The sequence below is a fragment of the Oculina patagonica genome, chromosome 4 (genome assembly GCF_052425735.1).
Source record: "Oculina patagonica isolate OP01 chromosome 4, crgOcupat, whole genome shotgun sequence".
Classification (NCBI taxonomy): Eukaryota; Metazoa; Cnidaria; class Anthozoa; order Scleractinia; family Oculinidae; genus Oculina; species Oculina patagonica.
The window spans coordinates 30,550,478-30,622,566 of NC_135761.1; the positions used below are offsets into that span (position 1 = coordinate 30,550,478).

Genomic DNA, 72,089 nt, shown 5'->3' on the forward strand with positions numbered 1-72,089 from the left:
TAAGGACAACTTCGTTTAAGTAGATCATTGGACGTGTATATAGTGTACAATAAATGTTTCTTGTGAACATTTCATGGTAGCAGAGCAAGGTTCCAAATCATGTCAGTGGACGGCGAGCATAGCGAAGCATTGGACGAAGGAGAGGAGCGAATTGAAAACTTAAAGCAGGAAAAAGCGAAGGATAAATCGGCATTAACCAGAGCAAAGAACAAGCTGTTGTACCTTCTGGATGGAGAAGATAATCCGAGCCGGCGGGAAGTCAAGCAAGTTTGTCAACAACTTTGCAAAGTGCAAGAACGCGCCATGGACACAATGGAGAAATTATCGCAAGAGTATTTACGTACCAAAGAGATAGAGAAACGCAAAAAGGTTGGAGACAAAATGGACAAACTAGAAGTAGAATTTTCCGAAGCTCATTACAAGGCACAAGAATATTTGGACAATCAAATCGAGGTATTATTGAGTTTGGCAACTGATGTATCGGAAAATACTCGCCGGCGATGAATCGAAGAAAGCATACAACGCAAAAGTGTGGAAAAGCAAACTCAAGAGGATCAATTGAAGCAGGAACAAGATATCGCTCGTTCTAAAGAAGACTTAGAAGAATTAAGTCGTCAATATCGTAGTCGCTTATTAGAAGCAGAACAGCTTCGAGATTTGAAAGAATCGCAGGAAAAGTTTGAGCTTGGAGGGCTGAATACAACAAAGTTCTGCGAGGAGAAATCGACAGAGAATTGTTCAAGTACGCCATCGCTTGGCCAGGATATTTGAAAACAACTCAAGCATGTTTCAATTCCCGTATTTAATGGAGATAAAAAATTGTACGAAGAATGGAAAACATCGTTTATGGCATGTGTTGACATGTTTGGCCAAAGAGCATCTTCTGACCACGTTTTTGGTAAACAAACAAATTTCTAGCTTATTTGAAGCAAATTACTGGATTTTTTTGTTTTATATAGCAATTTCAAGTTGCCTTGACTACAAATAATATCTCAACTAGGCTAAAACTGGTGATTTCGACATTTGATTGGGTATCCATTCCTGTGGGCTGTGGTACGTCAGTAACTACAAATATTGGGTAGCCTGTGGGCTGTGGAACTAGTTAATAACTAATCTGATGCCTTATATGGAATATCAGTCTGCCCAGATCAAAATGGCGGACGCTCCGTCGAGTGGCGAAGAAATTGTAGAAAATCGCATAGAAACTGCCATAAGTAGGGGCGCTTCATTATCAGAACCGGTAAAAGTGTCCATTTCCCAAAAGCAAAAGATTATAGTCAATGATGGGAAATACAAAGCGAATCATGAGCACAAGAATCTCAACAGTAAAACGTCGGTTTGGGACAGGATTCAAGACCACCCGGGTCAACATTTAGAGTGCGTCAAAGGACGTTAATATTTATTTTATTTTATGTTTTCAAAATGAATTTATTCTATTTACCGTATTTATTCGATTGAGCGCCCTGGGCGCTTATTAAACTTTTAGACCTTGAGAGTGGGCGCTTATTCGAGGTGGGCGCTTATTCGAGGCTGGGCGCTTATTAAATTTTCACCATTTTTAGCGAGAAGTAAGTCTATTTTGCAAGAAAACAATATATAGTAACAAAACGTGAAGATGTACCAAAACAGAATTTTGACTGTTAATTGAAAGTTTCAGTAAAATACTAAGAAAACTCGGTCTTTGGGATAGTCTCTTGGTAGTACTAAGCCAATTTCAATCTCAATTTCATATAGAATCAATACTCTTGTTGTGCACTTCAGTTTTTTTAGGGGTGGGGGTGGGCGCTTATTCGAGGCTGGGCGCTTATTAACTTTTCCTACCTACAGGGTGGGCGCTTATTCGAGGTGGGCGCTTATTCGAGGTTGGGCGCTTAATCGAATAAATATGGTAACTAGCTAATTGATGGATTAGTTGATTCTTTATATAATCTGTCAGGCTTTATTCGTTATTTGTGCAAATATTGACTTGTATTCAATGGAAACTTGCCTTTTAGTTGCAAATCTAAATTGGAAAGCATCTTTTCTTTTTTTAGAAAGTTCTTTCGTCGAAACGATAAAGAAGTTCATAAACTTTGGTAATTTCTTTGTTATTCTTTGAACGCACGATTTTGGAGTTAAAATATTAAAAAGTATCTTTGTATGACTGCTACAAGTGTCTTGGGAAGTCCACCGACTTCATATAAGGCCTCACACAGTGCCACATCATATTTCTCCTTCGTCAAGCACTACTCTAGGGAGTTTTACATAATTCCACTCCTTTGTGTTGATGAGGGATCCCTTTGTCCACTCGGTTGATTTTTACGCTCTCTGCGATTTGTCTTAACATGGCATCATTACCATACACCCCAGTCACGGACATTTTGAATTCTTGCCATTCCTTCTCATGTTTTTCTATGCAATGTTTGCATAATGCTGATTTCTCGTCATGGTTCTCTAAACCCTCTGTGTGCTCTATGTCTCTTGTATAGGCATTTCTGGCTGTCTCACCAATGTACTCATCTTTGCATCCCTGGCATTCAATCTTGTAAGTTACACCGTGTGCATAACATGGGCTTTCCCAGCTTGTTTGCAGACCAGGCAGTCTTCTCTCCCACACCTTTGCAGTTTGCCATACAAACTGCAAGAGTTCATAAGAACCTCAGCACCCAAGGTAGACATGACAATCTAGAACGAGGTCAACGTACTGCCCTCAGACATCATGAGTTCCATAAGGAACTCACCACCCAAGTAAGACAGAATGATCTAGTACGAGGTTTATAGGCTGTCCTTAGATAATTTGAGTTCCTTTAGGAACTGCCCTCAGATAACAAGAGTTACATCAGGAACTCAGCAACCAAGTGAGACAAAATAATCTAGCACAGGGTAATTACGCTGTCCTCAGATAACATGAGCTCCATAAAGAACTCACCACCCCAGTAAGAAAAAAAACCTAGCAAGAGGTTAATATGCTGCAAAAAGTTAATGAAGAGATTAAGCACGATGTTTGTTTTTCCTGCAAACGGCAAAAATTCCACTTCTGCCATCTGCTATTTGTACACGGAAATGAGAATTTTTGCGTTTGTTGTGAATATTTTCCCCAATTTTTATTTAGGGGTTTATTTTAGAATTCGATAAAAGGTAACAAAATGAAAGGCAAGCTCACCTTCCTGTTTACCGTAAAGCTGCGCCGTGTTTTATCTCTCTAATATGAGTTCCTCAAGGAACTCAGCACCTAACTAAGACATACAAATCAATATGCTGTCCTCAGATAACAGAGTTCCATATGACACTCACAACACAAGTAAGACAATAATCTAGCTGGAGGTAAATATATGCCACCCTCAGACAACAAGATTTTCATAAGGAACTCTTCACCAAACTAAGACATAATAATCTAGCAGAGGGTGAATATCTTTAAATATGCTGCCCACAAATTACAAGAGTTCCACAAGGAACTCACCACCCACGGTAGACATGATGAGTGCCATAAGGAACACACCACTGAAGTAAGACAATATTATTTCAGCACGAGGACAATATGCTGTCCATAGATTACATGAGTTCCATAAGGAACTTAGCACCCAAGTAAGACAGAGTCTAATACCAGATCAATATCCTGGCCTCAGATAACATGCGTTCTCACTTACAATTCAAGTAAGACATAATTATCTAGCAAGAGGTCAATATGCTGCCCAAAGATAACAAGAGTCATCTAAGGAACTTACCACCCAAGTAAGACATAATAACCTAGCACGAGCTTAATATCCAGCACTCAGATAGGAAGAGTTCCATAAGGAACTCACCACCGAAGTAAGACAGAATCTAGCACGAGGTTTAGGTCTCAGCCACCCTTCAGGACTGTCTGCGCACAAATCGCTCTAGCCCTTTTTTTTAATACACACCAATTCAAACCACACATTTTCTGAAAGCTTAATCGTTTTAGATTGTGGATTATTCCTTGTAAAATGCGAAAACTTAAACGCAAGATTAAGACGTTTTTGTGAAGTATATGTCTGTGTGAATGAAGCTCCAGGCCCGCAGAAAATAAGCATAAGAAAACGATTAACATAGCGTTTGCCTCTTAACACCTCCAAAAAACCATGTCTCAGATTTTTGACAAGTGCGTTTGTTCTTTTGTAATGGGCAGATGAAGTTATAGGAGACGAATCATTGGCACTTCCTGGAAAAATGTAAATTATTCGAGAACAAAAAAAGAAAACAAAAATCACAGACACGGTTTTGGAAAAAACCATCTGGCAACAAGCTGGCCAAATTACAGCCAAATCTGTTGAGAAGCTGCCGACTTGGCGTTAAAAACATACGTTCAACTTTTCAAAATTTTCTTTATAAACGCAAAATAGATTTTTTGCAGCGTCTTACACATTAGGGGTAACCAGGTGCCATACATGACAGAAGATTGGCGCAAGGCAATTACGTATCGAAACAAGTTGTGGAAAATATCCATGCGGGATCGCATGGATTGTAATTACGAGATGTATAAACAGCTATAAAACAAATGCAATAAAAGAGCACTTCAAAAACAAATCGAAAAGTGGGCGCGAGAATCCGCCTGAATTTTGGCATACATATCGCCCTTTATTAAACAGTAAAACTAAACAAGCAAATGACAGTTCTAAAAGAAAATGAAGTTCCCATCACAAACAAGAAACAGATTGCGGAGTTGATGAACAATCACTTTGTCAAGGTGGCGGAAAATGCTGATGATGTAAAGGCAAGTGATTTTGGTGAAGACTTTGTGAATCATCCGAGTATTTTGGCAATTCGTAATGCGCAAAGACATGCACCAGAACAGTTTAGCTTTCATCACACAAACATGGTAGAAGAAATGCTTAAAGACATGAATACGCTCAAAACATGCGGGCACGACATGTTAACACCCAGGCTGATTAAGGATTCTGCTTCTGTGACTGCCAGGCCGTTGACAGTGCTATTCAACTGCTCTATTGATCAGAGTACGTATCCGGCATCTTGGAAGATGGGACAGATTACACCAATATTCAAAAAGGATGATGAACTAAAAGTACAGGCCGGTTACTGTACTTCCTGCGCTAAATAATATATTTGAAAGACTCCTGGCAGCGCAACTTGGTGATTTCTATTGCTCGATTCTATCGGACTTTAACAGCTCTTATAGGAAATTTCACAGTTGTGAAACTTCCCTGCTGCGCATTAGGAATGGAGAAGGATGAGAGATCAAGGGGACATTGTGGCAAACCTGTGGTACCGGCAAAATGGAATGTTGGTCAATGAAAGCAAACATCAGGCTTTGATCCTGGGAGAATCGGAACACACCTTCTCGTTTTTCTACAAAGGACTCAATCGACATTTTAGGAATGAACATTGATAAAAATGGAAATTTTCACAACTACATAACTCTTATTTGCAAAAAAGTCAACAACCAGTTTAATGTATTGCTTAGGTTCAGAAACCTTATTTCCAGAGACATTTTAGTAAAACTATACAAGGCCTACATACTAGCTCCCTCATTTTGATTATTGCTCAACAGTTTGGCACTTTTGCAGTGCAAACAACAGGGACAAAATAGAAGCTCTTAAGCAAAGGATTCTGAGATTAATTTTAAGTGATTTTGAATCGCCTTATAATGTGCTGCTAGACAGGGTAAACTGTCTCCGACTTCATGATCAACGCATCTGTAAATTCCTTACTATATTGTACAAAAGTCTATTTTTCAATAGCTATCCAGCCTATATGAGAAACATGTTCTCGTTCTGTTCTACTTCATACAACCTGCGTGGAAACTATATACTGGAAATGCCTAGAACTACAACTTTTGGTCTCCACTCATTAACTTATCTGGCAACAAAAGAATGGAATTCTCTCCCCAATTTTATAAGGTTATGTAACTTCTCAGAGTTCCAAAAGCACATCAGCAAAGCCAATTCATGAAGCATGTATGACAATTTTTATAAATTAATTAGTTAATATAAGTCAATTTAATATGTAAAAAGCAATTTTTTATTTTTATTTTTCATTATCAAATATTTTGTTCTCGGAAATATTAGCTTGTCAAGCTACTCTAAATTCGAGTTTAAATAAAGTTTTTTTATTATTTTTATTATTATTATTATTATTATTATTATTATTATTATTATTATGGGATTATAACCGCTGGAATGCCTAGATTGATCGTTTCCCAAAATTCTCGTTCCTTTCTTTAAAACGTTAAAAACATTTGAACTTCCACATTAATTTCGCCTGACCGATAATTTTTTACAATTTCAAGGTGGTGCAATCCTAGAAATAACGTTTTCTTGTTGTCTCAGCGCCATAATATCGGATATTGCACTGAAGTCTAAATTGCGTTCCTTTTAAATAGGAACAGGTATCGATAGGTCCGCTTGTTCCTGTTAAAGAAATACGGTTACAAGAGAAGCAAATCTCAGAATATATCTGATCAGCCATTCCATACGATACATCTATAACTGTTGGTCCCGTCATTTCCGTGATATCCGCTAAATGAAAAAGAATTGTGGCAAATAAATTTGAAAAACAACGGGGATGGCGAAGATAACCCTGTTGGCAGAACTTACAGTAAATAAAAACTTCATTAAAGAATATCAAATTTGACAGGACTGCAGAACTTCATATATTAATTATATATTGAGCGAGAGAGAAAGAGAACTGTAAGTACCGTCTCTGTTGTCTCCGCCATTCCCGTTCCTTTTTAGATCTCTTTAATACGGAGTTAAGACATTTCTTCTTAAGTGTAGCGGATGCTAAGGATAAGACGGAAACAGCACTTGCAGTTATGCTGTCCTGTCAAATTTGATATTCCTTAATGCAGTTTTCATTAACTGTAAGTTCTGTCTTTGTTGTCTTCGCCATCCTTGTGTTGTTTCAGATTTCTTTACTATAGAGAACATAAATGAATAGTACACATTTGCTGAGTACAACAGCTGTGATGGATATAGTGGTTATTTGTATAGCGAACTGGCATTCTTGCAAGCGTTCGTTTTTATGAACACTCCAAAAAGAATGTTGTTTTTAATCAACCAGAAAAATATCACCAAAGGCATGCGTTTAAATGTAATTACGTTATATCATGTTGATGTGGAGATGATTCTTTTAAACAATACCCGGCATTGATAACTGTTGATTGCGCTAACTAAACAAAAAGTGCTTGGACTTATTTTAGTCATCTTCCTGTGACAATCTTTCTTCAAACAATACTCGTTATGGACAACTGTTAATTGCGCTAACTAACAAAAGGAGGGCTTTGGTTTGCCCAAACGTGATTGAACATTTTGACTTTTAAAATGGTCGTTCTTTTGTACTAGTAGAATAAAATTACATAATTTTTGCACATCGAGTCGGCATTCTCGCCAACGTTCCCTTTTGTGACAATAGTGTTCTGATGAAATTAATATTCCGCGAGATGGCAAACAAAAGATTCTGTCAGAATATAAATGAGCAAGCTACCAGGTAACTATAAAAGTAGACTGAAAAACAACGCTCTCAGACCTTCACACAGCCACAGTCATGGCGACAGCTCCGGCGCGGCAACTAAATAGTAAGGTAAGTTGTTTTCATTTTTTTCTCCTGATTTCTTTTGGTTTTTAAGCAAGAAATTGTAAAGGCTGCTCTCATTTCCTTTACGAGGAAGAATTCGTGAAATACAAGATACACTTAGCCTTGCAGCATAGAACGGACAAACCTAGAATGAAAACATACAAAGACCCTTACGTTTAAACTGTTTACAATAGCTCTGGAAAGCATCTTCTGTGACTCACAAACCACGAAGCTCTGTTTTAAAAATGTGATTGCATCGATTAAGATCATATCAGTAATTCATTTTTTTTATAACTTGCTTGTGTAAACTTCAGAGAATCCGAAGTGCCCTGGTCAGCAAGGTATTACCTGCAGTGCAAAGATCCTGTTCGTTGCTATCTGCTAAAGTTTCGTATGGCACAAATGAGCAACACACAAATGTTGACGACTTGTAGAGAAACATTTGCCAAAAGCGCAATGAGTGCGATGAGGCGATTAAAATGCATGTGAAAGGAGTGGCGTTCTTTTTCTCGGCTGTCGTCGTCCTGGAGAGAAGAGGCAAAAACAAGAGCAAAAAGGAAAACAACGAAGACGAAGAGGATGGCGAGAACGAAATATCAGAAAAAACGTACTGGCCAGCCATAAACTATTGGATTGCTGTGCAGTCGCCCAATGGCATGCGCGTTTCAACCGTTCCAGTACATTCTGCACTCTTACATACGGGCATGGAAGTTACGGCCAACACTCTGCCGGAGTGTAAAAGAGGAAACGAGGAAAAATCAGCCGCACCGTTATGTAACACCTTGAAAGATCACAACAACAAATTTCTACAGAACAAAGTAGACATTTCATTTTCTAATGGAATGGAAATATTACAGGATCAACTGCTGGACGAGCCCATGTCATCTCTGCACCGAAGCGAACGTGTCGTCCGAATGCAAGCTGTTTCTAGTTTGTTTGAGTGCGTGAGCGCCATTTAGTGTGAAAACAGTCTATATAGCATTGCTCATGTCTTTCGACCAAGTTTACTTAGTACGTTTTGTGCAAACGTCTCGTTTCGAGTGTCATAACATAGCATTTGTTTCTAGCGTTTGAAGACTGTACATCGTTTTAGATCGCCTTAAAGAACTAAGTAAATTAAGTATCTTGTAATCATAGAAACATGAACTGTGCTTACTTAGTTTGAGTGCTTATACAAGCGAAGGAAACTAGTTATTAAATTACATTGTTTAATAGAGAATATTACAAGTATTATGCGATAAAGTCGATTCACCTGTGAAAGACAAGCGTTACATTTTTTTGGTGACGTATATTTATACACGTATGCAGTAATGATTAAAGTCAAGTTATCATCTAATCTATCGTCTTTATCCTTTCTAAGGAGAATCTTTTGCGATCATGCGGCAATGTTCCAAGGGTCTCCAGTTCACTGACTGTAGCACACCAAGTTCTTCTCGGAGAATGTCTAATCGTTGTACCGGCGATGAGATCGTGTCTAGGAATTGGATATTTCTTGCAATATTGCGATCCTCCAGCTTTATGGCGATAAAAAGACAGGCCAGGATCAGCTCTCTAAATGTAGACCTTTTTCTGTTCGAAGTTTTGTTCAAGTGTCGCCAAAGTACTGCTATTAAACAGAGCCGTTTCTTTCGGGTAGTCGCAGGCACACATTTCTTCCAAAAAGAAGACCTACAAGACAACTTCCCAAAACGCCTGAAAACGACACTCAGCAAAAAGTGATGAGGAGAGTTGAGGATTCTGGTTAACCAGACTTTTTGAGAGGGTCTTGGTCCAATGCCTCTCAAATTCTACGCCTAGAGGGAATTGTTCCTTTCCCGAAATGTAAGGAAAAACGTATTGTCATATCACTGAGCAGGCCAGTATCACATACTGTTGAGATAAAAGGAGACAAACTGACCTGTTCAGCATGCCCTAGGTTCAAAGACAGGGGAATTTGTGCCTACACCTTGGCTGCCGCTCACCAACTCGGTAAATTCCAACAGTACACACAAGCATATCAAGTGCCATTGTCTGGATTGGTTGGTTCGAATATTCCCAGCGGAGCTGTTAAGAAAGAAAACGAAAAAAAGAACCGCAAAAGGAAGCCCAGCACACCACGAGACCTACAAACCTATGGAGATATAGTCGAGACTGAAGAACTGGAGGTGGAGTTGTCACCTTACGAAGTAGTGTTAATAAAATATACCAAAGCTACAACCTGTTATGGCTGCAAGGGTTGTGTACGAAAAACAGCCTCCGATCCTCCTCCTCCCGCTCCAAACAATGTGTTTTTCAGGCACATGGAACATAGGGGATTTAATCGTCAAGGCGAAACAAACATCAGGATCTTCGCAACACCAGAGGCTGTATATTACCATCCCCTGCGCTTGTGTGCCCCGTCCGCTACCAGTACCAACATTTAATTCGCGGATTCAGCCGTTGATAAATTAACAGATCCTACCAAGCAGCTACTGTGGCACGAGTTTGGTATAAGATTTACTTAATGCTTTTTAATCACTAACTGCCTTTGGCTGCAGTGTTAGGGAACTGGTCAAGACTTTTTTTTATTTCGTACCCACCCACCACTCTGCAAAACGACAAATGGTCTCTTCGTGTACCCACCCCCTTCACCACCTTGTGTCTTTCGATGTCTTGTTTACGTAGCCCCCACTCTATCAGGAGTCTAAATTAAGAAAAAGATTCAAACCTCCTTGTAACATTTCTCCAGCAATGTAAGCTTCATCTAACATGAAAGTCTAATACATATTATTTTATCCTTCAACAGAACGTTTTTTATTGAAAAAATATATTCTGAGCATTTTGTTCGGGTGCGTCTTTGATTCACTTCGTGAAACAAAAATATGCTTTTCTAAACATCGTTCGAGGCAATATTGTATTTAGAGTTAAGCATGTTTTATTTTTACAGCACGTTTTTAGAACAGGAAATCTTAGTGGGATGTTTCATATTGTGCCTTAGAAGTGATAGATTAATTTAAAGAGCACAATGCCAAATTGTGACAAAAAAATTTCTTCGTGTGGTCAATAGCGAAATCTGCCTATCGATGTATACAGCTATTTCATTTAACGTTTTCCGGTGAAAGATTATAGGAAAGAAAGTCTCTAGGTATACTTCAACATTGAATGAGAGGGGAGGGGGAGGGCAAAGTAGGCGACCTTCCCAACAGTATTGTCTGGAGTTGAAGGGTGTATTTCTGCACGTGAGCAATGCACGAATGTTGCATGGCTTTGAATTGTGAAAATTTTGAAAACATGCAAAATCGCGTTTGTGATGTCTATATATCGTTCAGTATTCAGCACCTGCAGTTCCTCTCTTTTAAACACACTACCTTTCGGGTCTTATTTTTAAACTTTAGATTTGCAATAGCTGCACTTGGAAAGAAAATTGTGAATATCGATGTAGTAGTAATATCAGAAGTTTTGTTGAAAGGACATGGCTCATGGTACTGCTTGATATCAGAATACTTGATAGTTTTAATTTTGTAATTTTTGAATTTAATTTCACTTGATATTGTGACACCATTTGATCAGTCCATAGCTTTTGCGAATATCGCCGCTTGCTATCCAAATACTTAGTGAATTAAGGTTTTGTAATTAAATTTTACTTGATATTTGATCAATATAACATCTATATATAACATTTCAAAATTGAAATTTTTGATGTCTCCTTAATTACTACCCGTCACCCGCCACCCGTCACCCACAGAAAACTGCTGCCGTACAGAGTTGTAATAGAGTTGTAAACGTTGAAGACCGAAGTGGTTCATGTCGCTGTTAACTAAATAAATTGGCAAGTTGGACAGAAACCGTATGCGTTTTAGAGTGTTGGAGTAGAGTCACTGATCCCCCTGAAACTCTCTTCAACAGTTTTTAAGTCATTTACATTGTGAACTGTACACTTCTTTGGCTCTATGTTTTCAAGTCTTTTACATTGCGAACTATACAAGCAAGAACGGCGAATTGCAGCAATGATTGAAGGAATGCTGGATGCCACAGCAAAGCACTGGCACAACACGACTAGAAAACTTGCTGAATAAAAAGGTGAATGCGCTGGAAGGTGAAAGCAGATTTGAAGGATGATTAAAATTACAGTCTTGATCATGTAGAGAGCAAGATCTACACAGCAAGATTAATGAAACCTGGGAATATGCAGAAAAGAATGAGCAGTACTCACGGAAGAACAATGTACGCATTTGTGGCCTGGAAAAAAAGACGGAGAAGGACTTGGAAGCATAGATTATTGAAATTATACCATTACTAATTGAAATTATACCATTAATTTATGACCTCAGATTATAAGTAGCGTATTTCCGTTTAGTACTGTAATTTGTAAAACGATCAGTTTCAAGATTTCATTCAACGATCAAAGCTACAACTTAATAATAATGATATTAAAAAATTGAAACAGATAATTTATAACCCATTCTCAAATAATGACAGGGGGAAATCATTTTTATAATCATTTTTATAAATGGCTGGTCCGGTTGGTCTTAAACTTTGTCAATGGAATATCCAGAGATTAACTGACAGCAAGATGGAAGAGCTGAGAGTTTTTCTCACAAAGACGCATGGAGATATAGACGTTTTGATATTAACGGAAACGTTCTGTACATCTAAAACTCCTGACTCGTTTTATCTCATTCCTGACTTCCAGCTTCATCGGAAGGATAGAAAAGGTAAAGCCGGTGGTGGTATTTTGGCCTGGGTTAAAAGTTCGCTACAAGTCAAAAGACGAAACGATTTGGAATCAAACGACGTGGAAACGCTCTGGCTAGAACTTTGCCCTTACAAATCTAAGCGCCCTCTATTTATTGCTGGAGTTTATCGACCACCTTCATATAAAGTTGATGATGATAAGAGGCTAGGAAAGAATATTGAGAGAGTTTATTTACTGGACAAGGAGATGATCTTGCTCGGCGACTTTAACGTGGATTATTTGGCTACCAATAAATTCAATAAACAACCATTTGTCAACACTTTGCGCAGTTTGAATTTAGAGCAGCTCATTACAGAAGTTACAAGACCATTGTCAAATTCCTGTTTAGATCACATATGGTGTACCCATCGGGAGCGTTTGAACAATGCTTCTGTTATGTCATCTGGAATGTCGGATCATCTACCCATTGTTGCCATCAGGAAGTACAAACGTGCAAGGAACAAAGATTGTAAACACGTCACGATAACCTATAGGGACATCAGTAAGCTCGATAAAGATGCATTCAACACTTCTCTGAAAGAAGCTCCCTGGGACTGCGCTTTTGTGTTTGACGAGACTGACGATGTTGTCGACGCGTGGTACATGATATTTAAGAGTGTTATTGATGAATACCTCCCACTCAAACAAAAGCGCGTAAAACGCGAGGTACAGCCTAAATGGTTTACTAGCGACATCTCTCGTGAAATCAAAGAGCGTGACAAACTTCTTAACAAGGCGCGCAAGAGCAAACTAGAATCTGACTGGAGTTTGTTTAAGCAGGCAAAGAACAAAGTCACAAACTTGATTAGGAACACCAAACAATCGTACTTTAAGGATAAATTTTCCGAACATGAAAACAACACAAGAAAGCTCTGGAACTTGATCAAATGCTTGTCCAAGGATGATGAAGAAAAGAAGATAGGAATCAAGAATCTGACGGAAAATGATGAGATTATCTCTGATAAGAACAGCATCGCGGAGATACTAAACAATTTCTTTATTGACCAGCCCAAGAAATTGACTACGGCGCTTGATGGTGAAAGTCTATCAGATTCTTTGTCTTCAATTAAAAGGGGCAGCGCTTGTGAGTTTGATATTCCACCTATCACTCAGAAGGAAACAGCAGAGCTACTTCTATCTATCCCTGCGCATAAGGCAACTGGTGATGATGGTATTAGTGCCAAGTTGCTTAAAATTGCTGCACCTGCCATTGTCCCCTCACTTGCCAAGTTGCTAAACCATTGCTTGCGTACGAAAACTTTTCCAAACGCCTGGAAAGTTGCAAGAGTCACCCCGGTTTTTAAAGGAAATGGGAACAGGAACGATAAAAACAATTACAGGCCGATATCTGTGTTACCGGTACTATCAAAACTTTTGGAGAAACACGTCTGTGATCACCTATGTAAATTCCAGACATCAGTTACTATAACGAGGTAACTCACCATGTTGACAGATGTGATTATTATGATAAAGTGACGTTCAAACAGTTGATAAAAACAGGTAGTAAGATCACTTTTTCACTATTACATTGAAATGTCAGATCTATTTTGAATCAGTATTATGATCTTGTGGCCTATCTTATGATCTATCTTATGATCAATGCAGGTAGAGAAAGATCATCTCTTTAAGGCTATTGTTCTGTCAAAGATTACATACGCACTTCCAGTCTACGGAGCCAGCAGATTTGAACACTATACAATGCTCTTTAAAAAGGTGCTGTAAGCGACGTTACACTTAATTAATATTTACGATCTTTTAAAAAGGTGTGACCGCAGGTTGTTCACCAAGATCAAAAGCAATGTCGACCATCCATTGCAATCGACTAAAATAAAGGCATTTTATTAATTTTTTTATCTTGCTCCCTAGAGCACAAATTCTCTGTGATAAGTTAAACTGAAACAGGGTTAAATAACGAAAATAACAATGACTTTCCATTAACTCAATACAACTTTGTAGGTAAGGTACATGATCATAAGCAAGAGGGTGGTGTAGGCATGTGAAGCAATCATACCAGTATAAGTAACGTCATGATCTATCGCTTAATATTGATGACATAATAGAGGGTGCTTACCATTTGTAAGAAAAATCCGGTTGGTGTGACCGTTGCATAATGGTAAGCGATTTTCCGAATATAGCGACCAACCGGATGAGATTTCGCTTACCATTATTCTACCAGGCGTTCCATCCCGCTCACTCGATCTAGCGCGAAATTCAGTGTTGTTTTCTGTCGATATAGCTGAATACTTCGAGGTAGAAAACAAACTTTTTGACGAAGAAGATGGGCTGATGCTGTTTACTGCCGTCAGCTGTTCCATGAAACGCGATTTAAACAGAATACAATGTTATTTTGAGGTGTAACTGTTCCCTATACGCACCGAGTGGATTTCGCAGTCGAGTGAAAATTGGCACGTTCGAGCTAGATCCTGTCCCGAGAAAAAATATGAACACATGAACAATTCCAACGTGGTATACCAGAGGCAGGCAGCTTATTTCTCCCGTTAAAAAAGTGCTGGCATTTCTATGGTCGAGTTGAACATACACGCTCTAAATTGGTATAAAGACGCCATATTGTAAACACGACTAAAACCGCGCGGAGGTGCTAAAAAGGGCCTGGAAACGGAAAATTCGTTCAAATGGTAAGGAACTTTCCGATGTTCCGTTCCGAACGGAAAAAGTGGAGTACCTCTAGAGGTAGTCCACAATTTCCGAATGGAATTTCCGGAAAATTACCTTACCATTTGACTTCAAACCGAAATTTCCGGGTTTTTTGGCTAAATGGTAAGCACCCAGAATCACAATTTACAGAATTAAAGGACCCTAGTCAGCCACGCCTTTGTTTTTGTTTACATACGAGAATTTCGGTATGATATTTTTCGCGGAGTGTGTCTAAAGGAAAGAGATCAATGTGAAACTGCTAAAAGTAAATAAATCGACTTCAAGTGCAATAAGATTTCGCTTTGCCATAGTTTTTTTTCATAATTTCGATGGCATCCAAAATGGCGGAGGATGACTAGGATCTTTTAAGTTCAACTCAAAAATTTCACTCCAAATAAACAAATGAATTATAAAATAACTAGTCAAAAATAAGCACCGATAATTTAAAAATCATTTGTGGCAGTTTAAGACCTCAGTAAAGCAAACGCACAAGGATGGACGAGGATTTCTTTTTAACATGCGAAATGTCCGAATTTAGATGGCATAGAAAATGGCGGAAGCTGACTAGGATCCTTTAACAAAACCCAACAATTTGTTTGTAGGAGTGATATACAGGCCGCCAAATAATAAACTAAAACTATTTTAAACAGCCTTGCAGTAATAAACTAAACAAGCTAAAAAGGAAATCTGAGATTCACATGGAAATCGATAAATGAGATAATTACCAGGATAAATCAAGAAACGAACTATCAAACAACTTCTTAAAAGAAGATAACCTGATTTCTGATCCCAGGAAAAATCACTATTTCAATAAAATAACACTTTGTAAAAATGGGGCCAAATTTATCTCGAAAATACCAGAAAGTATCGTGAATTTAAATCATATTTAGATGAGAGAAATTGTAGCTCCGTATTCTTGGATCCAATACTGAATAGTAGAAAGTGAAGTAGCAAAAGAAATAGATACAAATAGATATGATGAGATGTCCCCTAAAGTTAAAAGAGAAATGTCAAAACATATAGTTAAACCTTTGACACACAATCACTTCCTAATGGTCTTATTCCAGATGAACTAAAACTAGCAGCTGTATCACCAATATATAAAACAAATGATAGAGAAACATTTTGTACCTAAAGAACAATTTCTGTTTTAGCAGGGGTTTCAAAAATATTACAATAGCTAATGTATAAGAAAATTGTTAAGTTCCTAGATTATCTTACTTAATTTTTATGAAACGTTGGCACAAATATGGAAAGGAAAAAGAAGGAGGACATTCCAAGACAACAAACCAGGACCTTGGCGTATAATTTGGCATTTGAATGGTTTAGAAATTTTGCGAAGAATGCCGACTATATGCCAAACTCCTCCAGTACGACCCTTTCTTCCTACCTTTTGAAACTTGCTGTTTATCAGCTCTACAAAGACGAGATAGGCGAAAAGCCAATCCTGTCTCAGGACCCACTTCATTTATCACATGTGGAAAACAGAACTTTCTAGCATGTTTATACAAAAGGTATTGTATTGGTATTGTATATACCTGGGAAAGATAAAAATGAAATAATGAATGTGTTAAACTGATATAAATAAACTGCGGAGTAAAGCAATCATATTTAGGGAAAATCGTTGCAGTTATTAATTTCCCATTTCAACAACAGTGTGCATTAGGTTTAAAAATAGAAGATATGATTTCAGAGTGTAATTGTACTGCGCATGTGCGAAAATCACAGCTTCTGGTGCATTACGTATTTCGGTGGCGTATTAAAATCCAATGTCAACAAGGAAAAATCCTGTACCACGAAGTTTGAAAGTGAAACATAAGAGTTAGAAAAAAACATAGAAAAAATTATCTTGTTAAAAAGTTTATTTATCGTTCTTGTTTCAAGCGCTTTACTAAGGGCTTTGGTGCTTGCACCAACAGCGAAAAATGCATTAATTTACTGGTATTTATTGCAACACGAAGAACACTACTTACAACACAAATACATACACTACTTACAATGCTACTTACAATACATTACTTATTACATTGTTTCTTCACTACTTTTATAAACATTTCTTTTTAAAGAGTAATATCACACATTACAATGCCTACTAAACATGCATGGACAAATTTCCAAGCCACTCCTGCTCGTGACAAGCACAATTTTTTCACATAGTTTTTTGTGGTCACGTTCGTTTTGTTGTGTGGTGCGTGTGCTGAAAAAATTAATGTGCAAAGGAAAATAAGGAGGACAGCACTATTTGTTATCGAAACACTTGGCCAGAGCTGCGGCAGCTCCAAATGGGTTCAAAAGTTTGTCATGTCCACTGGGACGAAATAAGGAGAAAAGTCAACCGGTACTCAGTTCCTTGACTAAACCACTGACAAAGTCTAAAAACACAGAGGATTCCTACCAGACTTAATGCTGTTTTAGATGCAGTAGGCAAGAGTGTTGATGATTACAGATCAGGAACAAATCGGTGCAAAAAGTGTTTAACAAGAATGGACAAAGAAAAAAAGTTTATAATGCAGCCTGACTACAAGCCACAGGTGTTACAAACTAATGAAAAGGTAACCCAGTTAAAATGTCGATTTATGATAATTGACACAAAGAGTTTTACTGCTTTAAGCTGGCAGAAGGATTTTTTGAATCTCTCTAAAAGGTAAAGAATTTTTAGAAACATTTTGAAGAAAAGGAAAAAACTGCTTCATTTACACTAGTTTAAAATTTATCTTTACTATCCGAATTTTATACAACGATGCCAAGTACAAACGAAATGAGAATAATGTTGCAGAAAAGAAAGTTGATCAGTACATGTTTAATGTGTTCGGATATTTTTTTTCCCATTTACCGGTATCTATATTATTTTGAGTAGAAAATTAACCTTAACCACTTAAGTTTGGCAAAACCTACAAGCATTTACAACATAAAATTACATACTCATGTACAACATGACGCAAAACGTACCTTTAATCAGTTGTGACCCTTCTTATTGCATCAAAGCCGTACAAATGCTGTTTTACATTGACGTTTAAACAACTGATTGAGCGCCTTGTGTTGAAACCAAAGCAACCGCAAATGCTTGTTTTTAACCCATTCGCAGACGTTTTGCCGTGGTGTCACTGTCATTATTTATTGGGGGGAGGGCCACCATATTTGGGGGGAGGGTCACTTCTTTTTAAGTGCCAGTTTGGGGAGGGTCATTACTTTGTATTTAGGGGAGGACTCTGACTGTTTTATGCGTAAAACTCTTCCAAGTGTCAGAAATGATTTTTATATTAAGTTCTTAATTTTTAAACTGATGTTCGCCCTTTCTCGTGATGTCAGAACAATAGTGTTGACTAAACATTCAAGTCAATATTCAAGTATGGCAAATAATGATATCTTCTCTTTTTAAAGGCATTATTTTGACTTTGCTTTACATATTGTCTTTTGCCCTTGGAAACCGTTAAACATTTTGCTAATAGTGGCGATTTTACTTGTAAGTTGCTACTTTTCTGTTTCATTTCACTACCTACATTTAATAGCTGGAAACAACAGTGATCAAAATGGCGTTCTGGAAGGGCCACATTGTTGCTCTTAATGGCGGATAACAGATCTAGAAAGAATTGATATCCTGCAAAATGTTCTTGGGGAGAATACCACAAGAATTTCACCTAGAAAGATCTGGGGTTGCAATCATCAATACCAAAAACATAGGAAACAAACAAAAAACAAGCAGCGAAATAAAATGAACTGCAAACCAAAAGTTTTTACAACATCAACAAGCTGTTTATGTATGTGTTCATCCAAAGGGGAGGGTCACAATTTTTGAGCCCACTTCTTGAAAGACTAAGTGGCCCTCCCTCCCCCCTTAAAGAAATGGCCGGTCTCTTAAGACGAATATTAATTTACTTTTTTTCAAGAGCAACTTGTAACTGAATCAGATGGTGACTTTGACGTGATGTATGAGGTGTGATGTCCGCCAAAATTATACTTGGTATTACGCTAGTGGAACCTGCTCTTTTGTTATCGGGTTCTGATATCTTGCAATTGGAACCTGCTCTTTTGTTATCGGGTTCTGGTATCTTGCTACTGGAACCTGCTCTTTTCTTTCGTCTTCTGGTGTTTTGCTACAGAATCCTGCTTTTTTGTTAATGCGATATTGCATTTTGTTTCTTTGTTCTTGCATTCTGACATTTTGCCATTGGATCATTACAACCTGCACTTTTGTCATTTCGTTTATTGCTTTGTGACATTTTGCCATTAGAAAATTACGACCTGCACTTTTGTTGTTGTGTTCTTCTACTTTGATGGTGTTAATTTCATTTTGGTGTTTTGACAAGGTAACATGCAGTTCGGCATGGCACTCATTGACGCGTTTTTGGACACAATAATTTATTTCCCGCCAAAATGTGTATGTCTCGAGTCCAAGATGGCGGACGAACAGAGCTGCAGTACTTATTCCCAGATAAGGATGAAGATTCTCTGAGAGATGTACTTAGCATATGCGAGGGAAACTACAGTTTAGCAGCTTCCAGGCTTGTGAACTGGGATGGCAAGTGACATATAATTACCTTAAATAAACAGACCTGGTTTTCTTTTCAGGGAAATGGGTTCATTATGGTTTAAATACAACTTATTTTTTCTTATTTTTTCCATATAATGAATCATGGTCTCTTGTACTTGCTAGGAATGCGATAATGTCACAACAACTTATTTTCCAATTTATGTTCTATTATCTGTCATTTGGTGGCCTACGGGAGGTTAAAAACAAAGAAAATTTCAAACTTTTAGCTCTAAAAGTGTTCATGGTCGCTTACGAGATGTGGTCGTTTACAAGAGGTTCAAAATATAGTTATTTGACTAGGAAACTTTTGGTACTTTGGAAAATTAAGAGGTGGTCGCTTATGACAGGTTGCAACCAGAGGTTCGACTATATTTATGTTACATCCACGTTCTCTCTCCTCTATAGAAAACCAGGCAAGCTCATCCTGTTATCTGGTAGATGAGAGTAAGGATGATGGCAATGACAGTGACTTGATGCAATCTGCATTCAGTTTGGATTATTCAAGTAATTTAGGTATTGGATTTATTTGTAGATGTATGTGCCTCATTTCTTTACCCAAGTGTACAACAGGTCAGATATGTCCATGATTGAATGCTAACGAGATGCACGTTTCTCATGGCAGGCATCACAAAGTGTCCTCATTAAAATGTTCACCAAAACACACCTTTAAAAGATTCCAGGGCCAGAAAAGCCAGTTGGGCTTGTTGATGAACCGGCTTAGTGTTTTCTTAGCCTGTAAAGCCTGTAAAGACGGTGGTCTGTGTTCCATTAATGTGTAGTCTTTGCTTTGTTTGTAGCTTAATATGCTAAACAATGCTTAGTATCTGTAAATCCACCCTCCTTGAAATAACATAACTTAGGCATGCTATTAAATAAATAAAAGACATTATCACTATTTTACATTAGTGTATTGGAGGTTTGGTGAAGTGAAACTGAACTGCCTATACTTTTATTCATATTTCTTTAGATGAAGATCTACAAAGTATCATGGGGAAGCACAGACGACAACTGAACTCTCAAGAATGCAACAGATTAACTGTAGACCGGGAACAATTCTGGGAAGACTGTGTGGTGTTCTTTAAAAACCCAAAGTTCAATCCAAGATATCCCTTGAGAATCAGATTTGCAGGTGAAGCTGGGCTTGATGCTGGAGGACTTCGTCGTGAATTTGGCTCTCTCTTAATCAGTAAATTGTTCTCCTCAGAAGCCAAGTTATTTGAGGGTAGTGATGGTAGAAAAGTTCCTGTATACAATGCTGATGCTGTACATTCAGACCTTTTCCACTTAGCTGGAAAGATTTGTGCCTACCTGTTGTCCCACTTAGACCTTGGTGTATCTTGCCTTAGTCCAGTGATCTATTCGTACATTGCAACTGATGAAGTCCATGAAGCATCAAAGCAATGCACCCTGGAAGATATACCAGACTACGACTTGCGTAAATTCATTGAAGAGGTATATATGTGGATGCAACACACATGAATGAGTTTTCTTTTGGATTCTATAAGTTTTTTTGGACATTTTAACGCGAGTGCAGTAAACAAGTAAACCTGTATAATTGGTCTCCAGTACAGTGCAAATATTGGGGATTGTTTGGGCTTAATTTGCAATTGGTTAAATTGCAATTACAACTGCAATGATCACATATTCATTTCCAAAGTTCACATCATCTTCATATGTTTGTAACTTATTTACATTTTGAACCTTATTGGAAACTGCTAGTTGGTGGTGGCCCCAGCACAAATCAAAGTTTCGGGGCCCTCTTACATGACTGTTATGATTTAGTTCCCCCCCTAAGAATAACACAAAAAACTTTTCAACAGTACGTAGCTGGGCTCAGAATTAAAAAGACGGTTTCTTTGTGGCAAGTTCAGAAAGCAGTAAGGAAAAATTTTCAGCTACTCTTGGAGGACGTTGACCAAGGAAAACTTACAAGGATACCTTCTCAATTTTTAGGATTTATATTGACAGTTCACATTAATCCTGCTAGAAAGATCGTATTTTAAATTAACTTGTATTTGTGTCAATTTTTTTTTTGATTGCATGTGTTTAACACTGGTATATTGCTTTGATTAATTGAGGATATCTTTGAACATGTAGGTGAATAATGCGAGCTCTAATGACGAACTTCAGAAAGTCTTGGATGGGAATGATCAAACAGACGCACTGCTAGCAGGAGGATGGGTGCGTGTCTTAACGGTGGAAAATAAAGGCTTGGCAATGTGGCAGTTGATGATACATGAAGTTATTTTGAAGAGAAAAGTAGCACTTGACCAGTTTTGTGCAGGTTTAAAGGTTCTGGGTGTCCGCGAATTGTTGATGGCTCACAGCAAAATCATGGAACCTACTTTGTTGCAAGGGAGCAGACTCCTCTCAGTGCCGATGCTGTTCTTGGACTGTTTGAAGACATCTTACAGCAACAGTCAGATGTCAAAAAGGAGCAAGCCCGGCAGCATCTGATCAACGCTATAACAGATCTGGATGCTGAAGGTGCAGTTGTGATAGAATAATTTATATTCTATTTGATTTGTTCTATTTTAATCAGTATCTTTATTCACACAACCCCACAAGCTTTATGCTTTAACTATCTTGTTTTTTAATACTTTTCTATAAAAATGCCCATTGCTTTACAGGAGGCACTGCCTCATTTGGTTTGTGCTCACTGGGATTGATATAACAGTGATGTGGGATGAAAATAACATCAATTACCACGTCCTTGATGTTAAGTTACTGAGCATTTGATGGGGAAGGAAGATAGTAAAAGCACCTACATCCCTCCCTGTTTATAGAATTTTAAATAGGCCATTTCCGAGTTACCCTTTGCCTCTGTTTCAATCATTTGAATGGTTTTGCACATAGACTCATTTTGAAACAGAGGCTAAAGGTAACTCGGAAATGGCCCATTTAATGTTAAAAAATGTCTTGTTTCCTTTCCTTGATGCAGATTCCAAGACCGATCTTCAACACTTTCTGCACTTCTTGACAGGCCTGCAGAAAATTCCTCCTTTGGGACTAGAAACAAATCTAACAATCACTTATAAGGAGGACACGTCCAAGACTCTTCATGCGGACGTTTGTGCGTACAACTTGAATGTACCTACAGTCCATGATACCTATGAAGAATTCCAGCATTATTTTCTTCTGACCTGCCGAGTTGGTTATGTTGGCTTTGGCCTAGTTTAGCGTCACTTGTAATACCGCTTACTAATAATACACAGGTGTTTTGGCCTTGGTATGAATGTTTGAAAGGATCTACTAAATTAGCCACTGTTAAAAAATATTCATGTTGTGTTTCATTACGTAACAGATCGGGTACTTCCTATCATACAATCCTGTTGAGTTTTAACTTCATTCCCTTGTTGATGTTATTGATAGTAATGTCTACGATGACTTTGTTATTGATACATGTTACGAAGTCTACACTAGGAGTTCATGGTTTCGTTCATTTCAGTTTGCATCGATTTAGTTACATGTTATTTCAGTGGAGTGCAGGACTGTGATTTTGATATTTAAGTTGTCATTTTTAATACCTTATATCAATATTCTTGGTACACGGAGCATTGAGAAAGAGATCTAATAGTTTCTGTTTGGCACTATCCCAATATGTTAATCACAGAGAAGCTTACAACATTGTTACTCAACGTTATGATGATCATGGAAAAAATTTGTCAAAGTTTATACCTGACAATTAAAGTTGTTTTTATTACATTGTTAAACATCTAATTTCCTTTATTCTATCTCAGTAACACCTTCACTGTTATCAAAGTCAGACGTTCCTCCATTGCTGCATGAATGAAAGTGCATTCAAGTAAATATCGACACCATAATACATGGAAGGTTCAGCAGGATCCACTTGCCTGGCAAGTGCCTGTATGCCTTGGGAGTCTAAAGCACAAAACGTTTCTGGAACCTGAACAATGACGCTGTCATCTTCGACTATTCCATCCCACTCTTCGGATGGGGCAGGTCCGTCCCAGTCGATGCCATATGCATTTCGATCCACCTGCAAAAAATGTTTACTGCGTGTAATTATGTTTCTTTGGTTGCTTAGGCTAACGTGTTATCGCACACATACAGTGTAAGTAAAGACCCCTCCTCCACAAACACACACACCACTACACATGTGTAGATATCCCCAGGGATCCAAATTTTGCATTATACGAACTTGATTAATATATCATTAGAAATTGAATACCTGGCCATTGAACTCTTCTGCAACTCTTCCAGTGGAATTTGACAGCATTCCTCTAATCCATAGTTGTTCTGGTGATTTGTTATGCTCAGTACTAAGTGGTCCCCTGTTGTGACCCTCGGCAAACAGGGACAGGTTTCTGTTAATACGGGGTAAGAACACATAATGGAGTGCAGCCAAATGAAGTTCGTTTGTGATGTCTAAGACTCAGCATGCTTCCATATAGTAAAACAAATGGTAAAAAACAAATATACACCCAGAGAACATGACCCTCCATAACCTCTCTATTCTCTGGTTAGGGACACTTCTCCCCGTAATGTGGCTTCCATGATCCGGCCCTCGTAGTGGGTGCGATAGCATGAACCATGCTACGTCAGTATTTTCTTTACCTTTGTCGGAACGTACTCTAGATGGAAGGCCGAACTTTTCGACTGCTGACTGGAATGCATCAAAAACAGTGCTGGCCCTGTTGTTTGTTGCACATCGTAGAAATACTATCATTCGAGAGAAACCGTCGATCCCGCCGTGTATGACAAACCTCCACCTGAAGAGTAACATGCCAAACACGTTAATCAGAAATTGTTAAGATAGCATCAAGAATACTAAAGGTAGCTTTAAAAGTTGGTTGTTACTGGAAAGCGTAAATAGGTTTTTTTGTTCTACCTCTACCCCTGCCTTAGGGTTAGGTTTAGGGTTAGAAAAACAGCCCTCCTTCACCGTGACGTTGTTATCCGTTACCCGTTTTCCTAACAGACCTGACAAATACTTGCCTTTAGGAGAGGCAGAGGCTAGAAGGGAATTTCGGTAAAAAAAAGAAATCAGTTCAAACTTACTTAAATGATTTAGATTTGTTCTCTCTAAAGGACATAACCCTCGTTTTCACTGATAGATAATGACCGTCTCAATTTCAAAAGGAATACCCCCCCCCCGGATCTGGCCCCATCGTAGGGCATTTGCTCATGGGGCAATTTCACAAGGCAATTTCTCATGGGTTATTATTATTATAATTATTATTATTATTATTATTATTATTATTCGAATAAGACTAAATTTTGATAAACATCGCTTATTTTTATTGTCAAATTATTATTATTATTATTATTATTATTATTATTATTATTATTATTATTATTATTATTATTATTGGGCTTTTGTTTACAGGAGAGAACGATCATTCCTCAGGGAATGAACATTCTCTCCTCAGACTGAATCGCCGCAGAGGTAACAATCAATTTACACGTACAGTAACTAGATCAAACGAGAAGAGTAAACCGAAGTTCTTCCAATGTCATGCAATGTAAACAGTGTAATAATTACCTGATTAATTTGTGGTTTCCATCTATGTGCCATAAGGACAGAGGTCCTTGGACATAGTAAGATCTCCTTTGTATTAACCTTAACTCCAATGCACGTAGAAGCACACCTTCAGGATTTACTCGACGCATACACTCTCGAACCCTAGACTGCTGAATACGGAGGCCACGACTCAGCAACAGCCCACTCATTCGTTTGCAGCCAACGTTTGGAAAGTCAGCTATAATATCGTTGACTATGGCATCTAATTCGGCATCTGACAAACGAGCAAAGTTTGCTCTCACACTGAGCCCAAACTCGCTTAAACGCCTTTCTAATGTTCGCTTGCTGACACCAAACAGTAGAGCCATTTCTTCAACAGTGAATCTTTTCTCTGTGAGGAATTCTAGCTGTTCTTTGGGTATATCAAACGCTGGTCTACCCCTTTCACCATTAAATGTCTTCTGAGCCTGACACGATGTTGACAGGCTTCCACTACTCGATCTATAAAGACAATCTTTAGCTTCTCTTAAGCAGCGAACTATTCTCGCGTCAATAATTCCAGTGTCAAGGTATTTTACCGTTGTGTGATAGAGCCAATCAATACGATAGTATAAGCTGTCGATTCTGTCTGAATCAAGTATTTCTGAAGCCAACTCCCTTATGATAGAAACGAGCGAGTTATTTAGAAGACGTCTTATCATTGCCTGTTCGTCCGCCATCTTGGACTCGAGACATACACATTTTGGCGGGAAATAAATTATTGTGTCCAAAAACGCGTCACTGAGTGCCATGCCGAACTGCATGTTACCTTGTCAAAACACCAAAATGAAATTAACACCATCAAAGTAGAAGAACACAACAACAAAAGTGCAGGTCGTAATTTTCTAATGGCAAAATGTCACAAAGCAATAACAAAAGAGAAGTTTTCAATAGCAAGATGTCAGAACGAAATGACAAAAGTGCAGGTTGTAATGATCCAATGGCAAAATGTCAGAATGCAAGAACAAAGAAACAAAATGCAATATCGCATTAACAAAAAAGCAGGATTCTGTAGCAAAACACCAGAAGACGAAAGAAAAGAGCAGGTTCCAGTAGCAAGATACCAGAACCCGATAACAAAAGAGCAGGTTCCAATTGCAAGATATCGGAACGCAATTACAAAACTGCAGGTTCCACTAGCGTAATACCAAGTATAATTTTGGCGGACATCACACTTCATAGTGATGACACACGTATCTGATATTTCAAATTCACCATTAAAGGCCAATGTTTTGAGTCTGTAAACATTTCGTTCATTTCAGAACATGTCCTTGAAAACCCCCACTTTCTTTGCATGTAATAGACCACATTATAACTTCTCAATCCTGTAAGCTGTTAGAAAATTGTATGGTATGAGGTCTGTAACAGTTTGATTATGAATAAAGTGAAAAACGTTTATATTTAGCTTAGTTACAGATGAGGAGCAAGCTGCTCAGTAGATGGCAGTGGTGTTGTTTTACCCTTTCTGTACTATGATGGAAATTCAGTATTCTGGCATTTAGCAGTGTTTCATTAGCATAAGTGTTGCTTAGCATTCAGGGCATTTTGCTGACAGCTCAGTTTAAAGTTTGTGTGTTTTTCCCTCTGTCCTCACCCCTTATTCTCAAGTTATGTATAACAACAACATGAAAAAGTTCAGTTAGCTGAATTAATAAGCCTCTCCAACAATGGTTTTGTACGGAATGTACAAGTTGGGCCAGGTGTGAGAGCGGTGCTTGCCGCAGAGGAACAGTTGGCAGATGTTGTCAAGTTTTGTACTGATCCGGAAGAGTTCTACATTCTCGACATTGATGTCACATATAACATTGGTGACGTTAACACTACTGCCTATCAACACCTTGCCCTGCTAGATAAGTTAACAGAAAAACACCCTACATTCATCCTCTGCTCGGAATGTGGCGGAGAAAATCGTCGACCTAGGAAATATGATTGCTACAAACTCTCCTAACACTAGTGTAACCATTTCTGCAATCACACAAAGATCAGATGAACAATCGCTCAAGAAGAAAGTAAAGGACTGCAACAAAGTTTTAAAAACATTTTGTAATCAAAATGGCTGGGGCTTTGTCGAACACTTGAACATCGACAAAACATGTCTGAACAATTACAAACTCCACCTTAACAAGAAAGGTATTGCTATTTTAGCGAGTAATTTTTGTAAATAATATAGTTCATTGATATAATTCTTACTTGACAACTGTGCTGACACCCAATCTCATTGCCACCTCCAGAGTCCGGATCAGGCCAAATACTCTAATGCCAAAGTGTCGTGGATTTAAAATGGCTAGTTTAAATATTACCGGTACCAGTCTTTTGAAACATATTGATGAACTTCGCGTTTTTCTAAATGATCAAAACATCGACGTTAACTAGACCGAATATGGCGCAAGGAAATGATCGTGTTCTCTTGCGTGTGAGTTACTGCCACGATTAATCATAATGAGGAGAATGCAGCAATGCAACGTTTCTAATTGAAATTTATGGTGAAAGCGACAAGAAGTTAACGGATTTGATTTCATGTTCAAGAGAAGGATCCCCACCAAAATGCCCGGCTTATTGACCACATGTTTAATACGCGTTAAATTCCCGGGCTGCTATGGTTGTGTTATTCCTAATTCAATTGACTGGTGTATACCCAACAGGAACCTACAATTTGTGCATCATGTTTCCCTCAAACAACAGAGACACACAAACTATATTGATCTATGTACCGCTACGGTTGGTCAGGTTATTACATTCATTGTTAAATTTTGTTTCCTTTACGGTGGGGTAAGCAAGTTATTACGTTTAGTATTGATTTTATTACATTTGTGGTTAGTATTAAATTTAGTGTTAATCTTTATATAACGTAATTTTACTTTAACAGCTGGTATAACATTTAAAAGCATTGTTACTTTTAAAAAGATGAGCCCTTTTGCCATTTATCCAAAGGCAAGCAAGCTCAAAACATCAGAAATGCTGCCTGATAAACTCACAATTAATATAGGTTTTACCAAACAACAATATTATTAAGGTCACTGTGTCGGTAAACTTTGTATTGCGTAAGAGTTAGTAAGTGACAACTACTTATCGAACTTGACGATGAGAATAATTAGCATCTGTTGTTGATGATTAAGTCAAAGGTTTTTCCATTAGACCATTAGTGATTTCCGAAGTTATGTTTAGAGATATAAGTTTGGTGAATTAGCGAGTCAATCATGTGTCACTCGTTATCTTTTATTAATGATTGTGTAATCTAATCGAATGCGGTGTTTTAAAAGGAGAGTGAACAAAACTCGAGCCAGATTGCTGAGATTGCTGTGAGTACGAAGAGACCGAGAATAAATCGTAACAAACAAAAACTATCTGTGACTTGTTTGGGAATACTGTTTACGGGAGGCAAGCAATTCTCCAAACGTGGCACCTCCGACGGGACCACTATCTACCTTGGTTGTGAGTATAATTTAGTCCTGAATTTTCTACTTACGCAACCGACGAGAATGGAAACCGCAAAAGGAAAGCTACAAACGAAGCTTAAGCAACTGGAAATCCATGCGAAGAGAACGCAACAAGTGCTCGATTCTGGATCCGTAGAGGCCATCGAGAGACACACGGGAGCGTTACGGTCTACAATATCCGAAGCGGACGAACTAAAGCGCGCACTTGAAGCATTAAAAATCAAAGCCAAAGAAGATCTTGGTGACATAGGTACGTGGAATACCGGGATTGACCATCAGCTAATGAAAGCGGACGAAGAAGTTGGCAAACTTCGCAAATGGCTCGAAGACAGAAGACGTCAGGAAGAGACGATCGCGCGTGAAGATCAACTCAAATTCGAGTTAAAACTGCAAGAACAGAAGATGAAACTTCAGAACGACCTCACTACACAAGAAGGTCAAGAGGGAGGTGGGTCAACTAAACAAACAACGCAAGCGAAGCTTCCGAAGATTGAGATAAAAAGGTTCGAAGGTTCTTACTTGGACTGGCCGAGGTTCTGGGGCCAGTTCACAGAAACGATCGATAAAGCAGAAGTGGCACCCATTAACAAATTTACTTATGTGTGTGGACTACTGGGGCCAAAAGTTAAAACCACTGTAGAAGCCTTGCCATTCACAGCTGAAGGCTACAATAGAGCCAAGTCGATATTAATAAACAACTATGGGAAGGAATCCGAAATAACAAAGGCGTACGTCAAAGAAATAATGGCCCTCCCCGTCATCACAAGCGCCAACCCTAGAAAGATAAGCGAGTTTAGCGAAACATTGACGTACTGTGTTCAAGCATTGGAAACAATGAACAAACTCAGTGAAGTTAATGGAAACGTACCCATGACACTGGATAAACTGCCAGCAATTTGGGGAGACCTAGTACGCATGGACCCGGAATGGGAGAAGTGGAATTTCGCCCAGTTGTCAGAAGCAGTAAGACTTTGGTTTGTGTGTTGTATAGTTTGCTATGTAAATATTAAATATACCTGACCTTTTTATAAATTATTGTGATAAAAACTAAGTATGGCTGCCCAATCTTGTTAGCCAATCGTGGTTATTCTGGGCAGCCATGCACTTAACTCTATTTATTTTATTTATTGTTTTGCTAATAATTGAATGAATAGGTGCAAATAAAGTTGTTGTTGTTGTTGTTGTTGTTGTTGTTGGACAAAGAGAAACCCGGCTGGAGAACGAGAGACGTCAGAGCAACTTTATCAGAAACGTGACCGTTCGAATAAGCTTTTCCAAGCACGAGGGGGCAAGCCTAGAAAATGCGTTTATTGTGGGGATGTGGAGCACAAATCGTCTGAATGTCAGAAAATATCAACCGTTGAAGAGAGGAAGCAGTTTCTCGCAAAAAAGAAGCTGTGTCTCAATTGCACAACGCCAAACCACCGCGCCGCAGAGTGTTTCAGCACGAAGACCTGTCAACATTGTCCTAAACGTCATCATACCTCGATATGTGATCATGAACAAACAAAAAACAAACATTGATGACCGCCAGTGAAAACAATGAAGGAATCATGCCAATCGTAACAGTGAAAGTCGATGGGATCACTTGTCGCGCGTTGATAGATACCGGTGCGGGAAGTTCATATGCTTCTGCACAGCTATTGGATCTCCTAAAGAAAAGGCCATCTGAAACGAAAAATTGATAGACAGCAATGGATACACATACAATATCAAGTCCCGAGGGGTGAACGTCGTTTACTGACAGTGTTCGGTGAGGCCCAAAGTAAATCCCTGTAAGGCATTGGTGATAGAACGCAGTGGTAGTTTCCAATCCAACAGCACCAGTCACAACCACCAGCCAGCTGCCAGGGCAGCCACTGCTGCAGAGATCATGGTTGAAGTAAAGGCAGAGACAATGAAAGACTTGTTCAAACCTGTACCAGCTATTGTTAATGAAGTAATTTAAATTAAATATTTTGGCAATTCTTCTTTGATTTTTGAGTTTCTTGTAAAGGCTGTCACTGATCTTGTTCTCTCGTTTACCCCCCTTTTCGGGAATACTATGTATTTGTGCCCTTGTAATGTTGTTGCTTCTCTCGCTGCGCTCAGACCAAAAAAAAGCTGTACGCATAAGCAACTAAACAGTATTTCCCAATACATTTTTAAACTCATTATTTACCATTATTAACTTGTCCGTGTTTTTAATCTACATAGTGTTTTGCTTTAAAGGACATTGTTAAAAATGGCAGGTTCGAATACACAACCAGATACAAAGCTGCTTTAATAGAATACCGCCAAATCACCCAAACAGATAAGATGTTTTTATTCAAACAGCCGAAAACACCAGCGGATGTTTTGTCACTTACAAAAATCCCTTCAGAATCTTCCTGCCAACAGATGAAGCGGCTTTTAATGAAGGGAAGTATTCTGCTATTTTTTGCGAGTGAGGGGCTTTCACGTTAGAGTTGATAAAGGTGCTGCTAAAAATCCACAGCCTCCGCAACATAAAGAATGCCGTTAACAAAGAGTGCAAAGGCTAAAGAAAGAAGTACAACCCCCTGACCTGGCATGCTCACATTCAAAGGAAAATATTTCTTCATATGCTAATAAAATCTTCGACACTCCCAACCATCACAGCCATCAAGCGACCGATTCATTGTTGCATTGGATTTGCCAACATAGCAGGAACCGGATGGCTCAACTTCAGTATAATAACTGGTGTTGCAGAAATTCGCAACAGAGATGTTGAGGAAATAGCGGCACTTCTGTTGAATAACGTGGTCGTGGTAGATGAGCAGGACATCCACAATTGCATGAAGCATAACACCCAACATGGCGTGAAGTATGTCGTCCTGTTTGCAAATGTTGGTAAAATGAAGAAAAATGATGTTTTTATCAGCAGTCCAGGAAATCCAGGCAATCACTGGACATTGCTTTATGTGGACTTGACAGTCAACAAATGGTACTACTGTGACACCTTTTGTTGGTGAATGCCAGAGTATTTAAAGTCCTTTGTTACCCCATTCGTGACAGCCATTTATCAACATCATGGGAAGACACCGATGCCGGTCAGTGTAGTACAAGTGACACTGAAAGTTTTGGATCAAGTCATTTCTGCGTTAAAAAGTGCCTAAAAAATATCCCGCCCAAACCTGCCGTGTTTGTAAAGTGTAGCTGCAGCAGTACTTGGTGAAATTGCTTGTACTTTCCCTGGCCTATGGAAAGACATTTTTTCAGCCGAAATATTGATCTTCCCACCAGTTTGAGGTGGCTACTGTATTATTACAATATTATTTTTAAGGCAAATAGCGAAGAAGTCGCTACTTCACCAGGAAATTACTGCTGCAAGGATGGAGAATGGAAGCCAAAAAAAAGGTTTTTATTGACGAGAGCTGTGAAAATGAAAGAAAAGGGGGAGAAAATTGAAATTAAAAAAGCCACTGGTAAAAGAGTAAAAGATATTTCGAATATTAATTCCAGGAAAAATCTGAAGAAAAATGACCTTGAAGACGTCATAGATTATCTGAAAAAACAGCCAGTTTTAAAGACCTATTTAACCACTGAGGATGATTACATGGCAGACATCTATGCTCATTTCCCAGCAATCCTTCTTCTAGACGCAACATACAAATTATTAGACCTACGAATGCCTGTTTATTTGCTCAAGGACTTAGTGAGATAGTGGCATTGTTTATTGTAGCAGAAGAGACAAAAGACGTAATAAAGGACTCTGTCGATTTGTTCAAAAAGCACAATCCTTCCTGGGAAAATCATTATGTCTGACAAGGACTTCACTGAACGTGACGCCTTTAAAGGCTGCTTTCCAATGGCAAGTCTAAGTATTTGCCTTTACCACACATTGAGGTCATTTAGACACAAAATTACATGCTAAAAAAGGGTATAACGGCTGCAGAACGGTAAAGAGTGCTGGAAATTTTGTCAGTGATGGCTCATTCTAAGACTTCTGTGCAATACATGAAAAATCTTGCCAAGCTATGCGGACAAACATTAAAAGTGTAATTGATTTCATTCTTGATAATTGGCATCTCATTAAAGAACAATGGGTGACGTGCTTTAAAGACAAAGATCTGAATTTGGGTAAAACAACAAACAACCATCTAAAATCCACATTCAGCAAACTAAAAAGTGTCTGTTCGAAGTAGGCTAGCCTGTTACAGTTCTTAAGGAATTCATCTCGGTTTTAACTGCCTAAGAGATGAATGGAACCACCATTACATGATGGCATTCTCAAGGAGGGAAACCGAGTTCAACAGTTGACGCAAGATCTTCAAAAAATACTCAGAATATCTAACACCTAATGCATTTCAGTTTGTGCAACAACAGTATGAGTCCGTTGGTGAAGTGTGAGTAATAGGCCAAAAAAGTAGCACGGAATTTAGTCTCTTTGCTCGCTAGCAAAACAGTAACCTGGAGCCACACAACACTTCAACAAGGCAGTGGCTGTACATCACTTTCGTTACATGTACTTTATGTTTAAGCTTTATGTTTGAACGAAACACCCATTTTGTGTTTACAGAATGGAAAATAAAAGGGCATCACCTGTGTATGATGCGAAAATGTGATGGAGAAATGCTCATCATGTGTGGATTGGAAAATGTTGGTGATCAAGTCTTAAGTTGAAGGTACGAATACTTAATTAAAAGCGAAGGAAAGAAAATAAGACAACACTTTCCTTGAGGAGCTTGCACGGATTTGCACATTTTTGATAGCGCATCTTAATCTTCTTCAGTTCTGATCATCCTTGTTAAAATTTAGTTAATTATCACTTCTTTTTAGTTTTTCTAACTTGGAAAACTGTTATTTTGAAGTTTACTTCAATTTGAATTTAACTTTGTACAGAAACGTAACAAAGTACCTTGAGGATACAATTTAAATTGTGCATGCTTTTCGATGCGTTCTTTTTAGGCTTAGCTGTTGAAATCAGGGTAAGGCTATTCGAGTGTTGGATTTATTTATCGATATGATGTAAATTTCTGTAATTTTAACTTTAATCCCAGGTGTGCACAGAAGAACTTTAATTAATTACTTCTATAGCATCACTGTGTTGTTTTGAATTCTCTTATTTAGATAACAGCAGTGACACAGTGTGGCCGCAGTTGCCGGACCCTTGCCTAAGGGAGTGAAGTATAATCCACCAAGAAAGAAAGAAAAATTGAGTGCACCCAAAATAAAAAAATTGGATCCTTCCACAAAAGTTGTCTATCTAAACGTGTAAGTTGAATGTATTTTCTGAACTATTATTTTCGTTCTTTTGTAGTGTAGGTAATATTATCTCGTAATTTATTAAGTTTTTTGTAGTTTTCATATTTTGTACAAGGGTTGCAGCTGGTTTAAGCTGTAAGAGTGTGCCTGCTCTACTTTACTAATGCTTTTTGTTTTGTTTCCTTCCTTTACTGATGGCTTTCAAAAAAATGAATCGCAACAGTTTCAACATTCCCTGGAGATTCAATTCCTTCCATAAGGACAGATCGAGGGGCAGCAGAGAAAGTTGATGCTCTCTTGGATGAATTGGTTTCAGAGTGTTCAATACAAAGCAATTACTTTGAGCGAGGTAAACTATGTTAGCAAATTATGTGATCTTATAGTATTAATGTATTTTATTTATGTTTAGTAACATCTTGTTCATTTACCCATTCATGTTGTGGTCCTTGCCGTGGTCCAAATTTAAAGGTGTTAAATCTATTAAATACCAAATCATAAATGCTTTTTCACACACTCAGATGGAATAAGAGAGCACATAAAAGCAGTACTTTATGAGAGAAGAAGAATAGTTACATTGGGGCAAATGATTTCTTCCAGTGGTGTTTCAAGGGCAGTTTATACCAAAGTTGAGAGGTCTCAATACCCTTATAAGTTCTTAAGCCAGTAAAAATGTGTTCCTCAATAATTCACCTTAACTGTAAATCTTGAGGGCAGGTCATCTTTTCTACAGTTGTTTGCATTTTATGTGTGCACATGACAACTTATTAGATTGGATATCAGCCAATCACAAATTGGGGTAGGAAGGAAGCATGGTGCAGCCTTTCTCAGGACCAGAATTGTGTTAAAACATTGTCTGACTGGTGACTGAAAGTTGGACATGATAATTAATGAGATGCTTTTCAAGGTTTTATGTGTCTGTAAGGAAAACAGATGGAGCAAACTACAAAAAAAGAAGTTTGCTTGCTATCAGGGCAGCCATTGACTGCCATCTCAAGTCGCTTCTGTTCAGAAAATTTATAGAGAATTTGATAATTCCAACTGCACTGCAGTTTTAACCAGCCTCCAGCGGACCAGTCCTTTGAGGTTCACGGAGCCCAGTCCTCTCCCTTCCCCCTTCCTTCTCCCCCTCCCCCTATGTAGATCTCTGCTCAATATCTGCACTAATGCAAATTTTCTATTGTTTCTTGTACACTAGTCAAAACTCTCTTTCATTGGATGAGCATAATTGTGCATCAGTCAAAGTCTCTTCTCATTGGCTGCTTATTGTGCACTAGTCATGAACTACTCAATCTGAGTGACGTGTCATGGCGTCACTACTTTCAAGGGAGCGTTAGCCTGTTTGTCGAAAGAAAGATTGTTCACCGTTTGATATTGGTACTGTGTAGTATAGCGAGTCATTGCCTCGTTTACAGATACTGAAAAGTTGATAGTGTCTGGAAGCCAGATCTACTGTTCAATTTTCCTGCATCAAAAGAAACCTCTGGAAAGCAGCACAAGTTTTGACAGGAATTGCTCATGGAGTACCCTTGGCTTCTTTATTCCGTATCGACAGTGGTGAGAAGAAACAACCGGTAAAGTTATCAAGGAGTTAATAATTAATTCCGTTTGTGACCTTGGTTTGACCATCAATAATTGTAGAGGTCAATCTTATGATAGTGGGAACATGGCGGGCAGGTAAGTTGTCCATTTAAAGTCTCATAGAAAAATGTCTTTTGGTGGAAACTAGTCACACAGATGGCTGGATCCACCCCTGCTGTTGATTGTCATACAATTATTTTTTCAAAGCTAGTAATGGATCCCTTTCTGAAAGACATGCCCAGTCTGGAAAGTTAGCAAAAAACAGAGAGTGTTAGTCAAAGAACATGGTGGCCTTATGTGCCTACTAACACATTGAGAAATGTCGACCAGCTTGTTCAAGTACCAGTGGTAATACAAGTTTAAGTGTGGTGAGCATCAATTATAATGATGCCTCTTTAACTGCTGAATTCAACCGGTTGTCCAAGATGGCCAGCTGTAACTTTAGTCTATACTTGCAGATCATATAGGAGATATATTTAAGAAATTGCAGCACTCTAAATGATTGGTAGAGGATTGGCAGCTTACATAAAAAAATGATTGAGGATGTGATGAATTCTAATCTCCCCTTCACTTTTGACTTTAATGAATGAACTACTGAACAAGTTAAAAAGCATTGCACATGCGAATCCACTATTGGTCATCTACTTACAATAAAGTTTGGGTTGCATACCACACATTACCTTCTTTTCCATGCCGAAGGAGCCAAAGTGGCATCAAAGATGTTAAGTGAAATAAAGGATGATGGAAATGGGGAGTGTGATTGCATTTGCTCAAGATGCTCCTATTGTAAACAAAACAATCTACAGTTCACTGGTTTTGTTGATATTGGTAATTGCATACTTCATATCATCTAAAATGCCTTTGGTAACGGCTTAGAGAAATATAGGAAGAACACAGATTAGCTTTGTTGTTAGGGCAGGAAGGTATGGCCACCAGAGATTTGCATGTTTTGTACCATAGAGTTATGTTGAGCCACATTGATGTCCATATGAAAGGTTTCGTTAATACTGAAGAGTGCAGGAAAATCCCTTTTAGTCTGCTGTGACAATTGTGCTACTCACTGCAAATGTGGTATGCCACATAACATAACCAAATACTCTGTCACAGTGTAAAAGATCTCTGACTAACGTGTTGCAGCAGCAAAAGAAAGTTGTAGAGGAAATGTGGATTTCACAGCACCAAATATCAAACGTTCTGGATAACTTGCATAGGAGTTTCTCAGTAATTGACATTCACAAGATTGTAGAGATATGGGACAAAAGGCACACATAGAGAGTCATTTTAATTAAAACACCTCTAAAACTATCACCACCTAAAAGGACTGTAAGGTAGCCAGTATTGTTGAAAGGCAATGGACGGCTGCTGGAATCATTTGAGACAATAGGCCATTTCCCAGTTACCCTTTGCCTCTATTTCAAAACGAGTCTACGTGCAAAACCATTCATATGAAAATAAGTTTCACCTACAGGTCCATTTTGATGCAAATCAAACTCATTTTTATTTGAATGGTTTGGCATGTAGACTCGTTTTGAAATAGAGGCAAAGGGTAACTTGGAAATGGCCTATTGTCTCAAATGATTCCAGCAGCAGTCCATTGTCCAGTGTATGACTTTTATTTGCTAAACGTTACATCAGATGGAGTGCACGAACTTGACGACGACTTCACTGATGATTACTCTTCCCATTATTAAGGGCAGTGAAGTCTTAAAGGGCCACTTCTGCCTGTGTGACAACATCCATGGCATGACTTACACGTTAGATACAAAGCGAGAAAGACGAAGCAGGAAGCCTATTTACAAACTTTCCCTTGTAAAACATGACATAATAACTTTTATAATAATTTTTATTAGTCACTATAGAGTGAAGTTGTTGTAAATAAAAATCAATCTTTATTTGTTTAGTGAATAAAAAGTCAAGTTTTTTTTGGATGTCGATTAAGTAAATAACAAAAGGATTATGGGTAAATAAAAATAGCTATAAAAACATTATTAATGTAATTTGTTCACGATTATGCTTATAATGAACATTGCAAACAAAATTAGACATACAGATATAATTAAACGACCATATAAATTTGTTATTTTGTCAAAAACACGGTCTGATGGCTGTCAAAAACATTGTAACAAAGCAAACACGTTCTTTATATTCACTTTCAGAAATATAAGGAAAGTCTGCAGGACAGTGGTAAAGATGGCTCTACCCTAGACTCATCTATGAGCTTTTTTCACACATAAGTCATATCATCAGTCTTTTCTCTGATAAGTTGGTTATAACTTCCTCTAGTGACAGCCGCCTGAAAAAGCTGAACAATTTCTTTAATTATATAATGTCCTAGAGAAAAGAAACATCAAAAAGAAATCAAAATTTTATCTCTTTAAAGTTATTTTTTGACTTTCAATGTGCAAAAGTTTTCAATCATGTTCATTTAAAACAAGCTTCCAAGAAAGCGAAAACCACCAAAATAATTTTGGAAGGCTCTGCAGTTCCATCATGCAATCGTTTCCTGTACATTTCTTGTACAATTATTAACTGGATTTTAAACACAATGAGCAAATTGTGGAAGGACAACTTGACGAAATGTGCAGGGTGACAAAAAAATGGCGTATCTCAAATTGGTTTGAAGATAAAATATCTTACATTTGTATTGCACTCTGCTTCCATTGTTACTTGCTATATTTTCAAAAAACTGTAGTATCCAGCAAGCTGTCTAATGATTTCCAAAAAAAAATTGTATTGGGGTTTTTAGACACTATTGCAGCCTTTCGAGAGCTTCTTCCTAAGTAAAAGCCACACAATCAACCAACTCTATCAGCTAGTTATAATTAAGTTTTCATATAACGCACGCTCTGATTGGCTGAAACAGTGTACTTTATCAGAGACCAGATGTACGGAGGAAATGTCACGCCATCGACCAAGTCCCGAACGTCTCTCTCGGGTTTTGTCTTGACCCTGACATCTTCTTTGACCTAAACGAGAATGAAAACGAGCCTTTAGCGTCAGTTAATTTAGAATGTCCTGTTACTTACAGCACAAATTGCACAGCATAAAATTACAAGTACGGTAAAAAACACCGAGCCGGAAAGTGAGCTTTACAACTAAACAACCAACCAAAGATTTGTAAACAAGTCAAGGCCGAAATTGAAGACATTATAACGAAAGCAGAACCGAAAAACACGAAAGGTTTTACAAAATGGGCTATCCGAGTTTTTGAATATGAGTTTCATATTATTTAAGTACGGAAATTTAAATAAAACACCGATACCCGCACGGTTAAATTTTTGTGTAAAAAAAGCAATTAAGAAAAACAGAACACTAAAATAGCTAGCGAATACACACACAGTTCAGACTTATCACATACAGGGTAATTTTTCTGGCTTTTTCAAAACAGCTTGGTGCCGTGAAAGAAAAATTGCCAAAAGCCTTCACGAAATAACCAACAATTAAAGAAGCTAGACAACAACCTCGGTAAATTCTACGCTGAAGCTTGAACAAAAGACGGAGAACTTTACTCAAGGTCATCGCTTCTTGGATTTTGCAACACTATCAGTCTTAGCTGTGTTTGATGTAATGTCGCTAAATATCAGTATTGCTTAGTTTGATGAAACAATATTTTTCAAGTATATTTTAATTAAATTAACAAAAAGTTAACAACATTGCTGGTATTCTTGACCGAGATAGAGCAAAGGCTAAAAAAGTGTTGCATAGTATCCAAAGTGAGAAGTTTATGAAACATGTGTTGTTCTTGCTGGACATATGAACATAATAAAAAATGAGAGGAGTTCTGCATAACAGATTGTGGCTACCGTTGTACAATGCGTAACATCCGGTTTGGATACATCCGAGTTCGCTCCAATGACACATGATAGTTTAATTTTTGAGTTTTTGCAGTGTATGGACGTGCATCATTAGACAGCTTGCTGGATACTACAGTTATTTGCATGCTTTGTGCACCTTTTCTAGGACTTTGACATTATAACAGGATCAGCTTATATATGGAAGCTACACAGATCACATGGATTTAAAGACACCAGACAGAAACTGTAGAATTCTTCTTTATAAGGCTAGCAGGGACAATAATAATTACTATAGTTCTCTGGACATCAACCATGTAGTTACACTGTAGGCAGGAGTTGGTTGAAACAACAAATCATGTCACAGAGCTGCCAACCTTTCCTGCCCTTTAGTTGGTAGAATGTGCGTGTCGTGGAAAAGGCTGCTTGGAAATTAAGTGCACATGGTCTTATCGTGACAAGACTGTTCAGGAAGCTGCAGAAGCACATGAAACTTTTTTTCTGCCTGTTTGTGGAGTCTTGAACGCATAATTCTTCCACAGTTACACTTTCACTTTGTGTTTGAACATTTCTTTCTGTGTCACTTCTTGAGCAAAAATCAAAAAACATTCATTAATTAAACTCTTTGTTTCAAGAATCGATCTGTGGTTTCACATTTTCATTACCTTTGTGATTATGCATTTCATTTCTTTCCACAGATGTTAGATACATGTATAAGCTTGGAATTGGATCATTTTTCCTTGGTTTCCCGGCTTAGTAACTTTGAAGTCCTTCCTGTTGATAAGTTGTGACCATTTACTGTACAAACTGGGATAAGGGCATCAATAAAAGCGTATTTCTCTCTCCTTGCCTTGATATATGTACCTTTAAGTGCCTATAAAATCGAGTTTTAGAGGCCATTTTTCAGTATTTATGTGATGCCTTTCTGAAAGAACTTTCTGGAGCACCAACAGACATCTTTTTACCATAGATATCAAGTCGCTCTAGACAGTTATTCCCAACAGCAATGGTTTAGATGCTTTGAAATGTCAACTTGACCTGCGTCCTAAAAAGGAACCCCCAACTGGCACTCTTGTACGCTTGAAATAATTAGATATCAAAAACTGTAATATTGTTGAAGGGAAGAAAGGAGCTCGAGCAAAATACCATTCTACAAACAACAGATTACAAAGAAAACGCACCAGTCGCAGGACCAGGGTAAGCAATCACAGAGTCATGAATTTTACGACGTTTTGGAACTCTTGAACAAGGGAACATTTGCTACTGCACGTGGTTGTCCGAGTTTGAGTTATTTGTTACAAGCGTGTTCAAAGGCTGTTCGGTGAAATTTAAGATAATTTCTAATTCTCTTGGCATTGAAATATGTAAACTTGACTGAAAGCCATGCACATTACAATGTTCTCTTCTTCAGCTCCAAGCAAGAATCAAGGATAAGGAAAACGTCATTAAAGAAATGAAGTTAAGGGAACACAAAGACAACTCCAGAAGGTTACAGGTTGGTTGCAAAATGTTTCTTCAGGCCATTTGCTAGCCTTGCATAATTATATTTATAACATTGACCTCAAATGTTTGCAATTTTTGGCAGGAAATCAGTCAATTGCCAGAAAGGTTGACGAGCGCAAACAAAAGGATGGCAGAAGTAATTTTTAAGGATGTGAATGAAGAACTTGTAAGTAGCTTTTTGTTTTTGAATTGATAACTTGCTTTATGCAAAAACTTGTTTCAATCACTTGGGATACCACTAACTTTTCCACAGGAACTTTCCATCAAGGAGCAACAGAGAAAAAGAAGAAGTTTGACACTTCCGAAGAGCATAGTGGGGTGACTTATGAATATTATTCATTTATTGGCAGAGTTGTCCTCAAGCTTAATTCTTTTGAATTCAATAGCAGCCTTTACCAACAAGTCGGCAGGGTGGCATTGGGAACAAAAATGGGGCTAAACTACGCTTGTGTACCTGTTGGGTTTGTTGAGAACAGGATGTTTTAGGATTATCCAGGCAACAAACCTAAACTGTACAAATGATACATTGACGATGTCGGTCTGGACTTCATAAATTCTTGTTCCTTGTACCATTCTGCGCTAAAGTACACCTTCGAAATCAGTGAAACATGGATTCCTTTCCTGGACCTTTGCTTATCCATCACTACTGACAAAATAACAACATCAATCCACTATAAGTCCACCAACAACCACAACTTCTTCCACTATGGTTTGTCCCATCTGCCTGACTGTAAAAATGCAATCCCTTACAGCCAATTTCTTCGCCTGTGATGCATCTGTTCTGACCAACAGAACTACAACACCAAGTCCAATGAGATGACAACATTTTTCAAGGCAAGAGGCTATCCTAGTAAACTAGCTGCAGTCGGACAAAGAGAGGCAGCAAACATAAACTGTCAGAGTGCACTACAGCTTTGAAAAAAACCGAACATCTGAGGAGAAAACAGGAGACCCACATGATACTAATCTATCATGTACAAAGGTAGTGTTCTTTTCAGTCTGTTTGTCGCCCCTGACTGACAGGAATCCCATACCTGTTCGTTTTAACCATTAGTTTTTCTTAACTATGATTTACAGATTAAAAACATTGTAAGGGACATGGATTTTTAAAATTACGGTAGTTTAATAATAACACTTTCTTGACATTTCATTAGAGCCAATAGAAAAGTTGTTTCATAGTACAAAGAACATCCTTGTCTACCTATTATCGAAATGTTTACAAGCACTGCAAGAAGATGCATCCAGTACAGGACTACCTCCAGCTGGATGCCATTCAGTCTGCTAGACTACAGTATCCTTATCGTTTCTGCTAACATTGTTTGCATAACAGTGAGCCTCATTATGCTAGGTGGCTTGACACGATGTATTCCCACCTCCACCACAATGGCAGTGCCTTTTTTAACATGGCAATATGATTTCGAGGAGAGCCCACTCTTTCAAAAGGAAGGGGATGTGTTAGAAATGGCCTTGCAAGTTAGTGATATTTCACTATTTGAGGATGATGTGGCCAGCATAAGAGAGGAAGATGGAGAATGGAATGGAATGAGGTATGCACATGTAGATTGACAGCAAAGCCAGAGGTCATGGAGGTCAGTGAGAGCGAGAGAGACATAAACATTACAGGAAATGACATGGCATTAAAATAATGCTTACAGATCTTCAGTCAGTGTCAATTGTACAAGCGAAGGCTCAGAACCAGCAATAAAATTATTGTGACCACTGTTGCTGGGACAAGTGACAACATTGATCAAGTGGTACGAAGTTTTGCAAGCCATTTTTGTGTATATTGTAAATTGTAATTCGGACGGACTATAATTCGCTAAATCATTATTTTGTTCTTCCTGATTAATGTTAGCTGCCATGTGTTTGCAGGTTTGCAGTTGTAAAAATACATGCAGCCGAAAGAAAAATGCACCGTTTGCAGGCTGTCCCTGTCTAAACAGCAACCTCAAGTGCTGCAGTAATTGTTCCTGCGGCCGGATGCAAAAACAAGGCCGACGTTGTGAAGTAATAAGAAAATCCAAGTGCTTTTGCCCGACACCAAGAAGCTTTAAAGGCGTCTGAGGTCGAAATAAAGGTGTGTTTACAATCAAAGCTAACTATTTGTGATTTATTGGAAACCACAGGGCCATCTTCTTATGTTATTTTACTGTCTTTCTACCTTCTTTTTTTCTAGGTGTTTCTTCAAAAACTGAACCCTGGTGATAAAGACAAGCTTCTAATCGGGTTGCTTGCAAGGTCACAGCAGTGTGGAATTCACTAAAAATATGTTGTCTGGGGATGATCCTAAAACGCAACTGCTACCGGAAAAAAACGATACTGGACCATGGTGTGTGCAGAAGATTGCTTGACAAGCAAGAAAATGTGTGCTGCAAACAGAGAACATGTGTGACATCGTATGTAATGTTTAATAATGTTTGCCTCGATCGTGAAGTTCTACAGTTGGCAATAAGAGCTAGATGCGATATCCATGCAGACGAGCCTGATTACTCAATGCAAAGTTTTTGTATAAAGCTCATGAAAGCTGAATGTGAATGGAGCAACTAGAATCATTTAGGACATTATTTTGTGGTTGTGTTCATGATCAAGTCTTATTCACATGCACTGTAGTCCTATTGTTTACTAAGATGTAAATATGTGCAGCCTTTTATTCATTATATTACTTTAAATTATAATTATGTTCTGTAAACCGAATAATTGCGATCTTTTTGTCTGTAATGTAATTGCATTTGCTTCTTTCTGCTGTACATTTTCTTTTCTGTTATAATTTTATGTTGTGTTGAAGAGTGTTGTATACGCTCACAAAAATCTGTAGAATGTAAAGGAACCACTGTAACACGATAACTTAATTGAACTTTGAAGAGCAATAATATACTTAATCAGTTAATTTGCAGAAAAACTGCTTGTGAGGATCAGTATTGTGGTTTTGGAACGAACTTATGTAGTGGGGAATTAATCATGTCAATGTCCATGAATTGTACAACCTGCAGGGAACGTGGTTAGCAAAACTAAAATGTGATGGTACCATTTCACCACACCGGACTTGCATATATGGGTGTGGTTATTCGTAGGTAATAAATGCAGCATTTGTAATCTTAAGTTAGTTAGATTGTAGAATGAAACATGTAATGTTGAAGTGTGAAGAATAAAGTCAAGTTAAATGAAAGTATACAGTCCAAGGTTGTTGAACCAGCTCATCAGTTCGGATGTATTCCAATTCTGGAAGAAAGCGTTTCGTCACTTTTCTATTGTTCTTGCGAAAATATGCAAAAATAGACCAAAATAATAGAGAGAAATTGGTGCCTTATACATATAGTTGTCTACCAGTCTCTACGTGCAATATCCGGGAACTTTGAGCAGCAATTCCAGTAAAACAAAGATGGATGCCAATTCGGTCACATTTGGGCGAGAAAAGAAGGTTTGAAAATGGCAATTTGAGCAACGAAAAGATCGCGGATCGTGGAGACCACGGCCATGATGGCGGACTTGAAATGTAAGTACCTAGATTTATACAGGCAGAGAAAAAAGAAAAAGTTAGTTAGATTGTAGAATGGAACTTGTAATGTTGAAGTGTGAAGAATAGGGTCAAGTTAAATGAAAGTATACAGTCCAAGGTTGTTGAACCAGCTCATGCAGAGCTATCACAAAGGAGAAATTCTGAGACACCTGGTCGTTCGAGCAGGATGGTGATAGAAGATAGCTGACCTAAAGAATAAGATGTGCTTCCCATTTACAACCTTAAATCTGACAAAGCTATCATTTTCTTCAGGCTGGACATGGTTGAAGTGCAGGGAAAGAAGGAGAGCAACTGATTGAGGACGAACATAGCTACTGACTCCCAAATATTGGACTTAGAGGATAAAGAATTTGACTGGCTGGCTCGACATATGGGTCATGATACAAAGTTCCATCATGATGATTACAGACTTCATGAGTCAACAATAGAGTTCACAGAAGTCAGCAAGATACTTGCTATCGTAGTCAAAGGAAGCATCTCAAAGTGGGTTGGAAAGCCACTAGACAAAATTGATGTTGATTTGAGTGACGGTAAATGAAGCCTGATACCAAATTACAGCTAATATTTTTTATGGAATTACTGTGTGAAACAAAGTTCGTGTATAATGACAACACAAAGCAAATGAAACTACAGGCAATGAGAGTTGTTTTTCGTCATAGAGGCAAGATGATTACTGAAATTCTTACTACATGTAAATACATAATTAAGTGAATTTCAAGTAAATTATTTCATTTTTACCCAAATAGATGACAATAGCCTGAAAGTGTCACCTTCTGAACCCAAAGATCATACCTAAATACAACTTAGTGTACATTGATTACAGGAAGAGCAACTGAAATTTGAATATACTTTTATTCATATAATGCTAAAATCTGGAGAAAGTAAACTTTTTTAGTAATTTTATTTGTGAGTAGCATAGAATGCTTACAATATTTATTAGACCTGATCGATATCTGGTGAGTCCAAAATCCCCAAACAAAGAGCTATATTTGGAGTCAAAAATCACCTACGCCTATACTGCACTATGTCGTCTAGATTTCTGGCTAAGGAAGGACGGATAATTTAAAAGATCTCAAAATTGCAGATCATAGAAGTTAATGCATAGTACATTCAACAAAACTGGACAATCTTTTGAATTGTTGTGAGCATAAATTCTAGTTTAATTAGTTTCCATACACTACTAAAGACCATTAGAATCCAGAGTCCAGTCCAGATTTTAAGACTATGCCAGGTTCTTCAGTATCATTCTCTTAGCTGTTGAGGGAGGCATGTCTATTTAGTTAATGTTACCCTATTTGCAAAAACCCAGCATAATAATAAGTCAACGCAAACACGTTTTTAAAAGAAAACTCATTGCAGGGAATTCTCGATGCATTGTGAATGCATTGCATTTTGTTGTTAATTTCAAGGCTCTGCGTTTCGTTGTGAACTCTTTGTGTTTCGTTGTAAACGCACTGTGTTTTTATTCTTATTGTGTTTGATCATTGCTGTGATATTCATGCGGGTAACATTGCAAGCTTCACCATAAATGTCACAGGAACGTTTCAGAATGATGCGATGTTGAGGCAGATTACGGAATCGGTGATGATCAATCAAACCAAAGAGGATCAACTAATCAACACGAACGAAGAGTGGGCGTATTTCCGGATCCCAAGAGCTGTTGTCACGCAATCATGAAATTCTAGCTACAAGCATTTCTTTGTATTTAATTGCACAATAGAAACTGAACAATGAACTCTATTTTCTTATTCTTTGAATATATTTTGTATTTTGTTTTAAATTACTGCTATGTTAACTGCTATTCTCGTTGTTATTTTAGATTTCGTTAGCAATTATTTTTATATTAATATAGATAGTAGGATTATTCTTTGTGCAATGTTATATGAAGTCGTCTGAAATTTAAAATTCTTAACAGCATATGGCTACCAACTGACGAGGTCTTCTGACGAAACTAATTTTTGTATTCATGTATATTAATTAAGTGTGTTGAAAGTAAATGCAAATGAGGTTTTCCCATATCATTATGATGTTCAGTAATACTTTCTTGGCTTCAGCGAACAGAATTCCACAAAGGTGTTTGATCTCATTTTCAACATGTTTCACGTCATGCTGCAACGCGTTGTGTCTGATGCTCGATGCAGCAGAAGTCAATAGTCAATATTATTGGTAATCAGCCGTGACATGTTTAAATGTACATTGTGTTTGAAATAAATTATATTCTACCCGGGTAGCTTATGGCTTGGAGTGATGGATAAAAAATGTATCTCATGGACAATTGAGTCACGTTGTTTGGAATGTACATTTGGTCAGGCGAGCTACTACTGTAGTATGAATTTAAAGCGTCTTCGACTGGTGGCACTCTTGTCATAACTATGGGAATGAAGTGAATTTCTTTACCGATTGTCCCCCTGCGTGATTTTTGTTATTATTATTATTATTTTCACGAATTAAGCAGCGAAAACAACAACAACAAATTGCAAAGATCATAGATTACCGAAGTCAACTTCTTTTAACGAACGAAAGGATGGATGTGTGAAAGTATTCTCAGAATTCCGTGCTTATTGATAAAGACAATGGAATATTCATGAATATTATATTTCACAGCCATGTTTTGAAATGTTTTGGCACAGGCTTCAAGAAAGCTCTGCCTCTAGAACAAAACTTCTATGCAAATAAACAAGGCTATTTCTTATTGGAAGCATATGCAAGCAAATCTTCCAGTGGTACCACAAAACCTGAGAAAAGTTAAACCTGCCTCAGTAGTTCACACAGGAACAGCGTGACAGGATCCTCCAATTGTTTTCTTACCAAGTGTGTAGAACGTAACCAGTTCGCCTCATTGTTTTCCCTCTTCCCATGTTCACCACAAATATTTCACTTTGGAAGATTATCCATTAGAAGAAACTACACAAGAAAACTTTAGAATTCTGCGTGTATCCGGTTTGATAATGGCTTTATATTGTCGAACTCTCAAGCTTCTTACTTTTCACTCTCAAATCCAACTTGAATGACATTGAATTTGTGGATGTTGTTGACTTGCTTTCAAAAATTCATTCCTACTTCTAATGGTAGTTCTAGTGAAATTAAAATTCCTTGCGTGAACTCGTGCCATGAACGACACTGATTGGTTACAAGTACAATGTAAATTGACTAAAGGCACAAAGAAATCTGTTTCAAACTATGTTTTGATTAAATGGAAAACAAACGACGGTTGGTTCGACAAAGAACAATTCTACGCACGTAAAATGATTAAGCCAATGGACTGTCCTTTGACAAAGGGGCAGCATGTTGAAAGGAAATTTAGCAGAAGCTGGTACCCAGCAGAAGTTTTGCAAGATTGGACAACAGAGGAAAAAACGGGACAACGTAAGTTAGAAAAGAAGTGTTTTGATGAGCTAGGTTTTTTGAACAACACCTCAGTTATAATAGTTTTTGAACATTGCACGTTTTACACAGGAAAAAATAAAAAAATGAAAAGCACCCTCCACAGCCAGCAATTTCCGATTCTGACAGTGAGTCCTCTAGTGACGAGCAACCAACAGCCAGATGAATCTCAAAAATACAAAGACTACGTTACCGCACAAAACGCAATGTTTACGAAACAAGCCAAGATGGAAAAGATAGAGTGGCTAAAAGCGGAGAAGAAGGAATAAGAAAATTTATTATCAGAAAAGAAAAGAAGGCAGTCGCTAGAGTTCGAGCACAAAAAACGCAAGGAAACATTAGAGAAAGAAAGAAAAGAACATGCGGAGAAAATAGAGGCTGAGAAAAAAGAAAAAGTTAGTTAGATTGTAGAATGGAACATGTAATGTTGAAGTGTGAAGAATAGAGTCAAGTTAAATGAAAGTATACAGTCCAAGGTTGTTGAACCAGCTCATGCAGAGCTATCACAAAGGAGAAATTCTGAGACACCTGGTCGTTCGAGCAGGATGGTGATAGAAGATAGCCGACCTAAAGAATAAGATGTGCTTCCCATTTACAACCTTAAATCTGACAAAGCTATCATTTTTTTCAGGCTGGACATGGTTGAAGTACAGGGAAAGAAGGAGAGCAACCGATTAAGGACGAACATAGCTACTGTCTCCCAAATATTGGACTTAGAGGATAAGGAATTTGACTGGCTGGCTCAACATATGGGTCATGATATAAAGTTCCATCATGATGATTACAGACTTCATGAGTCAACAATAGAGTTCACAGAAGTCAGCAAGATACTTGCTATCGTAGACAAAGGAAGCATCTCAAAGTGGGTTGGAAAGCCACTAGACAAAGTTACCGTTACCGTTAACGTTACTGCACGAAACGCAACGTTAGGGAAACAACCCAAGATGTAAAAGATAGAGCGGCTAAAATCGGAGAAGAATGAATAAGAAGAAAATTTATTATCAGAAAAGAAAAGAGGGCAGTCGCTAGAGATCGAGCACAAAAAACGCAAGGAAACATTGGAGAAAGAAAGAAAAGAAAAGGGGGCGAAAATAATGGCTGAGAGAAAAGAAAAAGAAAAACAGGAGGTGGAGAGGAGAGAGAGAGAATGCCTTGAAGTCGCGAGAAGAAAAGAAACTGAAAAAGCAGTCAAGAATAAAGAGAAAGAGCTGGCAAAGAGAGAGAAAGAGCAAAGAGAAGCAGAGAGGAAAGAGAGAGAGAGAGTAGGAGCTGAGATGGGAGATCAGAAATGAGAAAAGAGCAAGAACAAAGTCTAAAAAATTAGAGCTACGACTACCAACACGCGGCAGATGTCCAACAGGAAGAGTGGAGAGACTTCCTGCTGGAAAACGACCAACAAGAAAAAGCTATCACTCACGAAGATTTAGAGCTCAGTAAGGTATGTGTTTTATATCCTCCTTAGTCAATAGTCAAAAATTACCGGTGGTCCGCATCTTTACACTGAAAAGATGTTACTTTCACAAGAAACAAAGTAAATCAGTTCTGTGTGTTTTGTACTTTTTTTATTTTTATTTACTTATTTTGTAACTAATCCCATACCTGTTCGTTTCAACCATTAGTTTTTCTTAACTATGATGTACAGATTAAAAACATTGTAAGGGACATTGAATTTTTAAAATTAGTTTAATAACACTTTCTTGACATTTCATTAGAGCCAACAGAAAAGTTGCTTCATAACTGCTCCTCCGAATCCAGTTTTGCCTGCTGGGTTTTTAGACCAAGTGGTAGCCAGAGTGATCACAGAGGTGACCAGGAAGCTGCAACCACTTCTCTCTGGTGCTCATGCCCAGCCGTCGGATGTCTCCTTGCAGACTGAGTCATCCCTGCCCCCTTGCAGCAATACTGTCAATGACGCCCCGGCACCTGTACAGCCCACTGTGACAGCTTCTGTTTCGCATGGTCAGACAGAGATTCCAGTTGTTGGAAACCCAGTTTAGCAGGCGGTCACTTCCATTCAGACAAATAAATCAGGTGATCACTTAAAAATGAGCGCTGCAATTTTCGTTTCTGTGACCGTTAATACTAGCCATGTATATAGTCTTTTTATCACATAAATAGATTTACTTTTTTACCCGTTTTTATTATGTAAATAGCTTCTTTTTTTAACTTATTTCAACTTTAAATTATTAATTGTAATAGTTGCAATTATAGGTTTAAGTATTTTTAAGTTTTTTTTCTAAGTCAGGTGTCCACAATTAGTAGAGGGGTCTTTTCCCCTCAGCTAAACATTTTAGACACAGTAATAAAGTTATTCATTTATGTATTCAAAAAAGAAAAAAGAAGTAGCGCCCACTATTTTGAATCCCTGACTATCGATCTCAATCTGTTTTCCACTTTTTTTATTAAGTGCAAATTACTGTTTTCTGATGGCAATTAATTACCATCAATTATGCAGAACAAAGTTTATCATCTGGTGATGAAAGTGATGATACAGATGAGGTACTGGCTAATACAATGACAACAGTTTATTAAAATTGTGCTAACCTCGGTGGAATAGACTTCCTCAAAGTCTGTTTCTGGTAATTAAGTCGTCTATCGGAAAACGGACTTTTCTCGCCTGCAGCAGGTCATTTTTTACCGACCAGTTTTCTGGTCGGCGGTGTGTCGGGGGTGTGTCAGCATTGATAACCAATCAGGAAAGAAATGTGCTGTGACGTCAATTATCCAGGAAATTTGATCCTCACGAATCCTTCGGTTGCTCTCGACGTGAGAAGAGATGTGACAAAAATGAATGTGAAAGAGGCAGTAAACGCTGGGTTAATGAAGCTTGGATTCAAGGAACTTAGAGGATAAAGAATTAAGAATTAGCCTGGCTGGCTCGACATATGGGTCATGATATAAAGTTCCATCATGATAATTACAGACTTCATGAGTCAACAATAGAGTTCACAGAAGTCAGCAGGATACTTGCTATCGTAGACAAAGGAAGCATCTCAAAGTGGGTTGGAAAGCCACTAGACAAAATTACCGTTACCGTTACTGTTACGTTACTGCACGAAACGCAACGTTAAGCAAACAACGCAAGATGTAAAAGATAGAGCGGTTAAAATCGAAGAAGAATGAATAAGAAGAAAATTTATTATCAGAAAAGAAAAGAAGACAATCGCTAGAGATCCGAGCACAAAAAACGCAAGGAAACATTAGAGAAAGAAAGAAAAGGGGGAGAAAATAATGGCTGAGAGAAAAGAAAAAGAAAAACAGGAGGTGGAGAGGAGAGAATGCCTTGAAGTCGCGTGAAGAAAAGAAACTGAAAAAGCAGTCAAGAATAAAGAGAAAGAGCTGGCAAAGAGAGAGAAAGAGCGAAGAGAAGCAGAGAGGAAAGAGAGAGAGAGAGTATGAGCTGACATGGGAGATCAGAAATGAGAAAAGAGCAAGAACAAAGTCTGAAAAATGAGAGCTACGACTACCAACACGCGGCAGATGTCCAACAGGAAGAGTGGAGAGACTTCCTGCTGGAAAACGACCAACAAGAAAAAGCTATCACTCACGAAGATTTAGAGCTACGTAAGGTATGTGTTTTATATCCTCCTTAGTCAATAGTCAAAAATTACCGGTGGACCGCATCTTTACACTGAAAAGATGTTAGTTTCACAAGAAACAAAGTAAATCAGTTCTGTGTGTTTTGTACCGGCACCTGTACAGCCCACTGTGACAGCTGCTGTTTCGCATGGTCAGACAGAGATTGCAGTTGTTGGAAACCCAGTTTAGCAGGCGGTCACTTCCATTCCATTCCATCCAGACAAATTAATCAGGTGATCACTTAAAAATGAACGCTGCAATTGAGGCCTCTGTGACTGTTAATACTAGCCATGTATATAGTCTTTTTATTATGTAAATAGCTTCTTTTTTTAACTTATTTCAACTTTAAATTATTAATTGTAATAGTTGTAATTATAGGTTTAAGTTTTTTTAAGGTTTTTTTCTAAGTCAGGTGTCCACAATTACTAGAGGGGTCTTTTCCCCACAGCTAAAAATTTAAGACACAGTAATAAAGTTATTCATTCATATATTCAAAAAAGAAAAGAGAAGTAGCGCCCACTATTTTGAATCCCTGACTATCGATCTCAATCTGTTTTCCACTTTTTTTTATAAAGTGCAAATTGCTGTTTTCTGATGGCAATTAATTACCATCAATTATGCAGTACAAAGTTTATCATCTGGTGATCAAAGTGATGATGCAGATGAGGTACTGGCTAATACAATGACAACAGTTTGTCAAAATTAAGTCATCTTGCGGAAAACGGACTTTTCGCGCCTGCAGCGGGCCATTTTTTACAGACCAGTTTTCTGGTCGGCGGTGTGTCGGGGGTGTGTCAGCATTAATAACCAATCAGGAAAGAAATGTGCTGTGACGTCAATTATCCAGGAAATTTGATCCTCACGAATCCTTTGGTTGCTCTCGACGTGAGAAGAGATGTGACAAAAATGAATGTGAAAGAGGCAGTAAACGCTGGGTTAACAAAGCTTGGATTCAAGGAACTTAGAGGATAAAGAATTAAGAATTCGACTGGCTGGCTCGACATATGGGTCATGATATAAAGTTCCATCATGATGATTACAGACTTCATGAGTCAACAATAGAAGTCAGCAAGATACTTGCTATCGTAGACAAAGGAAGCATCTCAAAGTGGGTTGGAAAGCCACTAGACAAAATTATCGTTACCGTTACTGTTAACGTTACTGCACGAAACGCAACGTTAAGGAAACAATCCAAGATGTAAAAGATAGAGCGGCTAAAATCGGAGAAGAATGAATAAGAAGAAAATTTATTATCAGAAAAGAAAAGAGGGCAGTCGCTAGAGATCGAGCACAAAAAACGCAAGGAAACATTAGAGAAAGAAAGAAAAGAACAGGGGGAGAAAATAATGGCTGAGAGAAAAGAAAAAGAAAACCAGGAGGTGGAGAGGAGAGAGAGAGAATGCCTTGAAGTCGCGAGAAGAAAAGAAACCGAAAAAGCAGTCAAGAATAAAGAGAAAGAGCTGGCAAAGAGAGAGAAAGAGCGAAGAGAAGCAGAAAGGAAAGAGAGAGAGAGAGTAGGAGCTGAGATGGGAGATCAGAAATGAGAAAAGAGCAAGAACAAAGTCTAAAAAAAAAAAAAAAAAGCTATCACTCACGAAGATTTAGAGCTACGTAAGGTTTTATTTTTTATTTTGTAACTAATCCCATACCTGTTCGTTTCAACCATTAGTTTTTCTTAACTATGATTTACAGATTAAAAACATTGTAAGGGACATTGAATTTTTAAAATTAGTTTAATAACACTTTCTTGACATTTCATTAGAGCCAACAGAAAAGTTGCTTCATAACTGCTTCATAACTGCTCCTCCGGATCCAGTTTTGCCTGCTGGGTTTTTAAACCAAGTGGTAGCCAGAGTGATCACAGAGGTGACCAGGAAGCTGCAACCACTTCTCTCTGGTGCTCATGCCCAGCCGTCGGATGTCTCCTTGCAGACTGAGTCATCCCTGCCCCCTTGCAGCAATACTGTCAATGAAGCCCCGGCACCTGTACAGCCCACTGTGACAGCTTCTGTCAATGAAGCCCCCGGCACCTGTACAGCCCACTGTGACAGCTGCTGTCAATGAAGCCCCCGGCACCTGTACAGCCCACTGTGACAGCTGCTGTCAATGAAGCCCCCGGCACCTGTACAGCCCACTGTGACAGCTGCTGTTTCGCATGGTCAGACAGAGATTCCAGTTGTTGGAAACCCAGTTTAGCAGGCGGTCACTTCCATTCAGACAAATTAATCAGGTGATCACTTAAAAATGAGCGCTGCAATTTCTGCCTCTGTGACCGTTAATACTAGCCATGTATATAGTCTATTTATCACATAAATAGATTTACTTTTTTCCCGTTTTTATTACGTAAATAGCTTCTTTTTTTAACTTATGTCAACTTTAAATTATTAATTGTAATAGTTGTAATTATAGGTTTAAGTTTTTTTAAGTTTTTTTTCTAAGTCAGGTGTCCACAATTAGTAGAGGGGTCTTTTCCCCTCAGCTAAACATTTTAGACACAGTAATAAAGTTATTCATTTATGTATTCAAAAAAGAAAAAAGAAGTAGCGCCCACTATTTTGAATCCCTGACTATCGATCTCAATCTGTTTTCCACTTTTTTTATTAAGTGCAAATTACTGTTTTCTGATGGCAATTAATTACCATCAATTATGCAGAACAAAGTTTATCATCTGGTGATGAAAGTGATGATACAGATGAGGTACTGGCTAATACAATGACAACAGTTTATTAAAATTGTGCTAACCTCGGTGGAATAGACTTCCTCAAAGTCTGTTTCTGGTAATTAAGTCGTCTATCGGAAAACGGACTTTTCTCGCCAGCAGCGGGTCATTTTTTACCGACCAGTTTTCTGGTCGGCGGTGTGTCGGGGGTGTGTCAGCATTGATAACCAATCAGGAAAGAAATGTGCTGTGACGTCAATTATCCAGGAAATTTGATCCTCACGAATCCTTCGGTTGCTCTCGACGTGAGAAGAGATGTGACAAAAATGAATGTGAAAGAGGCAGTAAACGCTGGGTTAACGAAGCTTGGATTCAAGGAACTTAGAGGATAAAGAATTAAGAATTAGCCTGGCTGGCTCGACATATGGGTCATGATATAAAGTTCCATCATGATGATTACAGACTTCATGAGTCAACAATAGAGTTCACAGAAGTCAGCAAGATACTTGCTATCGTAGACAAAGGAAGCATCTCAAAGTGGGTTGGAAAGCCACTAGACAAAATTACTGTTACCGTTACTGTTACGTTACTGCACGAAACGCAATGTTAAGGAAACAACGCAAGATGTAAAAGATAGAGCGGTTAAAATCGAAGAAGAATGAATGAGAAGAAAATTTATTATCAGAAAAGAAAAGAAGACAATCGCTAGAGATCGAGCACAAAAAACGCAAGGAAACATTAGAGAAAGAAAGAAAAGAAAAGGGGGAGAAAATAATGGCTGAGAGAAAAGAAAAAGAAAAACAGGAGGTGGAGAGGAGAGAATGCCTTGAAGTCACATGAAGAAAAGAAACTGAAAAAGCAGTCAAGAATAAAGAGAAAGAGCTGGCAAAGAGAGAGAAAGAGCGAAGAGAAGCAGAGAGGAAAGAGAGAGAGAGAGAGTATGAGCTGACATGGGAGATCAGAAATGAGAAAAGAGCAAGAACAAAGTCTGAAAAATGAGAGCTACGACTACCAACACGCGGCAGATGTCCAACAGGAAGAGTGGAGAGACTTCCTGCTGGAAAACGACCAACAAGAAAAAGCTATCACTCGCGAAGATTTAGAGCTACGTAAGGTATGTGTTTTATATCCTCCTTAGTCAATAGTCAAAAATTACCGGTGGTCCGCATCTTTACACTGAAAAGATGTTAGTTTCACAAGAAGCAAAGTAAATCAGTTCTGTGTGTTTTGTACCGGCACCTGTACAGCCCACTGTGACAGCTGCTGTTTCGCATGGTCAGACAGAGATTGCAGTTGTTGGAAACCCAGTTTAGCAGGCGGTCACTTCCATTCCATTCCATCCAGACAAATTAATCAGGTGATCACTTAAAAATGAACGCTGCAATTGAGGCCTCTGTGACTGTTAATACTAACCATGTATATAGTCTTTTTATTATGTAAATAGCTTCTTTTTTTAACCTATTTCAACTTTAAATTATTAATTGTAATAGTTGTAATTATAGGTTCAAGTTTTTTTAAGGTTTTTTTCTAAGTCAGGTGTCCACAATTAGTAGAGGGGTCTTTTCCCCACAGCTAAAAATTTTAAGACACAGCAATAAAGTTATTCACTCATATATTCAAAAAAGAAAAAAGAAGTAGCGCCCACTATTTTGAATCCCTGACTATCGATCTCAATCTGTTTTCCACTTTTTTTTATAAAGTGCAAATTGCTGTTTTCTGATGATGAAAGTGATGATGCAGATGAGGTACTGGCTAATACAATGACAACAGTTTGTCAAAATTAAGTCATCTTGCGGAAAACGGACTTTTCGCGCCTGCAGCGGGCCATTTTTTCCCGACCAGTTTTCTGGGCGGCGGTGTGTCGGGGGTGTGTCAGCATTGATAACCAATCAGGAAAGAAATGTGCTGTGACGTCAATTATCCAGGAAATTTGATCCTCACGAATCCTTCGGTTGCTCTCGACGTGAGAAGAGATGTGACAAAAATGAATGTGAAAGAGGCAGTAAACGCTGGGTTAACGAAGCTTGGATTCAAGGAACTTAGAGGATAAAGAATTAAGAATTAGCCTGGCTGGCTCGACATATGGGTCATGATATAAAGTTCCATCATGATGATTACAGACTTCATGAGTCAACAATAGAGTTCACAGAAGTCAGCAAGATACTTGCTATCGTAGACAAAGGAAGCATCTCAAAGTGGGTTGGAAAGCCACTAGACAAAATTACTGTTACCGTTACTGTTACGTTACTGCACGAAACGCAACGTTAAGGAAACAACGCAAGATGTAAAAGATAGAGCGGTTAAAATCGAAGAAGAATGAATGAGAAGAAAATTTATTATCAGAAAAGAAAAGAAGACAATCGCTAGAGATCGAGCACAAAAAACGCAAGGAAACATTAGAGAAAGAAAGAAAAGAAAAGGGGAGAAAATAATGGCTGAGAGAAAAGAAAAAGAAAAACAGGAGGTGGAGAGGAGAGAATGCCTTGAAGTCGCGTGAAGAAAAGAAACTGAAAAAGCAGTCAAGAATAAAGAGAAAGAGCTGGCAAAGAGAGAGAAAGAGCGAAGAGAAGCAGAGAGGAAAGAGAGAGAGAGAGAGTATGAGCTGACATGGGAGATCAGAAATGAGAAAAGAGCAAGAACAAAGTCTGAAAAATGAGAGCTACGACTACCAACACGCGGCAGATGTCCAACAGGAAGAGTGGAGAGACTTCCTGCTGGAAAACGACCAACAAGAAAAAGCTATCACTCGCGAAGATTTAGAGCTACGTAAGGTATGTGTTTTATATCCTCCTTAGTCAATAGTCAAAAATTACCGGTGGTCCGCATCTTTACACTGAAAAGATGTTAGTTTCACAAGAAGCAAAGTAAATCAGTTCTGTGTGTTTTGTACCGGCACCTGTACAGCCCACTGTGACAGCTGCTGTTTCGCATGGTCAGACAGAGATTGCAGTTGTTGGAAACCCAGTTTAGCAGGCGGTCACTTCCATTCCATTCCATCCAGACAAATTAATCAGGTGATCACTTAAAAATGAACGCTGCAATTGAGGCCTCTGTGACTGTTAATACTAACCATGTATATAGTCTTTTTATTATGTAAATAGCTTCTTTTTTTAACCTATTTCAACTTTAAATTATTAATTGTAATAGTTGTAATTATAGGTTCAAGTTTTTTTAAGGTTTTTTTCTAAGTCAGGTGTCCACAATTAGTAGAGGGGTCTTTTCCCCACAGCTACAAATTTTAAGACACAGCAATAAAGTTATTCACTCATATATTCAAAAAAGAAAAAAGAAGTAGCACCCACTATTTTGAATCCCTGACTATCGATCTCAATCTGTTTTCCACTTTTTTTATAAAGTGCAAATTGCTGTTTTCTGATGATGAAAGTGATGATGCAGATGAGGTACTGGCTAATACAATGACAACAGTTTGTCAAAATTAAGTCATCTTGCGGAAAACGGACTTTTCGCGCCTGCAGCGGGCCATTTTTTCCCGACCAGTTTTCTGGGCGGCGGTGTGTCGGGGGTGTGTCAGCATTGATAACCAATCAGGAAAGAAATGTGCTGTGACGTCAATTATCCAGGAAATTTGATCCTCACGAATCCTTCGGTTGCTCTCGATGTGAGAAGAGATGTGACAAAAATGAATGTGAAAGAGGCAGTAAACGCTGGGTTAACGAAGCTTGGATTCAAGGAACTTAGAGGATAAAGAATTAAGAATTAGCCTGGCTGGCTCGACATATGGGTCATGATATAAAGTTCCATCATGATGATTACAGACTTCATGAGTCAACAATAGAGTTCACAGAAGTCAGCAAGATACTTGCTATCGTAGACAAAGGAAGCATCTCAAAGTGGGTTGGAAAGCCACTAGACAAAATTACTGTTACCGTTACTGTTACGTTACTGCACGAAACGCAACGTTAAGGAAACAACGCAGGATGTAAAAGATAGAGCGGTTAAAATCGAAGAAGAATGAATGAGAAGAAAATTTATTATCAGAAAAGAAAAGAAGACAATCGCTAGAGATCGAGCACAAAAAACGCAAGGAAACATTAGAGAAAGAAAGAAAAGAAAAGGGGAGAAAATAATGGCTGAGAGAAAAGAAAAAGAAAAACAGGAGGTGGAGAGGAGAGAATGCCTTGAAGTCGCGTGAAGAAAAGAAACTGAAAAAGCAGTCAAGAGTAAAGAGAAAGAGCTGGCAAAGAGAGAGAAAGAGCGAAGAGAAGCAGAGAGGAAAGAGAGAGAGAGAGAGTATGAGCTGACATGGGAGATCAGAAATGAGAAAAGAGCAAGAACAAAGTCTGAAAAATGAGAGCTACGACTACCAACACGCGGCAGATGTCCAACAGGAAGAGTGGAGAGACTTCCTGCTGGAAAACGACCAACAAGAAAAAGCTATCACTCGCGAAGATTTAGAGCTACGTAAGGTATGTGTTTTATATCCTCCTTAGTCAATAGTCAAAAATTACCGGTGGTCCGCATCTTTACACTGAAAAGATGTTAGTTTCACAAGAAGCAAAGTAAATCAGTTCTGTGTGTTTTGTACCGGCACCTGTACAGCCCACTGTGACAGCTGCTGTTTCGCATGGTCAGACAGAGATTGCAGTTGTTGGAAACCCAGTTTAGCAGGCGGTCACTTCCATTCCATTCCATCCAGACAAATTAATCAGGTGATCACTTAAAAATGAACGCTGCAATTGAGGCCTCTGTGACTGTTAATACTAACCATGTATATAGTCTTTTTATTATGTAAATAGCTTCTTTTTTTAACCTATTTCAACTTTAAATTATTAATTGTAATAGTTGTAATTATAGGTTCAAGTTTTTTTAAGGTTTTTTTCTAAGTCAGGTGTCCACAATTAGTAGAGGGGTCTTTTCCCCACAGCTAAAAATTTAAGACACAGTAATAAAGTTATTCACTCATATATTCAAAAAAGAAAAAAGAAGTAGCGCCCACTATTTTGAATCCCTGACTATCGATCTCAATCTGTTTTCCACCTTTTTTTATAAAGTGCAAATTGCTGTTTTCTGATGATGAAAGTGATGATGCAGATGAGGTACTGGCTAATTCAATGACAACAGTTTGTCAAAATTAAGTCATCTTGCGGAAAACGGACTTTTCGCGCCTGCAGCGGGCCATTTTTTCCCGACCAGTTTTCTGGGCGGCGGTGTGTCGGGGGTGTGTCAGCATTGATAACCAATCAGGAAAGAAATGTGCTGTGACGTCAATTATCCAGGAAATTTGATCCTCACGAATCCTTCAGTTGCTCTCGACGTGAGAAGAGATGTGACAAAAATGAATGTGAAAGAGGCAGTAAACGCTGGGTTAACGAAGCTTGGATTCAAGGAACTTAGAGGATAAAGAATTAAGAATTAGCCTGGCTGGCTCGACATATGGGTCATGATATAAAGTTCCATCATGATGATTACAGACTTCATGAGTCAACAATAGAGTTCACAGAAGTCAGCAAGATACTTGCTATCGTAGACAAAGGAAGCATCTCAAAGTGGGTTGGAAAGCCACTAGACAAAATTACTGTTACCGTTACTGTTACGTTACTGCACGAAACGCAACGTTAAGGAAACAACGCAAGATGTAAAAGATAGAGCGGTTAAAATCGAAGAAGAATGAATGAGAAGAAAATTTATTATCAGAAAAGAAAAGAAGACAATCGCTAGAGATCGAGCACAAAAAACGCAAGGAAACATTAGAGAAAGAAAGAAAAGAAAAGGGGGAGAAAATAATGGCTGAGAGAAAAGAAAAAGAAAAACAGGAGGTGGAGAGGAGAGAATGCCTTGAAGTCACGTGAAGAAAAGAAACTGAAAAAGCAGTCAAGAATAAAGAGAAAGAGCTGGCAAAGAGAGAGAAAGAGCGAAGAGAAGCAGAGAGGAAAGAGAGAGAGAGAGAGTATGAGCTGACATGGGAGATCAGAAATGAGAAAAGAGCAAGAACAAAGTCTGAAAAATGAGAGCTACGACTACCAACACGCGGCAGATGTCCAACAGGAAGAGTGGAGAGACTTCCTGCTGGAAAACGACCAACAAGAAAAAGCTATCACTCGCGAAGATTTAGAGCTACGTAAGGTATGTGTTTTATATCCTCCTTAGTCAATAGTCAAAAATTACCGGTGGTCCGCATCTTTACACTGAAAAGATGTTAGTTTCACAAGAAGCAAAGTAAATCAGTTCTGTGTGTTTTGTACCGGCACCTGTACAGCCCACTGTGACAGCTGCTGTTTCGCATGGTCAGACAGAGATTGCAGTTGTTGGAAACCCAGTTTAGCAGGCGGTCACTTCCATTCCATTCCATCCAGACAAATTAATCAGGTGATCACTTAAAAATGAACGCTGCAATTGAGGCCTCTGTGACTGTTAATACTAGCCATGTATATAGTCTTTTTATTATGTAAATAGCTTCTTTTTTTAACTTATTTCCACTTTAAATTATTAATTGTAATAGTTGTAATTATAGATTTAAGTTTTTTTAAGGTTTTTTTCTAAGTCAGGTGTCCACAATTAGTAGAGGGGTCTTTTCCCCACAGCTAAAAATTTAAGACACAGTAATAAAGTTATTCACTCATATATTCAAAAAAGAAAAAAGAAGTAGCGCCCACTATTTTGAATCCCTGACTATCGATCTCAATCTGTTTTCCACTTTTTTTATAAAGTGCAAATTGCTGTTTTCTGATGGCAATTAATTACCATCAATTATGCAGTACAAAGTTTATCATCTGGTGATGAAAGTGATGATGCAGATGAGGTACTGGCTAATACAATGACAACAGTTTGTCAAAATTAAGTCGTCTAGTGGAAAACGGACTTTTCGCGCCTGCAGCGGGCCATTTTTTCCCGACCAGTTTTCTGGTCGGCGGTGTGTCGGGAGTGTGTCAGCATTGATAACCAATCAGGAACGAAATGTGCTGTGATGTCAATTATCCAGGAAATTTGATCCTCACGAATCCTTCGGTTGCTCTCGACGTGAGAAGAGATGTGACAAAAATGAACGTGAAAGAGGCAGTAAACACTGGGTTAACGAAGCTTGGATTCAAGGAAATTCGCGAAATTCAACAAAATGTTGTGGCTTATGTTAGTGGTCGAGATGTTTTAATGGTCGCTCTGACAGGCTCAGGAACCTTCCACACCGCACCATTTGTATTGGACTACTTCAAACATGGCGAAAGAGATGTTATTGAAACAGTTTGCCTTGTTATTTTCCTTTTGGTGTCGCTTATGCACGATCAAAGTGTTGAGCCTTCGCGAGAAAGGGGTAAAAGCTGTTGTTCTCGGTCCAGAAACGTCCGAGACAGAAATAAAGGACGCTTCAGCCGGCAAATACAACCTTGTGTTTACTAGTCCAGATCAGAACGTTTTCGAGTTCCAAAAACCTCTTCTCAAGAAAATGTTTTGGTGAATGATGCTGTTCCAGCTTCAACTAAGTATAAAAACAAGTGGGCTGTGAACATTTTTGCCGAATGGCAGAGGTTGAGAGAGGTTAAAGTTCTGGTATCAGATTGTGGCGGTCTCTTCAAGGACTACGATTTACACAAGGTCACCGCTGTGAGTGCAGATATTGCTGGAATTGACGCTCTGTCGCTGAACTATTGGTTGTCAAAATTTGTGATGGAGGTAGCTAAAAAGTCCGGTGAAAGATACCCTCCCAAGTCTGTTTATGGTATCATTTGTGCCCTCAAGCGTTATTTGGAGGAGAAAAATGGATCAGAAGCTTTGAATCCTCTGGACGCTAGTGACAAAAGGTACTTGACAACTTTTAGACCGAATTGGTTAGTAATTTAAAATGCACTGTTTCACGACTTTAATTTTGTATTATTTTTTGAAGGTTTGTCCTTTTCCGACGTTGCTTAGATGCCGAGATGAAGAATGGCGTTCGAGAAGGGCTTAACATTAACGATGTGTAAGAAGGAATAATATGTTGCTGTATTGTTATTGTAAGCAATGATTTAAGCGGGAAAAATGCTGTATTTAGAATTATAATTAAGACTTGATTAAAATTCAAGTTTCTTGATCAGTGTCTTGATCAGTTTTTGAACTAATCTACCGTATCTTGATCGGTATGTTCATTGGGTATCAACATACATGCACCTGACCCAATTGATGCGAGCTGATTGGGTCATCAGGTCATGAATAATTAATGAGTTTGAGAAAGTTATTTCAAGCCTTGTATGGGTATATAAAGTATCAAACGGTATGCAAATAATAAATTACCGTAAAAACCCGCAGATAAGCCGCACCTTTTTTCCAAAAATTTTCGCTCGAAAGCGGGGGTGCGGCTTATCTGCGGGAACATTCGGAAAAGGTGCCGTAAATTTTCGTGGACTGATGCTAATTTATGGAAAAGTATGTAAATTAATATTACATAAAACTACAAGAGAGTACCGGTCATTGCTTTTGCAAGTTTGACAGCTCCTATACTGTTTGCAGTGTCGACAATGGCCTATAACTTTAACAGTAATATTGATACTTTACGAGCGAGAAAATAACACGAGTATTCACGAGTAAGATGGCCAATTGTTTCTTTCTCATTTTGCACTTCGATGGAAAATTTGTCGAACTGATTATGAAACTCTCTTCATGCAACGAGTTTATCTCCAATAGATGGCTCCCAAATCTCCTTAATTTGTCGATATGATAGCCACGAAACCCGAACGCCTCCATCGCCATCTTGTTTTGCTTTACGTTCTCGTCCTAGTCCCATATTTCGCATCCGATCAAATGCCTGGTTACTAAGCTACGAACGTTCTGCAAACGCAAGTTGTTCAATGTTGTGACACAAAAATCTATGGAAAAACTGCGTTGAATGAAGAAATACCTGTCAACAAATGCCAGAAAAAGATCACCCATAATATGTCAAAGTTGGTTTTCATTATATTAAAGAGCTCAAATTGTGGGTAAGACTGAAGTATTCTCTGTTTCAATGTTCATTGAGTTTACGTTCGATGAAGAAGACTTCCTAAAGACTCAACTTTGGATTTTTGACTCGACTTTGGATTTTCTTTGATTCACTTTCAAAAAACTTTTTTCCAACATTTGAGTTGTTAAACTCAGGGTGCGGCTTATCTGCGGGTGCGGCTTATCCGCGGGTGTTTACGGTAGCTGAGTGCAGCTGAAATTTAATTTACAAACATTTTCCTGGAAATTTCACTTTGACTGTTTAACTTGAACCAAGAGATAGCTGCAATCAGGCTAAAAATATATGGGAGCATTGTTCTCATTTAATCTCAGAGTCCAGACATTCTCAAAAGTGTGTTTTCATTCAAAAGACTTGAACAATGAACTAGTTTTGTTTCCATTCGTTGTTTGTTCTCATTCAGCACTGTTTTTAGTGGCATGCAATGAATGAGCTGAGCTGCTTTTACATTTTCACTAGCACTCAGTGTTGGAAGTGAGCATCTAAGGCACACAGAAATTAAAGTGGCAACATGTCACATCACCTGCAGAAGTGTCAGCCCTCTATCCAACGATTATCAACTAAGAGATGATCTTCTACACTGTAAAGTGATTCTACAGAGATAATTATGTTGTAATCAACAGATTCCAATATTTCATTTGGTAGAGTGATGAAGTAAAAATATACTCCCAAACAATGTATACCTAGACTTTCATTCAGTATTAAATGAAAAAAACCTACCACCGTTGACCATTTATCGGCCAGCCCAGCCAGTCAACTCTCTGTTCACCCAGCCTCTCAGCATCAGTTCATTCAAATAGGCTGGGAAGTGCACCAACCTGTTACCTTGGCAAATTATCCTTACCCCTGGAAGGAAAACAAGATGAGATGATTTGAGCTTAATTAAAAAAATCTTTCAAGGAAAATATAGTCCACAGATGTATGAGTAGCCATCACCGAAATGGAAATGGCCATATTTAATCACGAGTATGATTACAGACAGAATTGGACGAAACAAAGTCCTGTCACCAATTAATCAAAACTATGAAAAAAACCGAGAAACAAACAAACTTTATTGGCGAAATGGTTAAAATTTAAAACATAACAGTTGACCACAGTTTACTCAACAAAAATGCACAACAACAGCCTATACAAAATGACGCGTACCATCCTGTTAGACAGGCATGACGCGTACACTGTCCTATTACACTGTCCAATTACAAGCATGACGTGTACACTGCCCTATTACTGCTCAAATCGGGCTGCTGATAACCAATCACATTCGAGAATTTTGTTATAGTTTGATTAGTAATAGTAATTGGACCTCGTGTCGTACAATTCAGGGAGTAATCGGGCGAGTCATTTCGAAATCGGCCGAGCGCGCAGCGCGAGGACGATTTGAAATTTCGAGCACGATTACTCTCTGAATTGTACGACACGAGGTCCAATTACTAATTAATCGTGTCAATAACAAAATTCGAGGTTAGGAAGTCTTTAGGAACCTTTTAGGTAAGGAAAAGTCAAAGGTAAATTCAGTTGGTTGCACAAAAAGTTAGAAAACAGCAAGAAAAAACCCATTCAAATGCGCATGATTGACGCGCGGATGGCGTAGGTGTCCAATTACAGGTATCTAATCTGAAGTTGCTCAAATTGGATACCTGTAATTGGACACCCACGTGATCGCGCGCCTATTACGCGACAAATAGGCGCGCGCAGAACCAATCAAAAACGAGAATTTTGTTATAGATACGATTAATACACAAATCCAAAGGATAAAGTGATTTGATTACACCCCTGAAACAATATCTAACAATCAGTTCCCAATAGTCAAAACTAAATAAAAGAAAAAAATAAAACTTTAGTGTGTAATAGTGTGTAAAAGTGTAATAACTATTTTACAGGTTTTGTAAAGTAATTCTGACTGATAAGGTCTCGAAACTTCAGTTTCAAATCAATGTGAAACGAGCTAGAGCAATACTAAACAGTCAACTAAACGTGTTTTGATTTTAGCTTTTTGACTTCAAAAATAAACCATTCTAAATGATGTAAAATAATTTAACCTGATGACAATTTATGGTTAATAGAAATGTGGACATGGTTTTGTGTTTGACACTAAAACAAACCAACAGCGCTCAAAAGCACAGGCGAGCAGACTTTCAATCCTATCAAATTTCAGGTCGCATGACTGCAATTCTTTCCCCTGGGTGGAAGTCAATAGTGATTGCTCATTTTACAAGTAAGCTCAAGAAAACGAAGGCACAAATGAAAATAACATCATTTACGTCGTTAAATTCTGTTTTTGGTTTCCTTTTACAGTGGCACTGACTTCTGAAAATTGGAGAAGAATCGAATTCCTGCGTCGCCAATCAGCGCAGACATGGGCGGCCGTCATATTTCATCGTATCGATCAGAAATTTGAAACAAAACAGAAACAAAACCTAAGCAGTCCTTTTAATTTCTTGAAAACTTGGAATTCAGGGCAAGATTATTAGATTCCAACTCACCTGAAAGCCAAAACACTGCAAAAACTAGTTCACATCACACCAACCCTCGCCACGCTGTACATTCCCCAACTACTACTTCATGTAAAACAGACAACCATTCCCTCCATTCAACTGGCTAGAACCCAGGGCTCCGTGAATGTCTCCTTTTCATAAAATGTATACCATTTCCTTCAGCACTCAAAACCTGGCTACAATATGAGGTGATTCAATCGAAACTCAAGGGCACTCGCCGTCTTGGTATGAAAACCATGAATAGCTAAGTCCTTGTTTTATTTTTTCACTCTATGTCAGCTTCACAAACCTCTCGTAAGCGAAACGGAAAAATCTTTTTTTATTGCAACACGAGGAACACTACTTACAAAGGTCTACAAAACAAGAATGTAATGATTCGATTTAGCGCCCGGGACGCTTTTTACTTTTGGCACCTCAAAGTTGGGCTTTTATTAGAGACAGGGCCAACAACCGAATGTTCTTTGAGAAACAACCAAATAACTAGCAACTGAATAACTTCAACTGAAACAGTAAAATATTAGCGGAGCTCCTTAGCGGCCCGTAAGGGCCGCAGAGCGGAGCACCATACCCATAAAAAAAAACACATGAAAAAAAAAAAAAACACATGAAATAAAATAGGAAACCTCTGCATCCGAGTTTTCATGGTCATCATGGCTAGCGGCATGCCTCGCGGGCGCGTACGGCGGCGTACGTACGGTGTTGCGCACATCCGGGATCTTGAAAGGTCTTGACAACTCGCGCAGTACTGGCGCGAAATAATTTTGCAGTGTGAGGTCTAAACAGCTAGTCTGAAAGTTAGAACTTGAGACAAACACATTTATTTTGGCTCCTTGTTATGCCGATGACTACAAACGAGAGCAGGGTAAACTTAACTTCGAGGAAACAGGGTTTAAGCGATTTGCGACGGGAAAGAGATCGCGAGAGATCCAGAAAACCCGGACAGAAAGCAGGCGAAAAAGTATAGCAAAGCGCCTGTCGAACCTGGTAGCAAAGTAGCGAAGAAAAGCGACTAAAATAGCAAGAGAGGTGCCGAGGAAACAGGCAAAGAAATAGCGGAGAACAAGGGAACGGAGATAAAACGAGCAGACGAGTGTACCTACTGCGGCCAACTGGTGAAGGTGAGTACAAAACTGCAGTGTTTCCGTCATTTAATATCTCTACGTTTTGTCTTAAGCTTACTTTATACGCAAAGTAAGCTTATATTGACGGCACATTTTACTTGCTTTCGCCACTAAGCATTTGCTTGTGACATGAACAATGTTGAAAAATACTATTCGTTAAAATTCAGTTTTACCAGGTTTTACTGATCAAATAGGAGGATTTGATTATTTAAACAAATAATTGTTGGGCCTTCGAGGAACGAATTCACAAAGAATATCACTTCAACACATCTCGAAGAAAATTAAGCTTACGATTTTTAAATGCTTGTGATATGATTATTTTGTTTTACAGTGCTGGAAGAGCAGCTGAGATGAGAATGAAAGTGATGTCAGTTTGCACGAAGCACCTGTAATTTCGTTAACTCCGAGTGAAATAGATCGATTCAGTGTATGCAGTTTATTGATATTCATGATGGAGGTAAAATTACTGTTCATTTAGTCAGAGTAAATAAACTTCAGCTTCATTACTTAGCTCTTTCGTTCCCAAATATATTAAATAATCCACTTGTCATGTAGTTCTGTTCACTATTGAGCGTTCATGTGGATTACATAACAATGTCAACAATTTTGAGATTTTGAGGTCTGTTTTGCTGGTTTCATTCAGAATGTCAACAGTAAATGTTATATTTGTCATAAAAAAATCACAATCTTGTTGTGGAATTTGGAAAATGCACACAACAAAGGTTAATGACTACTGGAAAACTGGAATCTTTGTGAGTAAATTCATGCCATTTTAGACACTGTATGCAGCTGTGCATGCAAACTTATTATTAATTAAATGTGTATCTTTAAAAATCTTAGTATTACTGTTAAGAGAAAAGCTTTTAAGATGTGGCAATGTTTTTCCTATGCATGTACATGTATATATAGGGGTAGAGGGGAGGGGGAGTATTTAAAGGTCAAACCTTTTAAAGAGGGGGTGTAAGGGTTTGCAGTGATGCTTTGAGTTTATTAAAATATGTATTTACAGTAGAACCCTGCTAACTCGAACTCTGAAGGGAAACGAAAATGAGTTCGAGTTAGCGGGGTTTTTCGAGTTAGCGGGGTTGATTGAATATTTTATTTGCCAAGTTAATAATTGATAGTTTACTGATTTTTAAGCACTTCAGTATACAGTACTGTGCAAATTGAACTTATCTTGCCAGAAACTCTAAAGCGACCACACATTCTTTTGTTAAGAGTGGAAAATGACTGTCAAATACATGATCTGTTCATTGCTATAATCAATGGGCAACCGTTGCGAGTTGCAAGTTCTGGAATTCGAGTTATCAGGGTAAAAAGTTTGACCCAAATTTTGTTCAAGGGAAACAAAATTTAGTTCGAGTTAGCGGGGTTTTCGAGTTATCCGAGTTCGAATTTAACCGAGTAAAAATGACTGAAAAGTGGGGTCAAATCCAAGGGAAATGGAAGTGAGTTTGAGTTAGCAAGGTTGTTCGAGTTATCCGAGTTTGAGTTACCGGGTTTTTTTTCTGTAGTTGACTTCGCAGTTATCAGTAAAAAAAAAATAGTCTGTGCTGATACATCTCTGTTAAATATATAAGGTATCCTTTCGCATCCAGTAGTTTTGCTTCACTTTATACAAGCTTGCGTTAAGTGTTTTGTTTTATAAATTATTGATTTTCATACCAATTAATCAATTTTAATTTAATCTGTGGCATTTGACTTTTTTCAGGGTTAACATGAATTTCAGAATTTGCAGAGCCACAGACACAAAAACAGAATGTGGACAAGGACATCAAAAGAAAACAGGAAGGATTAAGATTATCCAGCTTGATGTTTGGGTGTCTTCATGATGCCATTTTCAAGAGACTAGTAAATTACATGTAAATTGAAATCAAGAAAAGCTGCAAATGAGCAAAGTTTATATTTTAAATGTTAACGTATTTACAGTGTACTTCAGAAAACAACTTCTTGATTGACCTGTCTCTTTCACATCTTTTTAGATGTAACAAGGGCATTATGAAGTGATCTTTTTAAGAATAATTTATGCAGCCAAAACAGTAACAGCAGAAATGAATGGGAGTTTAAAATTGCTATTTTCAATGTTTTGGCTGGTAAGAAACCACATGTGACCAAGCTAAAATCTCTTTGGCCGGTTAACATGAGCTGTAAGTGTCCAAATATTTTGAGCCCTCGACTACACAGGACTTACATGTAGTTGTCTAATTACTGTATATCATAAGATCTTTGGTTGACCTTGGGGGAGGTAGTGGAGTTAAAAAGCAATGTAATAATTTGAATTTGGATTGGTAATGCTGAAACTGGTGGTACTGTAATTCTTAAGTATAGACGTTAAAATCGTGATTGCAAGCAATATGCAATACCAATTTCATTCTTATGTGTTGTATGCTGCGTACAATTTATAAGAACAGCTATAATGTTAAAATTAGTGAAATATTCTAAAGCCAGATTAAATTTGCAGTATCCATTAGGTACCATGAAGCAACCAAATTGTGACTCATTTGCTTACTTTGTGAACTTCATGACGAATGGGCAACATGACTCCACAAAAATGTGTACAATAAAGCATACAAATTTTTAAAAGAGCAGTCAAAGTATTGATGCTATATTTTTTTCTTGCATAGTTTTATACACAAGCAAACATGATTCTATTTTTTCTGCGTAATCAAAGAACAAAACTGAGTTTGAGACACACAAACAATATTCTATCTTCCCAGAATTTTTGTTTTTTTATTTCTGTAAGTGAAGTGAAACCCCTTAAGAGGAAGGGGACTCAAAAAGACATGTAAAAGTAAAAAAGGTGCTATCATCCTTTTTTTGGGGGGGGGGGAGGGGGGTGGGATGGGGTTACAGAATGTCCCTTCTTTGCTTCCAGTTAGTTTCACTCCGGTTTGCTTGTAGTTAGGTTCACCCCTGTTTGCTCGCAGTTAGCTTTATTCATCCGGTGTGCTTGGGATTAGCTTTCACTCTAGTTTGCTTGTGGTTAGCTTTCACTCCGGTTTGCTTGGCATTAGCTTATGGCAATATGCTGTAAACCCTTTGCTACATGTATGACCTCTGCCATTTCCATTCAAAATTAAAATATAGGCAAATAGTGAAAATAAAAACAAATGAATGAATGAAAAAAAGAAAATTAACCATATTCTTAATGTAGATGTATATTATTTCCTATATACTCTAAATGTTAAGTGCTTTGCTAATTTACCACGTGATATGCCTATCTACCCCAACATGCAGCCCTACTACCCCCTCCTTATCTACGAAGGTTACATAATTACCCGTTTTGCAGCATAATTTCCCATCCAGACTTCTGGATCATAATGCTGTCGGTGGAATTAAAACGTTTTGATTGATTTTGTTTGTTCTCGGCTTATTTGGTGTTGCTGTATACGGTACTCCCATATAAGGGCTATACGGGTATGTGCTGCTCAACAGGGTATGCCTTTTGCCTCTCTGACTCTGAAACAGGGTATACAAATCACTCTTTTGACTGTGGAACACTATCAAGTTTAGCTATGAAAATCCGCTCCTCTCATTGGTTTTTCTCCAAGCCACAGACAAAGTCAAGTGAGCGCTTTGTGATGTACGCTAGTGTTTTTATATCTATCTTCATATATTTTTCATTGTGGATATTGTCTGGAACAGGGTACCTATTTTGCACTGTTTGTCTGGAACAGGGTCGCAAATTGAGCCGTTTTTCTCTGGAACAGGTCCAGAGTCTCAGTGGCACACCCCTTGAGTAAATTTTAGGGAGTACCTCTTCCCCCCCCCCCCCGGGACACGGTAAAAAAAAGTAAGTAACAATATTAAAATTTATAAAAAAAAAATAAAACGAATATTATATTCTTAGCCTTAAAATTGTACAATGGCTTGAATTCAGGTTTCAATAAAGTGCAAAATAATTAACTGGGGAGCTCCGCTTTTAGGCTTGCCTAAATCTATATATTATTGAAAGTTTAGTTACTCTTAAAAGTATCTGATTGTTCATTTTAGCCTTAAAGTATATATACAGCACCCTTACATTTTTTCCTGATTTTCTCTTTTCATCCACCAAAAACAAGACGTTTGAATCTTAGAATGTACATTTTGGGCCCTTTTATGAAAACGCCAACACGTGAATTCAGCCTTCAGTTTACTCCAGGTCCATAAGAATCGTAAGCGATAGCGCCAGTTTGTCAGTCAAAATCAAGATTTTTGGCTCTTGCCATAAAATGCCCCTGGCTAGATAAAGCCTTATCTTTACTCCAGATTCACCAAACTGACTGTCAGTTTCATACTTGAAATGTTTATTTTTAACGTTTTTAAGAAAACGGCATCACGTGAAAACACCGGGTCCATAAGAATTAATTTAGATCGTTCTACTCTGTTAGTTACAATCAAGATTTTAAGCTCTTGTGTTGAAATACCTCGACCTACATCAACCCTGATTTTCACTTTATATACACGAAAAACTGCCAGTTTGAAACTTAGAATGTAAATTTTGGACTTTTTTTTGAAAAAAAGCAACACGTGAACTCGAGGTCCATTAGAATCGTAAAAGACAACGCCAGTTTGTAAGTCAAAAACAAGGTTTTTTGGTGATTGTGATAAAATACCCTTGGGTAAATTAAGCCTTATTTTTACTCCAGATCCGCCTAAAACTGTCAGTTTCAAACTCCAAATGTTTATTTTGAATCTTTTTTTTGTATATACTCGCCGAAGGGGAGGTGGGAGGGGTCGAAAATTTCACCTGACTTACCGGCTAGCGAATTTCTTTCGAAATGCCCCGAATCTAAGCTTCCGGATCTTTAAATAAGGAGACATTGCACATGGTAATTTATAATTTTATTACGTAACCAACATTTCACAAACAGGGTTATGTAACCCACGCATTCTGGAATTTCGCGGCATAATCTTGAATGAGAATAGTTTTCCATTCTCATTTATTAAGTACGCCGCTTATTGTCTGGCGTGGTTAAGTTATGGGAAAATATTGTGGCCTTCGTCCGCTCACGCAACTTGCTACTTCAGATCCTTTGCCACAATAAATCACTGCAACTCTGCAACGATAGAAAAAGGTTTACACAGATATCCTTGTTGCTAAAACTGTAAAGGTTCCTGTGGGGCGGGCTCTTATTTTCACTCCAGGTCCATAACAATAGAATAAGAAAGTGTGACATGACCCACTGAAAATGACGATATTTGGCCCTGGTATTAAAATACCACCACGTAGATTAAAGCGTGTATTCACTCCAGATCAAGCAAAACTGGCCAGTTTGAGACTGGAAATGTACAATTTGGTTCTTTTTAGAAATCCGCCATCACGTGAATTCATCCTTATTTTCATCCCAGGTCCATAACAATGGAATACGAAAGTGCTACATGAGCCACTGAAAATGACGATTTTTGGTCCTGGTATTAACATACCACCACGTAGATTAAAATGCGTTTTCACTCCAGATCCAGCAAAACCAGTTAGTTTGAGACTTGAATTGTACAATTTGGGTCTTTATGGAAGTCCGCCATCACGTGAATTCATCCTTAATTTTACTCCAGGTCCAAAAGAATCAAATAAGAAAGTGTTAAACGAGCCACTGAAGACTCACTGAAAATGACGATTTTTTGCCCTTGTGTTGAAATACCACAACCTAGATTAAAGCGTGTTTTCACTCCTGATCAAGAAAAACTGGCCAGTCTTAGACTTAAAATGTACAATTTGCGTCTCTTTGGAAATCGGTCATCCGTGGATTCATCCTTATGTCCACTCCAGTTCCAAAAGAACAGAATACGAAAGTGGTACATGAGCCACTGAAAATGATGATTTTCGGCCCTTGTGTTGAAATACCACCACTTAGATTAAAGCTTATTTTCACTCCAGATCAAGCAAAACCGGCCAGTTTGAGATTTGCAATATACAATTTGCGTCTTTTTAGAAATGCGCCATCACGCGGATTCATCCTTATTTTCACTCCAGGTCCATAA

General features: G+C 38.2%; 3 protein-coding genes and 1 long non-coding RNA gene across 4 annotated transcripts; 3 read left to right on the forward strand and 1 right to left on the reverse strand.

The window, feature by feature from the left end:
• The first annotated feature begins 19,252 nt into the window (after positions 1–19,252).
• Positions 19,253–22,589, forward strand: LOC144652125 (G2/M phase-specific E3 ubiquitin-protein ligase-like). Its single transcript, XM_078512153.1, has 5 exons — positions 19,253–19,397; positions 19,815–19,922; positions 20,377–20,861; positions 21,507–21,828; positions 22,351–22,589. The coding sequence occupies exons 1-5, from the start codon at positions 19,253–19,255 to the stop codon at positions 22,587–22,589; spliced, it is 1,299 nt and encodes a 432-aa protein (XP_078368279.1).
• A 382-nt stretch (positions 22,590–22,971) lies between these two features.
• On the reverse strand, positions 22,972–25,613 carry LOC144652129 (uncharacterized). The gene is made up of 4 exons (XM_078512155.1): positions 24,916–25,613; positions 23,988–24,142; positions 23,602–23,737; positions 22,972–23,409 (listed from the first exon to the last, which is right to left on the reverse strand). Exons 1-4 carry the CDS (start codon positions 25,611–25,613, stop codon positions 23,343–23,345), a joined length of 1,056 nt encoding a protein of 351 aa, XP_078368281.1. The 3' UTR covers positions 22,972–23,342.
• A 35,535-nt stretch (positions 25,614–61,148) lies between these two features.
• On the forward strand, positions 61,149–61,539 carry LOC144650135 (uncharacterized). Its single transcript, XM_078509793.1, has 2 exons — positions 61,149–61,340; positions 61,424–61,539. The coding sequence occupies exons 1-2, from the start codon at positions 61,207–61,209 to the stop codon at positions 61,500–61,502; spliced, it is 213 nt and encodes a 70-aa protein (XP_078365919.1). The 5' UTR covers positions 61,149–61,206; the 3' UTR covers positions 61,503–61,539.
• Positions 61,540–65,553: 4,014 nt separating this feature from the next.
• LOC144650137 (uncharacterized) lies at positions 65,554–69,481 on the forward strand. Its single transcript, XR_013570023.1, has 3 exons — positions 65,554–66,119; positions 66,460–66,585; positions 67,840–69,481. It is a non-coding gene; the product is annotated as an uncharacterized LOC144650137 (long non-coding RNA).
• Positions 69,482–72,089: the final 2,608 nt, after the last annotated feature.

Coding starts and splice junctions, on each gene's coding strand:
- LOC144652125 (XM_078512153.1), top strand. CDS start 19,253: ATGTGTATGTCTCGAGTCCAAGATGGCGGACGAACAGAGCTGCAGTAC. Junction 19,923..20,376: donor GGATTATTCAAGTAATTTAG/GTATTGGATTTA, acceptor ATATTTCTTTAG/ATGAAGATCTACAAAGTATC. Junction 21,829..22,350: donor GAAGACATCTTACAGCAACA/GTCAGATGTCAA, acceptor TCCTTGATGCAG/ATTCCAAGACCGATCTTCAA.
- LOC144652129 (XM_078512155.1), bottom strand. CDS start 25,613: ATGGCGGACGAACAGGCAATGATAAGACGTCTTCTAAATAACTCGCTC. Junction 24,143..24,915: donor GGAAACCACAAATTAATCAG/GTAATTATTACA, acceptor GTTACTCTTCAG/GTGGAGGTTTGTCATACACG. Junction 23,738..23,987: donor TAGAGTACGTTCCGACAAAG/GTAAAGAAAATA, acceptor CCGTATTAACAG/AAACCTGTCCCTGTTTGCCG.
- LOC144650135 (XM_078509793.1), top strand. CDS start 61,207: ATGGAGGTAGCTAAAAAGTCCGGTGAAAGATACCCTCCCAAGTCTGTT. Junction 61,341..61,423: donor CTGGACGCTAGTGACAAAAG/GTACTTGACAAC, acceptor TATTTTTTGAAG/GTTTGTCCTTTTCCGACGTT.